The sequence below is a fragment of the Cibotium barometz genome, chromosome 57, assembly GCF_041138505.1.
Source record: "Cibotium barometz isolate CiBa-2024 chromosome 57, ASM4113850v1, whole genome shotgun sequence".
Lineage (NCBI taxonomy): Eukaryota > Viridiplantae > Streptophyta > Polypodiopsida > Cyatheales > Cibotiaceae > Cibotium > Cibotium barometz.
The window spans coordinates 25647962-25720050 of record NC_141102.1 but is presented as its reverse complement, the minus strand read 5'-3'; the positions used below and the strand labels follow the sequence as shown (position 1 = coordinate 25720050).

The 72089-nt window shown below is 38.7% G+C and overlaps 1 protein-coding gene across 1 annotated transcript; it reads right to left on the bottom strand.

The window, feature by feature from the left end:
• Positions 1-54413: 54413 nt before the first annotated feature.
• Positions 54414-62304, bottom strand: LOC147606596 (uncharacterized). The gene is made up of 4 exons (XM_086792237.1): positions 61933-62304; positions 61513-61848; positions 54644-54694; positions 54414-54530 (listed from the first exon to the last, which is right to left on the bottom strand). Exons 1-4 carry the CDS (start codon positions 62302-62304, stop codon positions 54414-54416), a joined length of 876 nt encoding a protein of 291 aa, XP_086648363.1.
• Positions 62305-72089: the final 9785 nt, after the last annotated feature.

Genomic DNA, 72089 nt, shown 5'->3' with positions numbered 1-72089 from the left:
GACTACAGAGGAAGATACTAGACATCCTGAGAGGCTAGAGAGGAATCTTACAACCTGTTTTACTATTTTAAATGTAGTTTGCATGAACTGTCCTAACTTTACGACTCAGAACTCTGATTGACAAACCATTGATAGGATTCACCAGCACTGTAGCATCTACGCACAAGCACTGTACAGCAAGCAGCGATCCGAAGCTTTCACAGAAAGCTTTGACGATCAAATCCTGCTACGACTCAAAGACAACTACGTGTTTGCTCTCACAAAGAACTTGTTTTACTATTTTAGATGCAGTTTGCTTGAAGTGTCCTAACTTTTGACTCAACTCCGATTGACAAACCATTTTGATAGGATTCACCAACACTGTACCATCTACGCATCAGCACTTTACAGTAAGCATCGGTCTGAAGCTTTCACAGAAAGCTTTGACGAATCAAATGCTGCTTACGACTCAGAGAAAACTACCTGTTTGCTCTCACAAAGAACCTGTTTTACTATTTTAAATGCAATGTGCCTGAACTATCCTAACTTTTGACTCAGAACTCCGATTGACAAACCATTTGGTTAGGATTCACCACTGTACGATCTACGCACTAGCGCACTGACAACCAGCAAGCATCCATCTGAAGCTTTCACGAAAAGCTTTGATGATCAAATCCTGCTAGAGACAACTACGTGTTTACTCTGACAAAGAACCTGTTTTACTGTTTTAGATGCAGTTTCCCTGAACTGTCCTAACTTTTGACTCAGAACTCCGATTGACAAATCTTTTTGATAGGATTGACCAGCACTGTACCATTTACATACCAGCACTATACAGAAAGCATCCATCTAAAGCTTTCACGAAAAGCTTTGACGATCAAATCGTGCTTATGACTCAGAGACAACTACCTGTTTGCTCTCACAAAGAACCTGATTTACTTTTTTAAATGGAGTTTACCTAAAGTGTCGTAACTTTTGACTCAAAACTCTGATTGATAAACCGTTTTGAAAGGATTCACCAGCTACGCACCAGCACTGTACAGCATCGATCTGAAGCTTTCATAGAAAGCTTTGACGATCAAATCCTACTTATGACTCAGAGACGACTACGTGTTTGCTCTCACAAAGAACTTGTTTTACTATTTTAGATGCAGTTTGCCTGAAGTGTCCTAACTTTTGACTCAGAACTCTGATTCACAAACCATTTTAATAGGATTCAACAGCATTGTACCATCTATGCACAAGCACTATACAGCAATCATCGGTCTGAAGCTTTCACGCAAAGCTTTGACGATCAAATCTTGCTTTACGAGTCAGAGACAGCTATGTGTTTGCTCTCACAAAGAATCTATTTTACTATTTTACATGCAGTTTGCCTGAACTGTCCTATTTTTTGACTCAGAACTTCGATTGACAAACCATTTTGATAGGATTCACCAGAACTGTACCGTCTATGCACTATACAATAGCAAGCATCGGTCTTAAGTTTTCATGGAAAGTTTTGATGATCAAATCATCCTGCTTTACAACTAAGAGAACTACGTGTTTGCTCTCACAAAGAATCTGTTTTACTGTTTTAGATGCAGTTTGCCTGAACTATCCTAACTTTTGACTCAGAACTCTGATTGTTGACAAACCATTTTGATAGGATTCACCAGCACTATACCATCTATGTGCACCAACATTGTACAGCATGCATCCATCTGAAGCTTTCACAGAAAGCTTTGATCATCAAATCCTGCTTTACGACTCAGAGAGACAACTACGTGTTTGCTCTCACAAAGAACCTGTTTTACTGTTTTGGATGTAGTTTGCCTGAACTGTCCTAACTTTTGACTGAGAACTCCGATTGACAAACCATTTTAATAGGATTCACCAGTACTATACCATCTACGCACTAATACTAGACAGCAAGCATCGGTATGAAACTTTCATAGAAAGCTTTGAGGATCACATCTTGCTTTATGACTCAAAGACACAACTACCTGTTTGCTCTCACAAAGAACGTGTTTTACTGTTTTAGATGCAGTTTGCCTAAATTGTCCTAACTTTGATGCAGTTTGCCTGATTTGTCCTAGCTTTTGACTTAGAACTCCGATTCACAAACCGTTTTGATAGGATTCAGCAACACTGTACCATCTACACACCAGCATTGTACAGCAAGCATCGGTCTAAAGCTTTGATGATCACATCCTGCTAAACGAGTCAGAGAGAACTACGTGTCCTAACTTTTGACTCAAAACTCCGATTGACAAACCGTTTTGATAGGATTCACCAACACTGTACCATCTACACACGAGCAAGCATCGGTCTGAAGCTTTCATGAAAAGCTTTGACGATCGAATCTTGCCTTACGACTCAGAGAGACAACTACGTGTTTGCTCTCACAAAGAATCCGTTTTACTGTTTTAGATGCAGTTTGCCTGAACTGTCCCAACTTTTGACTCAGAACTCTGATGGACAAACCGTTTCGATAGGATTCACCAGCACTCTACCATCTACGCACCAGCATTGTGTACAGCATGCATCCATCTAAAGCTTTCACAAAAAGCTCTGATGATCAAATCTTGCTTATGACTCAGAGAGACAACTACGTGTTTTCTCTCACAAAGAACCTGTTTTCCTGTTTTAAATGCAAACTCTCCTAACTTTTGATAGAGAACTCCGATTAACAAACCATTTTGATAGGATTCACCAACACTCTACAATCTACGCACCAGCACTGTACAACAAGCATCGGTTTAAAACTTTCATAGAAAGCTTTAACGATCAAATCCTGCTTACAACTCAGAGACAACTACGTGTTTCCTCTCACAAAGAATCTGTTTTACTGTTTTAGATGCTGTTTGCCTCTAACTTTTGACTCAGATTTTCGATTGACAAATCATTTCAATAGGATTCACCAGCACTGTACCATCTAGGCACCAGCATTGTACAGCAAGCATCGGTCTGAAGCTTTCACGGAAAGCTTTGACGATCAAATCTTGCTTACGACTCACTTTTGACTCAGATTTCCAATTGACAAACCATTTGGATAGGATTCACCAGCACTGTACCATCTAGCATTGTACAGCAAGCATCGGTCTGAAGCTTTCACGGAAAGCTTTGACGATCAAATCTTGCTTACGACTCAGACACAACTACCTATTTGCTCTCACAAAGAACGTGTTTTACAGTTTTAGATATAGTTTGCCTAAATTGTCCTAACTTTTGACTGAGAACTCGGATTGACAAACCGTTTAAATAGGATCTACCAGCACTGTACCATTTACACACCAGGATTGTACAGCATGCATCAATTTGAAGCTTTCAAGGAAAGCTTTGAGACGATCAAATCCTGCTTACAACTCAGAGAGAACTACGTGTTTGCTCTCACAAAGAACCTGTTTTACTGTTTTAGATGTAGTTTGCCTGAACTGTCCTAACTTTTGACTAAAAACTCGGATTGACAAACCGTTTTGATAGGATTCACCAACACTATACCATCTACGCACTAGCACTGTACAGGCATCGGTCTGAAACTTTCATAGAAAGCTTTGATGATCAAAATCCTGCTTACGACTCAGAGAGAACTACGTGTTTGCTCTCACAAAGAATCTCTTTTACTGTTTTAGATGAAGTTTGCCTCAAGTGTCCAAACTTTTGACTCAGAACTCCGATTGACAAACCATTTTGAAAGGATTCACCAGCACTGTACCATCTAGGCACCTGCACTATATAGAAATCATCGGTCTGAAGCTTTCACAAAAAGCTTTGACGATCAAATCTTGCTTACGACTCAGACACAACTACCCATTTGCTCTCACAAAGAACGTGTTTTACTGTTTTAGATGTAGTTTGCCTGAATTGTCCTAACTTTTGACTCAAAACTCCGATTGACAAATCGTTTTGATAGGATTCACGAGCACTGTACCATCTACACACCAGCGCTATATAGCAAGCATCTGTTTGAAGCTTTCACATAAAGCTTTGACGATCAAATCTTGCTTATGACTCAGAGACAACTACCTGTTCGCTCTCAGAACCTGTTTTACTATTTTAGATGTAGTTTGCCTGAATTGTGCTAACTTTTGACTTTGATTGACAAACCGTTTTGATAGAATTCACCAGTGCTATACCATCGATGCACGAGCACACTGTACAACAAGCATCCGTCTAAAGCTTTCACAGAAAGCTTTGATGATCAAATCCTTCTTAACGACTCAGAGACAACTACGTATTTCCTCTCACAGAGAACATGTTTTACTGTTTTAGATGCAGTTTGCTTGAACTGTCCTAACTTTTGACTCAGAACTCTGAATGACAAACCGTTTTGATAGGATTCACCAGCACTGTACCACTACGTACTAGCACTGTACAGCAAGCATCCATCTAAAGCTTTCATAGAAAGCTTTGACGATCAAATCCTGCTTACGCGTCAGAGACAACTACGTGTTTGCTCTCACAAAGAACCTGTTTTAATGTTTTAAATGTAGTTTGCCTGAACTGTCCTAACTTTTGTCTCAGAACTCTGATTCACAAACTCCGATTCATCAGCAGCACTGTACCATCTACGCACCAGCACTGTCCAGCAAGCATCGGTCTAAAGCTTTCACAAAAAGCTTTGACGATCAAATCCTACTTATTACGAGTCAGAGACAACTACGTGTTTGCTCTCACAAAGAATTTATTTTACTATTTTAGATGCGGTTTGCCTGAGCTGTCCTAACTTTTGACTTAAAACTCTGATTGACAAATCGTTTTGATAGGATTCATCAGCACTGTACCATCTACGCACGAGCACTGTACAGTAAGCATTGTTTTGAAGCTTTCATTGAAAGCTTTGAAGATCAAATCGTGCTTATGACTCAGAAACAACTACCTGTTTTAATGTTTTTAATGCAGTTTGCGTGAACTGTCCTAACTTTTGACTCAGAACTCCGATTAACAAACCGTTTTGATAGGATTCACCAGCTCTTTACCATCTACACACCAGCACTGTACAGCAAGCATGGGTGTAAAGTTTTAAGAGAAAGCCGACGATCAAATTCTGCTTATGACGACTTAGAGAAAACTACGTGTTTGCTCTCACAAAGAACCTGTTTTATTGTTTTAGATGCAGTTTGCGTGAACTGTCCCCTAACGTTTGACTCAAAACTCCGATTCACAAACTGTTTTGATAGGATTTAGCAGCACTGTACCATCTACGCACCAGCACTGTTGTACAGCAAGCATCAATCTAAGGCTTTAACAGAAAGCTTTGACAATCAAATCCTGCTTACGAGTCAGAGACAACTACGTGTCCTAACTTTTGACTCAGAACTCCGAGTGACAAACCCTTTTGTAGGATTCACCAGCATTGTACCATCTAGGCACGAGCACTGTACAGCAAGCATCAGTCTGAAGCTTTCACGAAAAGCTTTGATGATCAAATCTTGCTTTACGACTCAGAGACAAACCATTTTGATAGGATTCACCAGCATTGTACCATCTAGGCACGAGCACTGTACAGCAAGCTTTGACAATCAAATCCTGCTTACGAGTCAGAGACAACTACGTGTCCTAACTTTTGACTCAGAACTCCGAGTGACAAACCGTTTTGATAGGATTCACCAGCATTGTACCATCTAGGCACGAGCACTGTACAGCAAGCATCGGTCTGAAGCTTTCACGAAAAGCTTTGATGATCAAATCTTGCTTTACGACTCAGAGACAACTATGTGTTTGCTCTCACAAAGAATCCGTTTTATTGTTTTAGATGCAGTTTGCCTGAACTGTCCTAACTTTTGACTCAGAACTCCGATTAACAAACCGTTTTACTAGAATCTACCAGCACTCTACGGGTGCGTCTATTTAGCGAGCCAAGAGCAGTGAAGCACAGAGCAGTGAGTTGAAATAAAGTCCTTGTGAAAGTGAGCAAGTAGGGGCATGGTATGATGTTAAGCAAGCATGTAATGTTAAAGAGAAGAGTGAAACCATAGTGCAACTCTATAATGAACAGAACAAAGAAGACTAAAAAAGTTTAAAAATGACTATTGCAAATAAAGCATTTTCAAATGAATGGTGCGGATATAAAAAATCACTACAAAACTCATACTAATTGGCTCGCTAAAAAGACGTTGAATTGGTCATTGAGCTACTAATAGAAACAAGCTATTGTTACAAACCACAGCGATGAGAGAGCATAGAAATCAAGCCATTAAAATGCACACCAATTTTAATAGCCATACCACTGACACAACAATATAATACTCTTTAGAAACCATAACCATAGGATTTAAAATTTTTATAATCCAAATAAAAATTATCCAACAATCAGCTACATGCTATTGTAAAAAACATTCACAAGCATAACATCCATCAAAACATTACTTCCAATAGTCCCAAAAAATGACAGTCTCAATTAAAAAAAAGACTATCTCTAATGGCATTCTGATGTAGACATGTGATCCTCATAACTGCAAGAGACACAAAGAAAAGAAAATAAGCTTTATCAATACAAAATTATTCTCTACTAACATATTTATCTTTTCAACATGCATACCTTTGCTGAGTATGGTTCTACCAGGTGATCATAGATCCGCTCATCCTTGTCTAACATTAAGAGTTCAAGTGCCAGCAAACAAATCCAAAATCGTGTCCCCAGGATGACTGAAGAGACGGAGACAATGTATTTGCTAAGCCGTTGACCTCTTGGTTGGGCTGTATGCGCCACCTCATTTTTCTCATCTCTCTCGCGTGCATCACAAAGGATCGGACGCTCACAGGAAATCAAAATATATCGCTCTTTGTGATCGCCCTTCTCTCCCCTCGTATTCATTCAAGCACATCATATCGTCTCTCTCTTTACGCGTCCTCTCTCTCTCTCGCGGGGCCTTTCCCCAAATGAAAAAGGTAGCTAATTCTTGCGCTGAGGCGGTTGAGAACATTCGAGATTTTTTTTTTGCAAAAAAATCTCCCTCTAACGTCAAGGTTTTTTTTTAAAGCCTAAACTCCCTCTTGCCTAAGGTCCCTATTGCCTCACTAATTAATCAAATTTGAAAAAAACATCGTTGCCACATATAAGCATCAAAATAAGCTTATGTCGGTATAAATGTTAATTACAACCAGAGTTGGTATAAGCGTCTATATATACATATTTCAACCCATATACCGATGTGTATTTTGATAATCTTACCAACGTATATTTCGTGTATATCGATATGCCCGCTTATCCTGACAGCCCTGTATCGATGCTTTTACTAATGATATTACAGAGACGGGAGAGGATAAAAACCTTTTCTCCCTGCCGGCTGCCTCTGCAGGGAGATGATGAGAGAGAGAGATAGCCCTTCAAGCTTCCATGGTCATGAGATACACGGAGAGGAAGAAGGCCTAGCTCTATTTCACCTCCCAGCCATAGAGCAGAATGGGGACTATGTGACACTTCCTCTTTCCCTTCCATGGTCATGAGATACACGGAGAGGAAGAAGGCCTAGCTCTATTTCACCTCCCAGCCATAGAGCAGAATGGGGACTATGTGACACTTCCTCTTTCCCTTCCATCCCCCATTGTTTTTTTTTTGCATCTTCACTCTGTTTAGGGTCGTCACCATCGTTCCCTCTTTCCTCTCACCCTAGAGACTTCGTTTTCTTACATCCTTTGCAGAGCCTTCATCCCCCAGAAGTGTAATGTTATGGCACAGCTACATCAGGCAGCTTCCACCTTAGGCTCTTTTTCGTGATGTCTTGGCTTGTCATTTTTAAATGTTTTGGAGTTCTTCTTCTTGTCACTATGTTAGGGAGTGATTGTTTACTATGGTGGTTTACAAGTAATTGTCTTCTATTATGGGTTTGTTTATTCACACTGTTGACTAAATATGACTTCTGTGTAGGAGGTTTTGTCTGAGGAAGAGGTAAGTGACTTGGAGGAGGAGTATATGAAGTTTCTAAGGCGTGAAATTCATGTGGAAGGTCGAGACTTCTGTGACATGTCTGGTGATTACTCAAAGCCACTTGATGAGTATTCTATTATAAATATTGAGGGTGAGTTGTGTTTACCCATGTTTGTCATTGAACAGGCCATGTCAAGCATGGAGTCTCGTTTCTGCCCGTGGTGGTTGGACCTTGAAAGAAACCACGTGCCTGAGGAGGAGCTTGATTTGTATCGCCAACATATGTCTATATTGGAGCTTCGTAGCCAGCAAATTGATCATAATGAGGCCACATCCACATCACATGCAACATCGATTGCATCGACTTCTTTTCATAAGTCATTGCCAGTGAATTTAGGGAGGAAAATAATGAATCGTGCATTGGAGGTGAATCGAGCAATGGAGGCAAATAGGGAGCAGAGTCAACAACACAGACATCCAATAGTAGTGCAGGCGAGATACAACCAACTGACATCATAACCAAGACATTGCAAGCTCCAGGTATTTGAGCTTCCTACCTTATCTCTATCATGATCCGATTGTTTTGACTTAAGACTAGTTAAATGTCAAAAACCTGTCTATAGGAACCATTTATGCCTTCAATGTTAGTATTGAGGACCTTGTAGCTACTTTTGTGAACATGGAGGATGCATCCTCATTGGGAAAGCAAGTGCTTGACGCCAACAGTAGGGAATGTCAAGAGTAGAGGGTCCGATTACTGTGTGAAGTTGATATTTGCAGACTTCCCCTCAAATATCATCTTTGGAGGTTGTGTTGCAAACAAGGTTCCATATTGGAATAAGATTGGGGATGGCATGTATGACTCTACTTTTAAAGTTGTTGATTCTTGTCTCTCGGATCGAGGCTTCTTTACATGCCTTTACACTATGGAACCATTGAGCAGGTTGCACAGAGCGTTGGGTTTGGCATTTATCATAGACAGGTTGTGAGGTGTACTCCACCTACTATTGGGAAGAAGATGGGGCAAATGATTTCTACCCAGGTATTGGTGTTGTTCTCTTTGGGACTGTCATTTGTGCAAATCTTCTTTGTCCCATTTAAGGTGAAAATGCATGAACAACCAATGTGTTTGCTTGTAGGTCACTTGTCTAATATTGGTTGTTTTTGTTCGCTCAACATCTCCTGCTACAAGCTTTGTGATGCATGGGGATCAGCTAAGGGATTTGGCACTAGGTGATGATCTTGATGTAGGGCAAGATCTTATCTTTGACATGTATGTATGCATTCAAATCAAGATAGAATTTAAAATGATTTTCGGTGATCTTTATGGCATATGGTTAATGGTTTGTGTGAGTTTTCAAGAGTGCCATCGGAGGATCTGGTGACAGCAGAGCAACGGCGACCAGACCAATAGCATACAGCCCCAAGTAGCACGAACAACAAGCAACTGCAGCACCGCAGCACTTGCGTGGGGAGTTACCACTCTCTCTCATTTCACTTAGCCAGCACAACGATGCCCAACCACAAATGGCGCCACGAGTAAGAAACGGCAGCAATAGCCGGCGCACACAAACAACCACGCATGAGGAAAGAGTGAGCGCAGTCTCCAACTCAGCCACACCCACCAAGTGCAACAAGAAGGGGAGTGAGTAACAGCAAACTCCCCCAGAGTCGTGGGTGGCTGGCACAACGGAAAACCGTTGGTTGCAGTACAAGTGAAAACATCCTATTATTTTGTGCGCTCAGTGCGCAAAATAATAGGATGTTTTGTGCACTGAGCGCAAACTCTCTCTCTCAACCCCCCAGAGTCGTGGCTAAACTCTCTCTCTCGACTCCCCAGAGTCGTTGGCTGGCACAACAGAAAACCGTTGGTTGCAGTACAAGTGAAAACATCCTATTATTTTGTGCGCTGAGCGCACAAATTCATTCAAGAAAAATAGCAAGAAGTAACGCCTCACATCTCATACTGTGTGTGGAGTGTGGCGGCAGCAAAACATCCTATTATTTTGTGCGCTGAGCGTACAAATTCATTCAGGCAAAATAGCACAAATTCATGGATGATACCTTTCTGCGTCTCTTTGTTGGGGAAAAAGATTGGAGTGGGGAGAGGGCCCTGCGCATGAGATCAGCGTTTCTTTGCTGGGGAGACGTATGATGCTTCATGATCGCTTCTCTGCGTGTGTGTTCGAGGGAAGATGCTTCTGTGCCGACTACTAAAAGCCTTAAGAGTAGCCGACTACTAAAAACCCTAAGTTAGGCACTGGACAAATTTTTTTATCCTAACACTAATGAATTTCAACACTAAAATTTAAGGGTTTATTTTTTTGATTTTTTTAAATCTAGCTAGCACAGTTATGCTATGGCATCCAACTGGTAGAGTTTTTGAAATCTAACAGGATATTATGAAAAAGCACAAGAACTAACACAAAGAAAATATGTGTGTGTGTGTGTGTGTATACATACACACACACACACACAAACATATATACATATATACATTTACTCTTTTTGATACCCTTCATTATGACTATTTTTGCAATAAATATTTTTATTTGCTTCTACCCATAGTCTTAAAATGAGCCTGGTAAAATTGTATTATGGCTGGTATATGCTATTGATTCGAGCAAGAACATCTAGTATTAAAATATTTTTGGCTAATATTCAATGTAAATTCCTTAATTGTTGTTGTGATTGCATTATGCAGGGAGGCTCGTGTGTTCCTCCATTCTACAATGGGTGCATGCATCCGAGTCCCCTTCTCGAATGGCAAATGTCTTGTGTCAATCAACATGATCCGGGGGAAGCTTGGAACTATTGGTGGGATAAATGTGGAGGCCTTACTTGAAATTGGAGGAGAGTATGAGCCCATTTGTCCTTTACACTTGTATGCAGGGATTGGAGATGAGGCATATTTTATCCTGGAGCATTCATTGTCCTCTCTATATATTGCCAAATCAGAGAATTGTTTTGAGACCCCAGAACAAGGCCCCTCAACTATATTTCCTCCCCGGTTCTCAAAAGAGTACTCCAATGTAAGTGGCATTAACTTTGACTTTGACATTTTTTGTTTTGCATTGTGCATTGAATTAGAGAGCATTGTGCTTTGCAGTGACTTGGACACTGAAGAGATAGAAGAAATCAATGTCCAGGCACATGGGTCATTGCACGAGGAGGTAGAGGTCTCTCCTGTGGAAAAGTACTTTCAACATTTGGAAGAGGAAGATGTTTAGTTTGATAGTGCGTTCTCTTGCTTTCAAATAATCTACATGTTACCTCCTACTTATGTCTTGCACACTTTAATCCATGATTGTGATTACAAAGGCAAGGTAAAAGAGCTTCCCAAGGTGTACCCAGAGTTCAGTACGTACGAGCTTGAAGGTGGGAAAGGTATGGAAGGGATGGAGCAAAAATACGAGGGCAACATTTGGACAAAGCCACAAACGCAAACTAGGGCCAATAAAACTTTTGTTCTTAGGAAGAGCTTCTGCGGGGGAACCTTCCAGTGCATGCATGAATGAGCACTGCTCCTTTAGGACACGTATGAATCAACCAAACAAACTCCATTGGAATGGGCAGCTGATAAAATCTCCAAAAGATGGGAATTTAGCAATTGGGAGCTTCGGGAACCTTGAGTGTTTTTTCTGCAAGCATGTGCCAATGTGTCTTAAAGAATGTCCTGCTTGTGTCTATTATTTTATGCCAAAAGAATCAATGCACAGCACACTATTTATTCATTATGGCAAACATACACACATGGTTTCCAAGGGAATGTGCCGAGCATCGATACGAAATATCAAGGCCTTTGTAGCACGTGCAGTGGGCATTGACCACAGCGCTGGGCCCAAAAAGGTACAAATGATTATGGCAAGGGAGGTGGTTCTAAGAGCGTTTCACTGATGATGATAAGGCACAAGGAGAATTCATGACAGAGAGGGAGCTGCAGGAGATGTCGCAAGAGTTGCAAAGTTTGATAAATGTCAAAAAGTATGTAGGAAGTGAAATTTAGCAAAGAATAGTATGCAATTATCATCTTTAATACACTAAGTATGCTTTATGAATGCAGGGTGAAGCAGATGGTAATGCAAACACGAAAAACAACACGGCCTCTGGGTGAAGGATATGAAGCCATTCTTAATCTAAAAAGAACATGCCATTTTGAGTTCTTCCATGGTTCTCGATTTCCATTGCAAGCCACCACTACTACTGAGCGTTGCTTTATCTTTAAGATGTCTACTATTGGACCTGGTTCTGGGATTGACATTGTTCGGCGAATGGACAAGGATGGTAATGGGGATCTTCATCAAGCATGGGTCTACTTTGATCATGTGCATCAAGTGGATGGCATACAATGGGAGCACATGTTTATGACCACATGTAAGTTACAAGCGGTAGAGAGCATTTCTTGTTTTGTGTCTTTAATATAACTCTATTTCCATTTGTGGCATGCAGGATTGGTGAGCTATTGACAATAGCAACTTGTGAATTTAGAGAAGAGGATGAGGATGCTCAAGTCATGTTTTGGGAATACATGAATTTGGTAATGGTGGAGCACACAGGGAAGGTAGCAAATTTTTTGGGTTTATGGGCGGATGAGACTGGCGCTAACTGGAATGCAGTGAGACGTGTCTTCAACGACGGCAAGGAGATGATTGAAAGGGAAAGGTCATGTTTATGGCATTGGGAAGACAACCTTCGTGTCCACAAGCAGAGGTACATCTATAGCCCACATCAAGAAAAGCCCAACGACGGCAAGGAGATGATTGAAAGGGAAAGGTCATGTTTATGGCATTGGGAAGACAACCTTCGTGTCCACACGCAGAGGTACATCTATAGCCCACATCAAGAAAAGCCCAACGATGGCAAGGAGATGATTGAAAGGGAAAGGTCATGTTTATGGCATTGGGAAGACAACCTTCGTGTCCACACGCAGAGGTACATCTATAGCCCACATCAAGAAAAGCACAGGGAGATGTGTGAGAAGTGGAGGACTGCCCCAAACAAAGAAAGTGCCCTTCAGCAATTTCGCAGGATACGAGCATGGTTGGCAACTAGCAAGGCAGCCTGATAGACACATCCCTAAGCTTGTTAGCTCGTTGAGTTGGTGGCACTATAGGGTTAGTCGATGGGGTCATTTCATTTTAAAGGTAATGTTTGTAAGAGATTATTCATTGTATTATTGTGTGCCTCCTACTTATGTGCACTGCATTGTTTTTAATCAATTTCTACCACTCTCTTGTAGGATGGAGAGCCTATTGTCAATGCTCTTGTCCCAAGGATAAATATGTCGGAGACCAAGCATGCAAGCTGGTTGGCAGGGGAGGGGTATAGGCAAAAGATTAGTCTTTATGATGCTTGTGTGACAGATCTAATCAATGCTTACTTCCAATGTGCCAGACAACTGGCTTTCTTGGAAGGAAAATACACAGGTTGTGGGCCTACATTGGAGCTTTTGGTTGAGAGAGCTCTTTCTCAACAGAAAGCAAGTCCATCCCCAATAGCTACCTCACGAGCAGTGGATGATGCAGTGGGCGGGCACCCCTATGTTTTCAAATAGGGTAAAATTCAAGGGTGAGAATAAAACTATTCGAGCCAAAAGGCCACTACACGACTCGATAGAAGAAAACTTTGGCAACTCTAGCCATAGGCTTGAGTTTAACTATGTGACAAGAGAGAGGTTAGAGCCTGCAATAGAGGTCGATGAGCAATGCAAAGTTTTAGAGAGCCTTGAAAGTGATGTGCATGATACAAAGTGGGCCTTGCGGAGGATACCAACAGTGAATCGTCGAGTTGAGTGCAACCACTGGGGCAAAAGTGTAGCTCAAAGTTGCGAGGGGGTGATATCAGTCCTTGTTTTTGGAGTGATTGTCAACTATCCTCCTGGAAAAAGGAGAAGTATTGCTATTTTTGTAATATTGATGTTAGGCACACTTGGAAAATTACAAAGACAATATTACATCCACCAGAGGATGTCCCTTGTGTTTGGCCCATTGCTAAAGATACCAAGTTACAAGTGAAAGAAGACTGCAAGCTTATTAGAGCAGGATATGACATTGGTATTCCTCTTGAGTTTTTTCTAGAAAAGGAGCTTGCAAAAGGCACTAGCAAGACAAACAAGGAGGTGAAACAATTTCCATATTGACGAGGAATTTCAAAGGCTACATTTGGTCAAATCACTGCGGCCTTAGATATGCATGCAGAAGTTGTAGGCAGCCATATAAATATAGAAGGGGTAAAGGAAACATTTAGTATTAATCCATTGACCAATGGGAGCTAAGACACACCTCTCATAAAGGTCACTATTCAGAAGAATCCAATGTGTTCATGTTTGGAGTTCAGAGATAGAGTGGCCAAGAAAAGACCATATCTTGCATGCAAGCACATATACTTTGTGTTCTTAATGATTCTTGGACAGGATGTGAATAACAATATGCATATTCATCAAGTTTGTATTTCTGAGAGAATTGTAAAAGACATGCTAACTAAGTCTATTAGAAGTCGTCCTCAATAGCTTTAGGAACCTGCAACCCACTTTAGTTGAAATATTTATGGGGGTCATGTCATACCAGCTGAACCGTAGTACGAGTTTATTAGTGATTGTTTTGGTTATTTTATAAATTTTCCTGTCTATTGTCTTTTGTTTACTAATGGCTCTCCAACATTGTGAATACTATAGATTCAACATCTTTTTAGCGAGCCAAGCAATATGGGTTTAATAGTGAATTTTTGTATCTGCACCATTGGTTCGAAAAAAAAATTATTGCAATGGTCATTTTAGAACATTTCATGTGTTCTTTGTTTGATTGCTACAGAATTGCACTGTGGTTTCACTCTTCTCTTTTTAACATTGCATGCTTGCTTAACATCATACCATGCCCCTACCTGCTCACTTTCACAAGAACTTGAGCTCTACTCGTTGCTTTGTGCTCGCTGCTCTTGGCTCACTTTTTGACCACCCCCGCACTCTACCATCTACGCACCAGCATTGTACATCATGCATCAGTCCTGAAGCTTTCATGGAAAGCTTTGACGATCAAATCTTGCTTACAACTCAGAGAGACAACTACGTGTTTGCTCTCACAAAGGACCTCTTTTACTGTTTTAGATGCAGTTTACCTGAACTCTCCTAACTTTTGACTGAGAACTCCGATTGACAAACCATTTTGATAGGATTCACCAACACTATACTATCTACGCACGAGCACTATACAACAAGCATCGATATGAAACTTTCATAGAAAGCTTTGACGATCAAATCTTGCTTACGACTCAGAGACAACTACGTGTTTGCTCTCACAAAGAATCTGTTTTACTGTTTTAGATGCAGTTTGCCTCAACTGTTCTAACTTTTGACTCAGAACTCTGATTGACAAACCATTTTGATAGGATTCACCAGCACTGTACCACTACGTACTAGCACTGTACCATCTAGGCACCAGCACTGTACAGCAAGCATCGATCTGAAGCTTTCACGAAAAGCTTTGACGATCAAATCTTGCTTATTTACGATTGAGACACAACTACCTGTTTGCTCTCACAAAGAACGTGTTTTACTGTTTTAGATGTAGTTTGCCTAAATTGTCTTTACTTTTGACTCAGAACTTCGATTGACAAATCGTTTTGATAGGATTTAGCACTATACCATCTACACACGAGCACTATACAGCAAGCATCCGTCTGAAGCTTACACGGAAAGCTTTGATGAACAAATCCTGCTTACGACTTAGAGACAACTACCTATTCGCTCTCAGAACCTATTTTACTATTTTAGATGCAGTTTGGCTGAACTGTACTAACTTTTGACTCAGAACTCCGATTGACAAACCGTTTTGATAGGATTCACCAGGAGTGCACCATCTATGCACCGACACTATACAGCAAGCATCCATCTAAGGCTTTCATGGAAAGCTTAGACGATCAAATCCTTGTAATAACAACTCAGAGACAACTACGTGTTTGCTCTCACAAAGAACCTGTTTTACTGTTTTAGATGCAGTTTGCCTTAACTTTCTAAACTTTTGACTCAGAACTCCGATTGACAATAGTTTTGATAGGATTCACCAGCACTATACCATCTACACAGAAGCATTGTACAGCAAGCATCCATCTAAAGCTTTCACGGAAAGCTTTGACGATCAAATCCTACTTACGACTCAGAGACAACTACCTGTTTATTTTCACAAAGAACCCGTTTTACTATTTTAGATGTAGTTTGCCTGAACTTTCCTAACTTTTGACTCAGAACTCTGATTGACAAACTATTTCAATAGGATTCACCAGCACTGTACCATCTACGCACTTGCCTTGTACAGCAAGCATCGGTCTGAAGATTTCACGAAAAGCTTTGATGATCAAATCCTGCTTTACGACTCAGAGACAACTACGTGTTTGCTCTCTCAAAAAGAACCTGTTTTACTCTTTTAGATGCAGTTTGCCTAAACTATCCTAACTTTTGACTCAGAACTCCGATTGACAAACCGTTTTGATAGGATTCAGCAGCATTATACCATCTACGCACCAGCACTGTATAGCAAGCATCGGTCTGAAGCTTTCACGGAAAGATTCGATGATCAAATCCTGCTTAGACAATTACATGTTTGCTCTCACAAAGAATCTCTTTTAGTGTTTTAGATGCAATTTGCCTGAACTGCCCTAACGTTTGACTCAGAGCTCTAATTGACAAACCCTTTTGATAGGATTCACCAGCATTGTACCATCTACGCACCAACACTGTACAGCAAGCATCATCTAAAGCTTTCACAAAAAGCTTTGACGATCAAATCTTGCTGTACGACTCAGAGACAACTACATGTTTGCTCTCACAAAAGAATCTGTTTTACTATTTTAGATGCAGTTTGCCTGAACTGTCCTAACTTTTGACTCGGAACTCTAATTGACAAACCATTTTGATAGGATTCACTAGCACTCTACCATCTACGCACTAGCATTGTACAGCATGCATCCGTCTAAAGCTTTCACGGAAAGCTTTGATGATCAAATCTTTCTTTTTATGACTTAGAGAGACAACTACGTGTTTGCTCTCACAAAGAACCTGTTTGATTGTTTTAGATGTAGTTTGTGTGAACTGTCCTAACTTTTGATTGAGAACTCCTATTGACAAACCATTTTGATATGGTTCACCAACACTGTACCATCTACGCACCAGCAGCACTGTACAGCAAGCATCGGTCTGAAACGTTCACACAGAAAGCTTTGACGATCAAATCCTACTTACGACTCAGAGACAACTACGTGTTTGCTCTCCCACAAAGAATCTGTTTTACTTTTTTAGATGCAGTTTGCCTGAACTGTCCTAACTTTTTACTCAGAACTCTGATTGACAAACCATTTTGATAGGATTCACCAGCACTATACCATCTAGGCACCAGCACCGTACATCATTCATCGGTCTGAAGCTTTACGAAAAGTTTTGATGATCAAATCTTGCTTATGACTCAGACACAACTACCTGTTTGCTCTCATAAAGAACGTGTTTTACTATTTTAGATGTAGTTTGACTGAATTGTCCTAACTTTTGACTCAAAACTCCGATTGACAAATTGTTTTGATAGGATTCACAGCACTGTACCATCTACGCACTAGCACTATACAGCAAGCATTCCTTTGAAGCTTTTACAGAAAGCTTTGACGATCAAATCCTGCTTACAACTCAGAGAAAACTACTTGTTTGCTCTGAGAACCTGTTTTACTGTTTTAGATGTAGTTTTCCTAAACTATCCTAACTTTTGACTTAGAACTCGGATTGACAAACCATTTTGATAGGATTCACTAGCACTGTACCATCTACGCACCAACACTGTACATCAAGCATCTCTCTAAAGCTTTCACAGAAAGCTTTGACGATCAAATCCTTCTTACGACTCAGAGACAACTACCTATTTGCTCTCACAAAGAACCTGTTTTACTGTTTTAGATACACTTTGCCTTAACTTTCTCAACTTTTGACTCAAACTCCGATTGACAAACCGTTTTGATAGGATTCACCATCACTGTACCATCTACGCACAAGCACTATACAGTAAGCATCCGACTGAAGCTTTCACGACCGGAGACAACCACTTGTGTGTTTTCATAAATAACTTGTTTTACTGTTTTAGATGTAATTTTCCTGAACTATCCTAACTTTTGACTCAGAACTACGATTGACATACTGTTTTGATAGGATTCACCAGCACTGTACCATCTACGCACCAGCACTGTACAGCAAGCATCGGTCTGAAGATTTCACGGAAAGCTTTGACGAGACAACTACATGTTTGCTCTCACAAAGATTTTCACAGGCAGGAAAATCAGGGTCAAGATTCCAGACTCCGGCCCCTTCCGTCCAGAGTAATCAGGGTTCTATCTGCCAAAATCAAGGAAATCCCAGAGGTAGACCCTCTATCCAACCTATAGTTTCAATCCAAGGTAATGCAACACCTCCACCTCAAAATAGAGGAAGTCAAAGAGAGTAGTTCCCAAATCGGCCATCCACTTCCAAGGCAGTAACACTGGAAGTGATTGAAGAAGAAGAAGAAGATGAAAGAGATCATACTCCACCTGTGAGATGAGGACATCTCGCGTTTTTTAAGTGGGGTAGAATGTAAGATTCCTCCCTAGCCTCTTAGGATGTCCAGTATCTTCCCTTGCAGTCAAATCCCTCTTCAGAAATAAAAAAGATCTTGTTTCTATCAGTTTTTACCTAGAGAGAGAGAATCTTCTAGAGAGTGGTAATTCAGTTTTTTAAATATTTTTGGATGGAAAAATATCTCTTCTTATTAAAATAAGTTCCCCTAAAACAAAAGTTAAAAAAGATTTCCAGAAGGTGCATTAGAAATTAAGTATAATCTATTCAAGAGGCATTATCCTGAGGGTCAAGATTTTTTTGAAAATTTTAAATTAAGGTTCCTATGGACCAAAAATATTCATCCAAATATATGGAGGAGATAAATGAATAAATAAAAGAAAAATCCCCCAAAAATGAGTAAATACTCACAAAAGATGAAGAGTTGACTAAGGACAAGATTAATAGTAAAAAAAGAGAGTAATTTAGAAGTAATGATGCATTTTTTACACCTCAGTAGTATGGGGAAATTTCCCTCATGAATGAGGCACCTATTTCACATGCTTGAATGAGTTTTAAACTCCCAAATAATGAGATATTTTTATCTCTCCTCTCTCCTATGTCAACTAGATCCAAAAAGTGAGCAAAACTGACCAAAAATGGTCAAAAATTGACCAAACTGATCCGAAAAATTCTAGAATCAGTTTGCTTGGTTAGAAGATCACTTTAAAAGCCTTCCCCTTTGTTGAAACTCAATAGTGTTTTTGCACTGTTACCCTGCCTCTCCCAAGTGCCAAAAACGATGAATTTTACTCATAATTCATTAGTTTTTGACCTTCCCTCTTCCAAAAGATTGGTGGCCACTCTTGTTTCCAAACAAGAGTAGAACCCTCAAACCATCAAGCCAAAGGAAAGCTCTCAAATTATCAATGTCAGTTGTTTGGAGATTCTTCTCTTTTCTATTCTTTTATGATTTTTATGGTTTTTTATGATTTTTGTCTTCTCTAAATTAAAAAATGATGTTATGCCTCATTGCAAAAAGACATTCCCCTCTCTTCTCTGGTAAATCCAACCATTCTTTATCCTAGATAAATGATTAATGAATAAAATCAAGTTTTTCAAGATGTTTCTCTTAAATAAGTAGAAAAATGTTTACTTTAGAATGATTTAAATACTCTTGGTGCACTTTTAATTAATTTTAGAGACTTAAAAATTGAAAAATGGTCAGCCATACAAAGGAGGTTATGATAAAATTTTTTAAAAAATTGTGAAATAAATTGCATCTTTTATTAATCAAAAAGAGTAATCCCCATCGTTAGAGTATTCTAAAAGTTTCATTCTCATTCATGCATAAAAAGATAAATAATTGATTAATTTTTATAAAAGAATGATTTTCAATAGATTTAAATTCTATGAAAGATACTTATTGATGATTTTTTTATTATGAAAGTGTTACTTTCTTCATTATGGATTTTTATGCTTAAAATATTGTATAAAAGTATATTTTTTAAATTACAAAAGAGTTACTTTTATCATTATTGATTTCTATGCATGAAAGTATGCATAAAAGAATATTTTTCTTATTATAAAAGTGTTACTTTTATCGTTATTTATTTCTATGCATAAAAGAATATTTTTTTATTTTAAAAGTGTTACTTTTATTATTATTGATTTCTATGCATAAAATTATGCATAAAAGAATATTTTTTTATTATAAAAGTGTTACTTTTATCATTATTGATTTCTATGCATAAAAGTATACATAAAAGAGTATTTTTTAATTATAAAAGTATTACTTTTATTATAAATGATTTGTATGCATAAACATATGCAGAAAAGATATATTTTTTATATAAAAAGTGTGATTTTCATCATAAATGATTTGTATGCATAAACATATGCATAAAAGATATATTTTTTATATTAAAAGTGTGATTTTCATCATAAATGATTTGTATGCATAAACATATGCATAAAAGATATATTTTTTTATTAAAAGTGTGATTTTCATCATAAATGGATTTTTTGCATAAATTAGATGCATAAGAGAAATTCTTTTGTTCTAAAAGTGCAATTCCTACTAAATTGGATTTATGCATGAAAAGATGCATAAAGAATTTATTTTAATCCAAAAGTGTTATTTTCATCAATTTTGATTTTATGCATAAATAGATGCATAAAGAATTTTATTTTTAATTCAAAAGAGTTATTCTTATTAATATCGATTTTAGGCATAGAAAGATGCATAAAAGCTTTATTTTTATTTCGAAAGTATTATTTTCATTGAAATTAAATTTATGCATAGTTAGATGCATAAAAGATTTATTTTTATTTTAAAAGTGTTATTCTCATTAAATTGGAGTTTATGCATAGTAAAATGCATAAAACGTTTATTTTAAATTCGAAGGTGTTATTTTCCTTAAAATTGAACTTATGCCTAAATAGATGCATAAAAGGATTTTTATAAAATTGTTATTCCAACTAAAATTATCTTTATGCCTTAATTAGATGCATAAAGAATCTTTATATCAAAAAATTAGAATACTCCTACATTCTATAGATAGATGTGACAAGATGATGTGAGAGGAATCAGATAGATGTAAATGGATGTATGGATGTGAATGTGAATGTGGATGTATGTATGTGGATGTGGATGTATGAATGAGGATGTGAAAATGGATGTATCGATGTCGATGTGGACGTGGATGTATGTATGTGGACGTGGATGTATGTATGTGGACGTGGATGTCTGTGGATGTAGATGTCTCACGGGACCCTTTAATCTTCTTGAAGAGAATAATCAAAAACTCATAAATTATATCAAATAGTAAAACAATTACTTGAATTAAATTAAAAATTAAAGCACATAACAAAACATAAGGCAAGAGAAAGAAAAACATCACCATCAACACAAGGCTGGGTGCAATCTTCCCCCCCTTGTGCGTGGCCTTTTCCCCACACAAGAGTATTTTTATTAGCTTTTCAACCAAAAATAGGCCATAGCCCCAAAAATATACAAAGTGTGCTTTTAGAGAGCACGACACTCTTCCACAACAAAAATAGAGTGTCCCAAAAATTGGGACTAGGGTAAAGCCTTTAGGCTTTAATAAATTCAACATTATAAATGTATTTTTTCCATTGTATCAAAATGGAAAAATCAACTACTAAGGTTACAAGCTACGCCTGTAAAAATAAATATGATGCGCATAAGAAACATTCTCCTCGACATTATTTATCAATCCTCGTAATCTTCATCACCTGAAAATATAAGCCCAATTAATATTTAAATTAATCCCACAAATATTAAACAGGCACAAACCATTACCAACTCATGACTACCAGGCGTAAGTACCCTAGGAATCACCCTACCATACAAACCTAACTGAAATAATCATAGACGGCCCCAAGCATACGTCATATACCGCACGTATTAATATTTATAGTGGTGTCACCCACGATATTAACCTAGCCGGCATGACGCAAGAGTAGCCTAGGCGTCCCCAAATTACTCAAGAGGGAAAAATAATATTCTTAAAGAGGACTTAAAATATATTCTCATGACATTCCTCTTGCTGAGAAAAGAGCAATCCAAAAGTGACTACAAAATTTGGAATCTCTATCAGAAACTATCACTTTGGGTAGACCATGATGAACAAAGATTTGCTTGACAAATATGGTCGCAGCTTGCTGAGAAGTCAATGTCTTTTTACATGGAATGAAATAGGCTTGCTTACTAAACCTGTCCACTATTGTCCAAATCATGTCATGATGACTGGAAGTAGTAGGAAAGCCTGTAATGAATTCCATAGACACTTGTTCCCATGGTCGGTCTGGAATGGGTAAAGGCATAAGCAATCCCAAAGCTTTGCCTTTGTAGCTTTTAATTGCTTTGACAAATGTTACAGTTAGCTACAAATTTTGCTACATCATTTTTCAAATGAGGCCAAAAGAATTCTCGAGAAACTACTTGAAGTGTTGCGGAAACTCCTCTATGTCCCATGAATGGTGGTTGGTGCATCTCAAGTTGTCTGTAGGGTTGAGTAACACATAATCTTTTCTCAAAGAAAAGATAGCCATCAATATGAGAATAATTTCCTTGAGGTGTCCAATTGTTTTCACGCAATTTGATCCATATCTCAGAAAAATCTGGATCTACTTCATAAGTTTCTTTCATAAGTACAAATGGTTCACTTTCAATAGCGGAAATGTTGTTGATATGTGGTCTTCTACTTAAAGCATCGGCAACAACATTTTCCTTTCCAGGTTGGTATTGAATCATGGGTTGGAAACTTTGTATGGAAGATGCCCATTTGATTTGCCTATCTGAAATAAGGGGTTGCGGAAGCAAATGCCTAATGCTTTGTTGATCAGTCTTGATAAGAAATTCCGAACCCATTACCAAATCTTCAAGGCATGCACAACTGTTGCCAATTCCTTGTCATATGTACTATAATCTGTTTCAGCAGGTTTTAGCTTTCGACTTTCATAGACAATAGGATGGTTGTCTTGCATAAGCACAGCACCAAAACCTTTGCCACTAGCATCAGTTACTACCACAAAGAATGGTCTTTGAAAGTTGGGTAGTGTAAGAACTGGTGCATGAGTTAATGCATCCTTGAGTTGTAGAAAAGATTTATCTTGACTTTCGGTCCAATGGAAAAATGTAGTTTTCTTGAGAAGTTCCGTCAAAGGATGTGCAATATAAGCAAAATTCTTGACAAACTTCCTATAGTAACTAATAGACCTAGAAAAGATCTAAGGTCATGAATGTCTCGAGGTGTAGGCCAAGAGGCTATACACTCAATCTTCTTAGGATCCACACGGATTCCTTCAGCTGACACTATATGGCCTAAGTATTCAATCTCTTTTTGAAAGAAAGAACTCTTTTCAGGATTGACATACAATTCATTTTCTCTCAAAAGGTTAAACACTTGCTCCAACTGTTGCTCATGCTCTTGACGATTCTCGCAGAAAACAAGAATATCATCAAAGAACACCACAACAAAGCTTTGAAACTTTAGGAAAATGCGATTCATCATACAACTGAATGTAGCTGGAGCATTGGTCAAACCAAATGGCATAACCAAAAACTCATAATGGCCAGTCTAGGTTCTAAATGCAGTCTTGAATATGTCTAACTCAATCATGCATACTTGATGATAACCAGACTTTAAGTCAATCTTGCTAAAGACCATTGAACCTCTAAGCTTATCAAGTAAGTCATCTACCCTAGGGATAGGGTATCTGTTCTTGACAGTGATTTTGTTCAATGCTCGGTAGTCAACACACATTCAGAAAGTTCCATTCTTCTTCTTAACAAGAAGGACTGGAGCTCCAAAGGGTGAACTACTAGGTCTAATAAGGCCTCTTTCTAACAAATCCTCGATTTGTTTTTGGATTTCTTTTTGCTCTAAATTTTTGACTCTATAAGGAGCTTTACAAGGTGGAGAGTTGCCTGGCAATAAGTCAATACTATGGTCTTCAGGCCTAGACTTAGGTAATCCTGGAGGTAAATCTTCCATAAAACAATCCCTGAATTTGGAGATATAAGGATCAAGTTTTGGACTTTTGGATGTGTTAGACTCAGCGCTAAGCTGGCTAACCCAAACCATATAAGTCTTCTCCCTTTTCCTAAGAGCTCGCTTTGCTTGATATGACTCAATAAAGTGCTCCTCCTTCCTTACACAAATGCTATGTGTATCATAGTCTATAATAGGGTTGTACATATGTCTCCAAGGCATACCCAATATTACATCTACGCCTTGTAAAGGTGCAACTAAGAAATCCCTTTTTTCTGCTAAGGAATTGATGCTTAAAGTTAAACCTTTCACCTCTTGCATGCAATTATACTTGGTTCCAGTAAATGCAGCTTTAACTCTATAATGTGTAGGTGAAGGTTGAATATTTAAAGCTCTAATTGCCTTTTCAGAAATAAAGTCATGAGTGCTACCATCGTCATGTAAAACAATAACTTCATGCTCATTAATTTTTCCTTTTATTTTGAGTAGCGAATGAGCTTGAGGCTTACCTTCTACTTCTGAACAGTCAGGGTCAGAGTTAGATGTGAGTCTTGACAAGTTAGCTCAATACACAAATGCATAATTTTTCAAGAAATAATCCATGTACTCTTTAATAATTAAAGCCTCAATCACTTGTGCGAAATTAAAGAAACTTCACTAAATGGTGTGGAGAAACAATCAACAGACGACAGATAGAGCAAGAGCCTTTATATGTATATATATATAATAAAATAATTTTCCTTCTACTAGGGTGCGCTCAGCGCATGAATAGAGAAGGGAAATGAAAAACAATAATAATAATATGAAGCTCTTTTTTTTTCACAAAGCTTTAATAAGCTTTGTAATAAGCCCTCTTCAGTTGGAGAATTTTGCACAGCCCTAGCCGTGCTGTGGAAGGAAGAGAAATAATCACAGTTGCCTTCTTCTTCTCTGAACGTGCAGCGCCTGTGAGATGAAGGAGGGAGATTTTTTTTTTAAAAAAATTACAGCAACAAAAATTTATATATATATGTTATTATGGTTTTATAAAGCCTTATCAAGGCCTTTATATAAGTTTAAGCTATCAAACCCCACCCCCGCAGCTCTCACCGCGTGTAAGGAGAAGAGAAAAAAATTCAGCGCCTCTTGGATTTTGCGCAGCCGGCCAGGATTTGAGGGAGAAGGAGAAGGATTATATATATATATAAAATTTTAAGCTTGGCCAGCGCATCAACTGAGGAGGAAAAAGTAAATAAAAACCAAAAGTAATTTTTGAAAACAACTCTTGAACAATTCTCAACCCTCTATTATAGAAACTGAGCAAAGGGAAGGTTTAGCAATTCTGATTATGGCTCTCAATGCTCCTTTCCTTGCTTTTTCAATCCGTACAGATAGATTAAGAAGAGGATTAGTGAAGAGGAAGGTGGTTTTATGGTTTTGGGAAACCCACTAATGGTTTTCCACCTAGTTTTACCCTTTGGGCAATAGATTGATGGAGATTGATTACCCAATGGTTAAAAACAAGCTTTATTTCATCCATATATAAACAAAAATCCCTAAACGTGTTCTTCTTTAATTTAAATTCAAGAATATTACCAAAATCACCTCTGTTTTTTCTCTTTCACCTCTTTTGACCGCCTTCAAGAAAATTAAATTGAACCTGGCTCTGATACCACTCTCACAGGACCCTTTAATCTTCTTGAAGAGAATAATCAAAAACTCATAAATTATATCAAATATTAAAACAATTACTTGAATTAAATTGAAAATTAAAGCACATAACAAAACATAAGGCAAGAGAAAGAAAAACATCACCATCAACACAAGGCTGGGTGCAATCTTCCCCCCCCTTGTGCGTGGCCTTTCCCCCACACAAGAGTATTTTTATTAGCTTTTCAACCAAAAATAGGCCATAGCCCCAAAAATATACAAAGTGTGCTTTTAGAGAGCACGACACTCTTCCACAACAAAAATAGAGTGTCCCAAAAATTGGGGCTAGGGTAAAGCCTTTAGGCTTTAATAAATTCAACATAATAAATGTATTTTTCCCAATGTATCAAAATGGAAAAATCAACTACTAAGGTTACAAGCTATGCTTGTAAAAATAAATATGATGTGCATAAGAAACATTCTCCTCGACATTATTATCAATCCTCGTAATCTTCATCACCTGAAAATATAAGCCCAATTAATAATTAATTTAATCCCACAAATATTAAACAGGCCAAACCATTACCAACTCATGACTACCAGGCGCGTAAGTACCCCAGGAATCACCCTGCCATACAAACCTAACTGAAATAATTATAGACAGCCCCAAGCATACGTCATATACCATATGTATTAATATTTATAGTGGTGTCACCCACGATATTAACCTAGCCGGCATGACGCAAGAGTAACCTAGGCGTCCCCAAATTACTCAAGAGGAAAAAATAATATTCTTAAAGAGGATTTAAAATATATTCTCATGACAAGATGTGGATGTGGATGTATGGATGTAGATGTGGATATGGATGTATGTATGTGGACGTGGATGTATGTGGATGTGGTTGATATGATTTTTAAATTCTAGTTGTGAACTGATGAATTGATTTGGATTTTGATTGAAAAATGATGATTCTTGAATTTTGGTTGAACTGTAATAAGCCGAGCAAAACCACAATGAGGATGAATGAGACGAGTCACTGTGATAATGTTCGTAGCTAGAATGTCGTTAATGACTTCAGCAAATCACGATGAGATTAGTGGATTGTGCTGGCAGATTACTACTGTTAACTTTTAATCAGTGGATCAAGTTAAGGGTTGATAAATTAAAAATCTGAAAAATTGAAATCCCCATGGAGGATTGTTTAGATAGAAAAATGCAGTCTATTGGACCATTATTGTGTTAAAGATATGAATGAGATAATTCTGAATGAATTGTTAACTGATAATGCATTCTATATGAGTATCTTTATCCCTTGACTCTGTGGGGAGCCGACCTATTTAGAGAACCCTGGAATCAGTTGAATCAAAAATCGGATTGAATCATAAATAAAGAGACTTAACAAGAATTTTCGTATTGATAGGAACATGGATCTAGGTCATCGTGGTAGAAATATTAACCCCCAACTCGATGAAGAAGAGCTCAACCTGGATGTTCGTAAAACTCTTCATAGTTCGCAACTTGGACCTTTCAAGGGAGAAGGGGAAAACTTGGGCGAGGCTGTGGAGAAGTGAATGGAATCAATGGAAGAATACTTTGATGTCACTGTGTACAATGAGAAGAGCAAAATGGCTCTTGCAAGGCTAAAGATAGTGGAGTCAGCTAGAGTGGCATGGAGAAACCACTGCGAGACAAACTGTCTCGACCGAAATACCCAAACCTCGACTGATCTCAAAATTTACCTAAGGACGAGGTTCTGTCCTCCCGGCTTTTTAGAAACAAAGATGAACGAATTCTCAGAGTTAACCCAGGGGAGTAGAACTATTGAAACATATCACCAAGCATTCGCCCTCCTCCTCAAATACTCGCCTCCACTGGATGAAGAACAGCTGATGGTGGCCAGGTTCATTCAGGGACTGAACGAACCTTTGAATATCTTGGTGAAGAATGCGAAGCTAGTTTCCATGGTCGAAGCAGATGGTGAAGGATTTTGCCAAGGCCTTTGATGTCAAAGTCCTGCGAAAGCTAGCACCATCACCTTTCAAAAGGTTTTTATTCCCAGAAGGTGATACCTTCCTCCGCCTAAGAGATATCAGGGTCAAACCCAAGATATGGAAAGTTCCAGAATGGAAGAAATGTCCTTTTCTCGAAACTCAATCCCCTGGATTTCAACTTCAGAAGTTTCACCCTTGATCAAGAGAGTGAAATGCTAAAACCATCAAAAGGGTTTGGACATCGCAGCATGGATTTTCCAACTCATTTTGGATCAAGGTTTTCAGGGCAAGAAAATCAGGGATCAAGATTCCAGACTCTGGTCCCTTCCGTGTCCAGAGTAATCTGGTTTCTATCCGCCAAAATCAGGGAAATCCTAGAGGTAGACCCTCTATCCAACCTGCAGTTTCAATCCAAGGTAATGCAAGACCTCCACCTCAAAATAGAGGAAGTCAAAGACAGTTGTTCCCAAATCGGCCGTGCACTTCCAAGGTAGTGATTGAAGAAGAAGAAGATGAAAGAGATCATACTCCACCTACGAGATGAGGACATCTCGCATTTTTTAAGTGGGGTAGAATGTAAGATTCCTCCCCAGCCTCTCAGGATGTCCAGTTTCTTCCCCTATAGTCAAATCCCTCTTCAGAAATAAAAAAGATCTTGTTTCTATCAGTTTTGACCTAGAGAGAGAAAATCTTCTAGAGAGTGGTAATTCACTTTTTAAAAAATTTTAGATGGAAAAATATCTCTTCTTATTAAAAAAAGTTCCCCTGAAATAAAAGTTCAAAAAGATTTCCAGAAGATGCATTAGAAATTAAGTATAATCTGTTCAAGAGGCATTATCCTGAGGGTCAAGATTTTTTTGAAATTTTAAATTAGGTTCCTATGGACCGATAAGATTCATCCAAATGTAGGGAGAGGAGATAAATGAATAAATAAAAGGAAAATCCCCCAAAAATGAGTAAATACTCACATAAGATGAAGAGTTGACTAACGACAAGGTTTATAGTTAAAAAAGAGAGATATTTAGAAGTAATGATGCATTTTTGACACCTCAGTATGGGGGAATTCCCCTCATGAAGGAGGCACCTATTTCACATGCTTGAATGAGTTTTAAACTCCTAAATAATGAGATATTTTTATCTCTCCTCTCCTATTTCAACTAGATCCAAAAAGTGAGCAAAACTGACCAAAAAATGGTCAAAATTTGACCAAACTGATCCGGAAAATTCTAGAATCAGTTTGCTTGGTTAGAAGCTCACTTTGCCTTCCCCTTTCTTGAAACTCAATAGTGTTTTTGCACTGTTACCCTGTCTCTCCCAAGTGCCAAAAACAATGAATTTTACTCATAATTCATTAGTTTTTGACCTTCCCTCTTCCAAAAGATTGGTGGCCACTCTTGTTTCCAAACAAGAGTAGAACCCTCAAACCATCAAGCCAAAGGAAAGCTCTCAAATTATCAATGTCAGTTGGAGATTCTTCTCTTTTCTATTCTTTTATGGTTTTTATGGTTTTTTATGATTTTTGTCTTCTCTAAATTAAAAAATGATGTTATGCCTCATTACAAAAAGGCATTCCCCTCTCCTCTGGTAAATCCAACCATTCTTTATCCTAGATAAATGATTAATGAATAAAATCAAGTTTTTCAAAATGTTTCTCTTAAATAAGTAGAAAAATGTTTACTTTAGAATGATTTAAATACTCTTGGTGCACTTCTAATTAATTTTAGAGACTTAAAAATTAAAAAATGGTCAGTTATACAAAGGAGGTTATGGCAAAATGTTTTGAAAAATTGTGAAATAAATTTCATCTTTTATTAATCAAAAAGAGTAATCCCTATCGTTAGAGTATTCTAAAAGTGTCATTTTCATTCATGCATAAAAAGATGCATATTGATTAATTTTTATAAAAGAATGATTTTCAATAGAATTAAATTCTCTATGAAAGATACTTATTGATGATTTGTTTTTTATGAAAGTGTTACTTTCTTCATTATGGATTTTTATGCTTAAAATAATGTATAAAAGTATAATTTTTTTATTACAAAAGAGTTACTTTTATCATTATTGATTTCTATACATAAAAGAATATTTTTTTTATTATAAAAGTGTTACTTTTATGGTTATTGATTTCTATGCATAAAAGAATATTTTTTTATTTTAAAAGTGTTACTTTTATTATTACTGATTTCTATGCATAAAAGTATGCATAAAAGAATATTTTTTTTATTATAAAAGTGTTACTTTTATCATTATTGATTTCTATGCATAAAAGAATATTTTTTAATTATAAAAGTGTTACTTTTATCATAAATGATTTGTATGCATAAACATATGCAGAAAAGATATATTTTTTATATAAAAAGTGTGATTTTCATCATAAATGATTTGTTTGCATAAACATATGCATAAAAGATATATTTTTATATAAAAAGTGTGATTTTCATCATAAATGATTTGTATGCATAAACATATGCATAAAAGATATGTTTTTTATATGAAAAGTGTGATTTTCATCATAAATGATTTTTATGCATAAACATATGCATAAAAGATATATATTTTTTAATTAAAAATGTGATTTTTATCATAAATGGATTTTTTGCATAAATTATATGCATAAGAGAAATTCTTTTATTCTAAAAGTGTAATTCCTACTAAATTGGATTTATGCATGGAAAGATGTATAAAGAATTTATTTTAATCCAAAAGTGTTATTTTCATCTATTTTGATTTTATGCATAAATAGATGCATAAAGAATTTTATTTTTTATTCAGAAGAGTTATTCTTATTAATATCGATTTTATGCATAGAAAGATGCATAAGAGATTTATTTTTATTTCAAAAGTATTATTTTCATTAAAATCAAATTTATGCATAGAAGATTTATTTTTATTTTAAAAGTGTTATTCTCATTAAATTGGAGTTTATGCATAGTAAAATGCATAAAAGGTTTAATTTAAATTTGAAGGTGTTATTTTCCTTAAAATTGAACTTATGCCTAAATAGATGCATAAAAGGATTTTTATAAAAGTGTTATTCCTACTAAAATTGTCTTTATGCTTAATTAGACGCGTAAAGAATCTTTACATCAAAAAATTAGAATTCTCCTACATTCTATAGATAGATGTGACAAGATGTGAGGGGAATCAGATAGATGTAAATGGATGTATGGATGTGGATGTGGATGTGGATGTATGAATGAGGATGTGGATGTATGAATGAGGATGTGAAAATGGATGTATGGATGTAGATGTGGACGTGGATGTATGTATGTGGATGTAGATGTGGATGTGGATGTATGGATGTAGATGTGGATATGGATGTATGTATGTGGATGTGGATGTATGAATGAGAATGTGAAAAGGGATGTATGGATGTAGATGTGGACGTATGAATGAGAATGTGAAAAGGGATGTATGGATGTAGATGTGGACGTGGATGTATGTATGTGGATGTGGATGTGGAAATGGATGTATGGATGTGGATGTATGGATGTATGGATGTGGATGTGGATATGGATGTATCAATGTGGATGTGGATATGGATGTATCAATGTGGATGTGGATGTATGGATGTGGATATATGAATGAGGATGTAAAAATGGATGTACATGTGGATGTGGATGTATGGATGTAGATGTGGATATGGATGTATGTATGTGGATGTGGATGTGGAAATGGATGTATGGATGTGGATATGGATGTATGAATGTTGATGTGGATGTATGGATGTGGATATGGATGTGTATGTATGAATGCGCATGTGGAATTAGATGTATGATGTGGATGTACGAATGTGGATGTATATGTAGAATAATGAATGCGAATGTGTATGTGAAATGATGTGTCGTCGATATGAGTGAATGGATGAGATGTGATAACATGTGAATTGGGATGTGAATTTCTGATATGTGATGTGAATGAAATTGAGTTGATGAGATGGAAAATGATGTGATTGGATGAGAATGAGTACATATATGAAATGGAATGTGGAATAAGTAATGTGGAGGACTGATGAGGAATAATGTGGAAAGATGAGAGTTCAATATAGAAACTGTATTTGTGACACCTGTTTGTAAATGACTGTTTTATTTCAAGAATGCGGGGGAAGCATTTTGACTGTCTTAAGAATGTGGTCGTGGTGGAGACCTACCTAATAAAGTTGCAACAGCTAACGAAGAGTCAGCAGAGGACGTCTCGCGTAGCAAGCTCTCAGCCGAGGTGTTGACCAGCCTCGGTTCAATTTAAATGGTGAGCTTCCAGTACGGTGGATGAGGGACCAAGGAAGCGGCCTATGAGTGAAGCACTAGGTGACCTGCGAAGGATCCTAGAGGGTGCTGACCATACGGTGCTCGGGCTCTGGGTCGCCAAAGATACCCACACGTGCGTCGTGGAAGAGATTGGAACAAGGAGTAAGAGTTGTTTTCTGAAACCGGGCATGGATCTGGTTGATTGACCTTGCTGGTCGGATGAGTCCATGGCTCTTTTATATGGATCTGTTGGTTGATCTTGCTGATCTTCAAGGGAGATTCCATCTTGATTTTTATAAGTGATTATATTGCAAGGTACTATGGTCTAAGAACTATTGAAAAGGCCCCTGGAGTGGACAGGTGGTGAGCATTCTGGTTGCCAATGATGCCATAGATACTCCAATGAAGGAATGATTGGAAATAAGCACTCAACCAGAGATTTTGAGGATTCTGATCATCAGTGACACAATGGTTTCATTAAAGGATTGTTTTAAAGATGGCTGATGCTAAGAGAAAGGCAATTTCATATTGGGTGTGTAAGTGGTGTGACTAGTTTATGTTTGCATGAACATCCAGCTAGGGGGCCTGGGAACTCTTTTCCCTGATACCTGGGACAAAACCTTACCAAATTCTAAATTGGATCCCATCACTACAGTGGCTGGGCGGTTGGCTAACCCATGGGACTAGATGGGGTTAGGCTAGACTGATGGATCCGTAAATCGAGACTCAATTTTTGTTTAGTTCGATAGATAAAGTAAATCCTGAACAAAAATTGTTCTATGGAAAAAGAATCAATGGCTGTGCCTCTCGATGAGGAAAAAAGCGTTGGTCTCTATGATCCAAGTGCAATCTGTCCCTTGATCTTACTATGGAACTTACGAGTTCGGTCAGATCAATTCAGGTAATTAAGGCTTTTGACTACGTTAGGGAAAAGTTATCCTGGTGGAGTTGCCCGTGCTTTCCGGGCAAAGGAAGTTTTTTCGAGTTCGATTTTGGAAAAACTGATGGATTAGTCTCTTTTCTGGATATCCGTGGGCGAGGCCCCGAGTGTGGGACCCTGCCTTGCACAAGAAGTGCTACTTCCGTTCGCTAGCAACCAGAATCCATTACGCGGTGGGGACGGGGATCTTACATGTACCATCTAGGCACCAGCACTGTACAGCAAGCATTGGTCTGAAGCTCTCACGGAAAGCTTTGGCATGCTTACTACTCAGACAACTACCTTTTTGCTCTCACAAAGAACATGTTTTACTATTTTAGATGCAGTTTGCCTGAATTGTCCTAACTTTTTACTCAGAACTATGATTGACAAATCGTTTTGATAGGATTCACGAGCACTATACATCTACGCACCAGCACTATACAGCAAGCATCCGTCTAAATCGTTCACAGAAATCTTTAACGATCAAATCCTTCTTACGACTCAGAGACAAGTATGTGTTTTCTCTCACAAAGAATCTATTTTACTATTTTATATGCAGTTTGCCTGAACTGTCCTAGCTTTTGACTCGGAACTCCGATTGACAAACAGATTTGATAGGATTTAGCAGCACTATGCCATCTATGCACCAACAGTGTACAGCAAATCACGATCAAATCCTGCTTACGACTCAGAGACAACTATGTGTTTGCTTTCACAAAGAATCTCTTTTACTATTTTAGATGTAGTTTGCCTAAACTGTCCTAACTTTTGACTCAGAACTCCGATTGACAAACCGTTTTGATAGGATTCACCAGCACTGTATCATCTACGTAGCAGCACTGTATCATCTACGCACTAGGACTATATAGCAAGCATTGGTCTGAAGCATTCACGGAAAGCTTTGACGATTAAATCCTGCTTTACGACTCAGAGACAACTACGTTTTTGCTCTCACAAAGAATCTCTTTTACTGTTTTAGATGCAGTTTGCCTGAACCATCCTAACTTTTGACTCAGAACTCCGCTTGACAAACCATTTTGATAGGATTCACCCCAGCACTGTACCATCTACGCACCAGCATTGTACAGCATGCATCTGTCTGAAGCTCTCACACGGAAAGCTTTGACGATCAAATCTTGCTTATGACTCAGAGAGACAACTACGTGTTTGCTCTCACAAAGAACCTATTTTACTATTTTAGATGCAATTTGCCTGAACTGTCCTAACTTTTGATTGAGAACTCCGATTGAGAAACCGTTTTGATAGGATTCACCAACACTGTACCATCTATGCACCAGCACTGTACAACAAGCATCGGTTTGAAACTTTCACAAAAAGCTTTGATGATCAAATCTTGCTTATGACTCAGAGACAACTACGTGTTTGCTCTCAGAAAGAATATGTTTTACTGTTTTAGATGCACTTTTCTTGAATAGTCCTAACTTTTGACTCAGAACTCCGATTGACAAACCATTTTGATAGGATTCACTACCACTATACCATCTAGGCACCAGCACTATACAGCAAGCATCCATCTGAAGCTTTCACGGAAAGCTTTGACGATCAAATCTTGCTTACGACTGAGACAACAAAACTACCTGTTTGTTCTCACAAAGAACGTGTTTTACTGTTTTAGATGCAGTTTGCCTGAATTGTCCCAACTTTTGACTCAGAACTCCGATTGACAAAATGCTTTGATAGGATTCATGAGCACTATACCATCTACGCACCTACACTATACAACAAGCATCCGGCTGAAGCTTTGACAGAAAACCTTGACGATCAAATCTTGCTTACGACTGAGAGACAACTATCTCTTTGCTCTCACAAAGAATTTGTTTCAAATTTTTAGATATAGTTTGCCTGATTTGTCCTAACTTTTGACTCAAAACTCTGATTTACAAATCTTTTGGATAGGATTCACCAGCACTGTACCATCTATGCATGAGCACTATGTATAGCAAGCATCGTCTAGAAGCTCTCACATGGAAAGCTTTGAGTGACGATCAAATCCTGCTTACGACTGAGAGACAACTACCTGTTTGCTCTCACAAAGAACCTGTTTTACTGTTTTAGATCCAGTTTGCCTGAATTGTCCTAACTTTTGACTGAGAACTCCGATTGACAAACCGTTTTAATAGGATTCACCAGCACTCTACCATCTAACGGACCAGCACTGTACATCAAGTATCCATTTGAAGCTTTCACGGAAAGTTTTAATGATCAAATCCTGCTTACGACTCAGAGACAACTATCTGTTTACTCTCACAAAGAACCTGTTTTATTGCCGTTTTGATAGGATTCACCAGCACTGTACCATCTACGCACCAGAATTGTACTACAAGCATCCATCTGAAGCTTTCACGGAAAGCTTTGAGTGACGATCAAATCCTGCTTACCACTTAGAGACAACTACCTGTTTGCTCTCACAAAGAACCTATTTTACTATTTTAGATGTAGTTTGCCGCAACTGTCCTAACTTTTGAGTCATAACTCCGATTGACAAACCGTTTTGACAGATTCACCAATACTATACCATCTACGCATGCACCAGAATTGTATAGCAAGCATCTGTTTGAACCTTTCACCGAAAGCTTTGAGTGACGATCAAATCCTGATTACGACTCAGAGACAACTACCTGTTTACTCTCACAAAGACTTTGTTTTACTCTCACAAAGACTTTGTTTTACTATTTTACATGAATTATCCTAACTTTTGACTCAGAACTCTGATTGACAAACTGTTTTGATAGGATTCACCAGTAGTGTACCATGTACGCACTAGTAGTGTACAGCATCTGTTCTGAAGCTTTCAGGAAAATCTTTGACGGTCAGATCCTGCTTACGATTCAGAGACAACTACCTGTTTGCTCTCACAAAGAACCGGTTTTACTGTTTTAGATGTAGTTTGCCTGAACTGTCCTTACTTTTGACTCAAAACTCCGATTGACAAACCATTTTAAAAGGATTCACTAGCACTGTACATCTATTCACCAGCACTGTACAGCAAGCATCCGTCTGAAGCTTTCACAGAAAGCTTTGATGATCAAATCTTGCTTACGACTCAGAGACGACTCAGAGACAACTACCTGTTTGCTCTCACAAAGAACCTGTTTTACTTTCTTAGATACAATTTCTTGAACTGTCCTAATTTTTGACTCAGAACTCCGATTCACAAACCGTTTTGATAGGATTCAGCAGTGTACCATCTACGCACCAAGACTGTGTACCATCTACGCACCAAGACTGTGTACAGTAAGCATCCGTCTGAAGCTTTCACGAAAAGCTTTGACGATCAAATCCTGCTTAGAGACAACTACATGCTTGCTCTCACAAAGAACCTGTTTTACTGTTTTAGATGCAGTTTGCCTGAACTATCCAAAATTTTGACTCAGAACTCCGATTGACAAACCATTTTGATAGGATTCATCAGCACTGTACCATCTAGGCACCAGCACTGTACATCAAGCATCGGTCTGAAGCTTTTACGAAAAGCTTTGATGATCAAATCTTTCTTGCGACTCAGACACAACTACTTGTTTGCTCTCACAAAGGACATGTTTTACTGTTTTATATGTAGTTTGCCTGAATTGTCCTAACTTTTGACTCAGAACTCCGATTGACAAATCGTTTTGATAGGATTCACCAGCACTGTACCATCTAGGCACCAGCACTATACAGCAAGCATCCATCTGAAGCTTTCACGGAAAGCTTTGACGATCAAATCTTGCTGACAGAGACGACAAAACTACCTGTTTGCTCTCACAAAGAACGTTTTACTGCTTTAGATGCAGTTTGCCTGAATAGTCCTAACTTTTGACTCAGAACTTCGATTGACAAAACGCTTTGATAGGATTCATTAGCACTATACCATCTACGTACCTACACTATACAACAAGCATTCGGCTGAAGCTTTGACGGAAAACCTTGACGATCAAATCTTGCTTACGACTGAGAGACAACTACCTCTTTGCTCTCACAAAGAACCTGTTTCAAATTTTTAGATGTAGTTTGCCTGATTTGTCCTAACTTTTGACTCAAAACTCCGATTTACAAATCTTTTGGATAGGATTCACCAGCATTGTACCATCTTTGCACGAGCACTATGTATAGCAAGCATCGTCTAGAAGCTCTCACACGGAAAGAATTGAGTGATGATCAAATCCTGCTTACGACCGAGAGACAACTACCTATTTGCTCTCACACGGAAAGAATTGAGTGATGATCAAATCCTGCTTACGACCGAGAGACAACTACCTATTTGCTCTCACAAAGAACCTATTTTACTGTTTTAGATCCAGTTTGCCTGAACTGTCCTAACTTTTGACTGAGAACTCCGATTGACAAACCGTTTTGATAGGATTCACCAGCACTCTACCATCTACCAGCACTGTACAGCAAGTATCCATTTGAAGCTTTCATGGAAAGCTTTAATGATCAAATCTTGCTTATGACTTAGAGACAACCATGTGTTTACTCTCACAAAGAACCTGTTTTACTGCCGTTTTGATAGGATTCACCAGTTTTGTACTATCTCCTCACCAGAACTGTACTACAAGCATCCATCTAAAGCTTTCACGGAAAGCTTTTAGTGACGATCAAATCCTGCTTACCACTTCGAGACAACTACCTGTTTGCTCTCACAAAGAACTTGTTTTACTGTTTTAGATGTAGTTTGCCTCAACTGTCCTAACTTTTGAGTCATAACACCGATTGACAAACCGTTTTGATAGATTCACCAATACTGTACCATCTACGCACGCACCAGAACTGTATAGCAAGCATCTGTCTGAACCTTTCACTGAAAGCTTTGAGTGACGATCGAATCCTGATTACGACTCAGAGACAACTACCTGTTTACTCTCACAAAGACTTTGTTTTACTATTTTACATGCAGTTCTCCTGAACTATCCTAACTTTTGACTCAGAACTCCGATTGACAAACTGTTTTGATAGGATTCACCAGTAGTGTACCATCTACGCACCAGTAGTGTACAGCAAGCATCCGTTCTGAAGCTTTCATGAAAAGCTTTGACGGTCAGATCTTGCTTATGATTCAGAGACAACTACCTGTTTGCTCTCACAAAGAACCTGGTTTACTGTTTTAGATGTAGTTTGCCTGTCAGTGAACTGTCCTAACTTTTGACTCAGAACTCCGATTGACAAACCGTTTTGAAAGGATTCACTAGCACTGTACATCTATGCACCAGCACTGTACAACAAGCATCCGTTTGAAGCTTTCACGGAAAGCTTTGATGATCAAATTCTGCTTATGACTTAGAGACGACTCAGAGACAACTACCTGTTTGCTCTCACAAAGAACCTGTTTTACTTTTTTAGATACAATTTCTTGAACTGTCCTAATTTTTGACTCGGAACTCCGATTCACAAACCGTTTTGATAGGATGCACCAAGAGTGTACCATCTATGCACCAGGACTGTGTACAGTAAGCATTCGTCTGAAACTTTCACGAAAAGCTTTGACGATCAAATCCTGCTTTACGACTTAGAGACAACTACATGTTTGCTCTCACAAAGAACCTGTTTTACTGTTTTAGATGTAGTTTGCCTGAACTATCCAAAATTTTGACTCAAAACTCCGATTGACAAACCATTTTGATAGGATTCACCAGTACTGTACCATCTAGGCATCAGCACTGTACAGCAAGCATCGGTCTGAAGCTTTCACGAAAAGCTTTGATGATTAAATCTTGCTTGCAACTCAGACACAACCACTTGTTTGCTCTCACAAAGGACATGTTTTACTGTTTTAGATGTAGTTTGCCTGAATTGTCCTAACTTTTGACTCAGAACTCCGATTGACAAATCATTTTGATAGGATTCACTAGCACTGTACCATCTATGCACCAGCACTATACAGCAAGCATCCGTCTAAAGCTTTCACAGAAAGCTTTGACAATCAAGTCTTGCTTATTACGACTCAATGACAACTACCTATTTGCTCTCAGAACCTATTTTACTATTTTAGATATCACTGTACCATCTATGCACTAGCACTGTACAACAAGCATCCGTTTGAAGCTTTCACACGCAAAGCTTTGATGATCAAATCCTGCTTATGACTCAAAGACAACTACCTATTTGCTCTCACAAAGAACCTGTTTTACTGTTTTAGATACAGTTTACCTAAACTCTCCTAACTTTTCACTCAGAACTCCGATTGACAAAGATTCACCAACACTGTACCATCTATGCACCAGCATTGTACAGCAAGCATCGGTTTGAAACTTTCACAAAAAGCTTTGACGATCAAGTCCTGCTTATGGCTCAAAGACAACTACGTGTTTTCTCTCACAAAGAATCTGTTTTACTGTTTTAGATGCAGTTTGCCTGAACTGTCCTAACTTTTGACTTAGAACTCCGATCAAACCATTTTGATAGGATTCACCAGCACTCTACCATCTAGGCACCAGCACTGTACAGCAAGCATCCATCTGAAGCTTTCACGGAAAGCTTTGATGATGATCAAATCTTGCTTACTGAGACGACAAAAAAACTACCTGTTTGCTCTCACAAAGAATGTGTTTTGCTGTTTTAGATGCAGTTTACCTGAATTGTCCTAACTTTTGACTCAGAACTCCAATTGACAAAACGTTTTGATAGGATTCATTAGCACTCATTAGGGCCAAAAACGGCTAGAAAAGGGCTGTTTGTTAATCCAAGGATTAAGAAATTGTCCAATTGTGAATTGACACGTATACAAAAGTATGGCATTCTTGTCTCCTCCAAATGTCTTCTTAACGGTTCTATTTTAGTGGTGAACGGCTAAAACGGCTAAATTTAGACGTTTACGATGGCTAACATTAAAGTTTGGGTCCAAAATAGTGACATCTTGTTCCATTTTTTATTTTAAAAAATTCAAGCATTAAGATACGAAATCCTCTTTTCAGGCCTTGAAAACAACGCTATTAATGACAAAACATCAGACATCTACTTTCCGCCTTCCTTTCATTTTGGCATATGGTTTATTCTTTCTTCTTTGCACTTTCAAAAGATTCACTATTCAAAAGATTCACTATTCAAAAGATTCACTATTCAAAAGATTTACTATTTTTCTCTTATCTGTGAGCTTCTATGGCGTCCTCACGTCGTCCTTCTCATAATATTACTTCTTGTGATTTTCATAACACGAGAGAAGATGGTGTTTGGAAACCCATGTCTTTTCGTGTGAATGATTGGGTAACAATGCTTCCCTCTTGCAAAGGTGCCCACAGGGTGAAAAGAACCAAGCGAAATGAAGTGAAATCCCATTGGAAAGGTCGTGTTCTTGCATTCAAAGTGACCGACAATGGCTGGCTTGCAAAAGTTCAACATGTCTACATGGCCAAAGACATGGTGTTGAACTTGGATGAACATCCAATTCTCCATTCTTACTGTAATTCAACAAACCTTTATCTATTTGACACAACACAATATTTCTCTTTCTGATATATTTGTTGTTTGTTTCATTTCAGTTATCTTTCCGTCAACAGCTGTGGAGTGGCAGCCTGTTGAGAGCTTAAGTGGCACATTCAAGGCAATTCACAAGGGGATTGCAGATGTCATGTACGCAGACAAACCACCTTCATTTTACAAATCAGTGGATTTATTTGTGTATTTTGCAGAATACAGGGTTCCATCAAGAGAAGGTGTTCATGGAGAATTGTATGACATACCTATTCCCACAATAATGTCACTAGAATGGGAAGTTCCTGATCCAAATACCATAACAAGCTTCAAATCCAAAATCAAAGATGATATTCTTAAAGCAATGTCTCCTGGAAGGATTTCAAGAAGGATTAAACTTCAATGGTTCTTGCCTATACATGTCTTTGTGGCATGTTTCAAAACAATGGAATTGGAGAGGACAAGAACGATGTGGCTTAATAGAAGACTATCTCTGACTGATCTGGACACTGTACTTGGAGAAGGATGGAGTACCAAGGAAACTTTTCATATGGGGGACAATATCAGTTGTAGAGTAAGCCCAAATTCTTTGTCCATCTCTTACCAACTGTGTCGCCAATCCTTAGTTTTGGGCTATGACTATAGGAGATGGAAAAGCAAGCTTGGTAGTTGGGTCCGTTTGGACTCTGAAGAGAATTGTCCAGAGTTTGAATTTAATATCATAGTCCATCCATTCATAGATCCTAGGAAACTCATAGTAACATCAAACTGGCGACTACAACATGTTAGAGAGTCGCTTGAGTTTCTGGATGAAATATCACCTGAATATAGATTCAAAGTAGATGATATTGTTATCCGTACAAATATGGAGAGTGTAACCTCATGCATCACATGTCTCCCCCCAAAAAAAGTTGTATTTGAGCCACTTGCAAGGGCAAGTTTGTATAGTTGAAAATGATAATGTAATCAATATATTCTGCTAGATTTCGTCTCGTCTTCTTCACAAAATTGGTTAACAAATTGTTCGCGACACAAAACAAGGTTTAACAGATTGATATCAAATTATTGATACAGAATTTTACAGAAAATTAAAACAAAAAATGTGTGTTCATATGGACAAAATGAACAAAACAAAATCCAATATGTGGAATCACTCTGCAAAATCAACTTTCCTTTTGGCATGAGATGACCCTGCATCTTTAGAGAATCTTTCTCTCTTCTGTTTGCTTCGATCAAATTTTGCTGATTGAGGTTCAAGTTCTGGAATTTTCAGCACTTGAGGTGTTGGAGAGGAAGACTTTAGAGTGGATTCTCCTAATGGTGGTAAGTTGGGCTCCTCTTTGAGACCTTCACGTGTTGGCGAGGGAGATTTGGCAGTGGGGTCTGGTTTTGGAGAAGATTCTTTGGAGGTTGGCCTTGGAGACTTGGCAGTCTTCTTGGGGAACTTGAATAAGAAATTAAATGGAGAGCCAACATTTGCCCTCTTACTACCTTTGTTGGACAAACGACGCTTCTGAATTTTAAATTTCACTGGTGAGTGAAAAGGAAGACCTTTAGCAGCACTCCTCTCTTTGATAGGGGTCTTCTCTTTGATAGGTGTCTTCTCTTGAGCTGGAGAAGAGCTCTTCTCTTTGGTAGAGGAGGACTAGGGATCTTCTCTTTGATAGGTGTCTTCACTTGAGCTGGTGAAGAGCTCATCTCTTTGGCAGGAGGGCTGGGGGTCTTCTCTTTAGCAAGTGGGCTAGGGCTCTTCTCTTTAACAGGAGGGGTAGGGATCTTCTCTGTAGCCTGAGGGATCTTTAATTTAGAATGGCTCTTCTCTTTAGAATGGCTCTTTTTCCCCTTGGAAGGGCTCTTCTTTCTCTTCTTCTTCTCTTTGGCAAAGGTCTTTTCCTTATTGAATGAGTCATCCTTGTCTTTGCTTTCCTTCTTCTCCCTTTTCCTTTTCTTTGAAGTTGTATCCTTGGCTCCAGGTGGAAAGGGAGAATCAGGATCATATGGATTGATGGATCTGCTCAAAACCATGGACACTGCCTTCTCCCTTACCCAACTTACCCAAGAATCTGTATACTCATGCAACTAAGACAAAAGAAAATAAGAAAGTAAGAAAACAGGTCACTCAATGTATTCACTAAATCAATCAATGGTTTTTATACATGAACTTACAGGAAGTGTTAACATTCTGAATCTTGACTCAAGAAATCTCCAAGCATTAGCAAGAACCATCCATCCACAAGATGTTGAGTCTTTCTGCAAGGGAACTTCCTGATTGAAGTACTTAAAATCTTCAAGTTTGTAGTCTACATAGGTAGAGGCTAGAAAACTCAAGATAAGTTTGGCAGCACTGCAAACATAAAATTTTGAGGGTCAACCAAATAATTGAAATCATGCAAGAAATTTGAGGGTCAACACATGGCAAAATTGATTCTTACATTTTACTTCTCCCATGGATGGATGCCAAAGAGTTCATAAAGATCACATCTCTATCCAATAGATTGATAATAATAAGACTCCAATGGCCTCTGTGATAATATGAGTACTGAAATTAGTAATGAATACTGTCATGTCTATAATAGGCAAAAGGTAATTGAGAATGAGTCTTACACTTCAACATAAGGGTACACAATGTAATTGCAGGTAAGCATATCAAAGTTTTTGAGAAAACTTGCAAGATCCCCTTGCCTATTGAAAAGGCACTGTGTAACAAGGGGATCAAGAATTGTCACTTGCACAGCCATTGATTCATGAAGATCCCTCATAAGACATCTGGATACACAAACAAAACATGTCAACAAAATATGGTTCCTGGGAAATTCATCAAGAAAACAAAAGCAAATCCCTACAAACCTCAGGCAGATGAAGAGGACTGTGTCAGATATCTCAATATTAGGATTCACAAGCATGCTTGTGTCCTCAGGGGCAATGTCACAATACACCTCATCCTCTCCAGGCATGGACACATCTACTATCATCTGACCTGTCACATTCTTATAAAGCTCTGAATTGGATGAATGGAGAATCTCAGCTTGCTGAGAAAGAAGTGCATCCTCTGAAATTTTCTCTTGCTCTCTCTCTTTTTCAACTTCTTCTTTGATATCCTGAGCTTTTCTTGTATCATAAGGATGAGAAATATCTTCAATAACAACAGACTGCTTGGGTTGCCTTGCTGGAGGGATATTAATAATTTCAAAAGCTCTCATATCTTGACTTGGAATAGGCTCCAAAGCTTTGTCAAACTTATATCTAAGTCTGGACACCAGCACAAAATCTTTGCTCATAAGAGTGATCCTATGAGCAAATGCAGCAGCAATGTAGCCATCATTCATAAAGTCGATTAAAAAATCTTCAGCAGCCTCTTGAAGACACATGAGGGCCTGGGTTTCCCATCGAACTTTCTGAAGATATGTGTTTCTCATTTTACCAACCAACCTTTCTGATATGTGCCTGACAACCCGTGTAAATGGCAGTCGAGGGATGAGGAGACTTGTAGATTTCTGTGCTGCTCTTATCTCTCTTAAGGACTTCACCTGATAATTCAATCTCTTTCTTGCTGTCGCCCTCGCACGAGGCTTTGGAAGGGGCTTTTCCTGTTCGGAAGGACCTGGCTTGTCTTCAGCTTTTTCAGTCTCCAATGGTGGGTAAACTTTCCTTACAGTCTGCTTCGTCCTTGCCATTGAAGCTAGAAAAGGAGACCAGATCAAGCAATTTGTATTATAGGACAAAATAATGAAGTAGTCCGAACGAAGCGATATAGGGATTCCAAAGATTATGGAAGGTGATAATCGCTTGATTCGGACACGAAGTAAAAATAAGAAAAATCCCGAACGAAGCGATGATGAGAATCCGGGAGGTTCGGATGTGTGTTATCGCTTGATGCGGGATGGAGAAAAAAATGAAGACCCGAACGAAGCGATGAGGGAAATCCTTGTGAATCGGATGTTCGTTATCGCTTGATTCGGGTAGGGAATTGTGAACGCTTGATATGGGAAAAGTGGGGTTGAGAAACAAAAGGTAGCCTGGTTTCGCTTGATACAGTGACGGAGAAAAAAATGAATATTTTTAACAATATTAACTTTTTATACCTCGGATATGTCGTACAGAGTACCGTTGAGTACACGTGGTATGTAATCATAATTGCCACGTGGCATAAACGGTCACTATTTAATGTCTTTTAGTCACGCGTTTTTAAAATTTTTCCCCAGTTTTGGACCACTCGTTTGCGTCAGATCAAGTTGTGCACCGTTTTCTCTTCCAAACCCTATTTTGCAAAAATCAAAATTAATTTGGAGACCTTGGAATTGGTAAATCCCGCACCAAGCGATAGAGTCATTCCAATTTTTTTGGACCTTTCATTTTCGCTTGGTTCTGGCACATCAGAATTTTTCAGGCATTTTTGTCAAATATCTCAATGAGTAAAGGTGTTGCGGGTCAACATGAGCTTGTTGAAGAAAGCCCAAGTGAGAAGCTCTTGAATGCTATTTTGCAAGATGGTCATGATATGAAGGTATACTTTGATGCAGTGGAGATTTTCAATCCAAGGTTTTCTCTTTCAGATGTTTTGTTGAAGCTCAAGGACATTCTTGAAGATGAGTACAACCAATTTGAAATGTCAATTCAAGCTCATTGTTTTCGTGTCGGAGACCATGATTTTTGTCACCTTACAGATTTTACACAGCTATCTGTGGAGAAAGCCAAAGTAACAAAGAGGTTCAGTAGATTTTCAAATAGAACTTCTTTCACATGCCCTTCATCCATTTCTTGTCCTATCCATAAAAAACATTGCAACCTTGTCCCCAAGGATGTCTCCTTTCTTTTCTTCCTATTTTTGAAAGCAGAAATACAGGATAAAGAGCAACAGCCAGAAATTGATGCAGAGAATGAGGAAGAAAACTTAATTGTCACCACAGTTTCAAAGTTAGAGAAATGTGAAATTTTAGAAGAGGAAGAAATTGATGTTCAAGCTGAGGAGAGAGAAAGTGCAAATCTTGATGTTGCAGAATTTAGGGCTTCCACTATTACTGAAGAGCCTTCAGAGGTAGCAAGTATATCTGAATCCTCTGTTACTCTTCCAAACCTTCCTTTCTTTTATATCAATGAGAAAGATTTTATTCCTCTTTCCTATCTTCAATGTCTCTTCAATATCAGAGAAGACTACTGTATTGCAGCAATTTCAGAAGCTTGTGAAGTGGCCAAGGACTTTATTGATACAGAAGTAGAGCCAAAGGAAGAGTTTTTGGCACTTGATTTGCAAACATCTGACAACTCATTTATTGATACAGAAGTAGAGCCAAAGGAAGAGTTTTTGGCACTTGATTTGCAAACATTTGACAACTCATTTATCCCTGCTACTGATGCACTTGCCTTGTGCCTTAAAAAAATGGAAGAGGGGAAACCTTCCTTGAGTGATGAGGATTTTGAGAACAGGCTAATTGAGTTAGGTATTGAGTCTTTTGGCAGAGATTTCAAGCTTCAGGCAGATTCTGATAAAGTGGAAAGGGTTGGCTCTTGCAACTTGATGAAAGACAAAGTAGTAATTGAGGATGAGTTGCAGAAGGTACCTTCCATTTAATCCTTTGTTAAATGTTATTGTGATTGTAATTTTTTTTAATTGAGGTTTTTGTCTTGCAGATTGAATTGCTTGATAAGGATGATTTTCTGGGAAGAGCTAGAGGCACCAGAGTGAAATCTACAGAAACAAGGTCAAGAAGGCCTTCATCTGCTCTCATGCACTACTTGCCTACATTGGATAAGGCTGTGTTCTGTGCATTCCACATGAACTTCTCTGAAGATGCTGAGTTGCCAATATTTGCCTTCAAGGTGTTGTCAAGGTTTATGGGATATACTCCCCTTCAAATAAATGCTAACAAGGTTTTGCTTCTAGAGAGAGCTGCTGCTCTTAGAATCTTTGGATATGCTGCAGGTTTCAATGCCTCAAGAGCAGGATACTTTCTTTGCTACTCTAGCTATGCAGCTGCAGCTGAGGTGTCAGATATCAATCTCCTTGGAGGTTATAGAAGGAGAAAAGTTTTGAGATACAGAGGTGACATGCCAAGAAGTCCCAAGAGAATCAAATACTAATGTACACAATATTTTGCAAGGACCAACTTTATTTCAGCAAAACTTTTTGTTAGAGGTACAAATGTGTTAGTAATCATTAGTCTCTTTCTTGAGGTGTTGGTGTATTTTCAGATTGCTGGGTCTTTGATCTCATCCTTTGTAATTGCCTCCTGTAGAACCAATTGAATAATTCGTTTAGTGCATTGCTTCTTCTTTGTCCACCTCCTCCTCTTCGGGTACATCTAAAAAAGGAAGTTCTCGCTTGATAATGAGACTTTTCCAATCCTTGTGTATTCCATGTTGCAAGTGGTCCTTCTGTAGCAAAATATGGTCCATGCAAGTAAAGAATATGCTACAAAGAAAATTTTTGTTAGTACATTTAAGAAATTTCAAGTAATAAGTCTGGACACACCAATATATAACTGTTTTGATAAGTCTGAATACTCACCAAGTAATAAGTTATGTCTTTTTCTCCCCATGCATCTGTGATAGCTTTGATCAAAAGCCATAAGTATTTGAACCAACTTGTCGTCTAAGGACTTTGAAAAAATTGTCGAGTTTTTTCCAAACTTCCATACGTTTGTTGGCTACATCTGGTCTACTTTTGACATTTGTGGTGATGACACACAGCTGTTTCCAACAGTTCCATATTGCGTTGACTTGTTTGGTGTCATGGTTGCTCAAAAATCTTCTCGCTTTTGCTCCTCCCATTGAAACATCTTGCAAAACATCACCTGTACCTCCAGAAAGAACAAGATCTTTTTTAAGATGCACTTCCCCACCATGAAAACCCATTTGAGAGAGCAAGGCTTCGCACTTTTCTATGTACTCATCTGCAAGTTTAGTCGGCTTAATAGAATCTGCATAGTCCAGATGAAGTCTGAGCAATTTGTCCAAGATTCTTATCTCTGCATGCAGTGTACATATATGCACATTTTTCAAATGTATTGGTAGAATTGGATCCCATATTTTAACAGAAGTTGGATAATCGACAATATTCACATTATTTCTGGATGGTGGTTTTCCAATCTCATTTTCTGCAAGCCATTCTTTTGTCCCTGTGCTTGCCATGCAATAAAGACATGGATATTTGGTATTTGCTCCTCCACATACACCAAACATACACTTCAACGCCTTGAGGTCGGCACTCAAATGCCATTCCACAATGAAATCACCTATGTCATCAACATGAAGGTGTTCACCTGTATTCTGGCTCTGAATAACTGAAGGAATGTCTGTTTTTGAGAAGAGCCACTTTAATGTTTCATGACTCTCTACTACTGGTACCTGAGCTGATCCAATCCACCATAGCTCCATTTCTGATTGAGTTTTGTGGTATGGAGAATCAAGCTTACCCTGACTATAGTCCAATGCTTTATTCATTAGGGATATAGATATTCTTTCCATTTTTTGACACTTTTGGATTTGAGCTTCATCTAATTTTAAAACAAATACAAGTTTTCCTTCACAATCTATTTCTCTTATGTTGTAATATCTCACCATAAAAGATTGGACTTTTCTAATGTTCATCCAAATATTATTATAAACGTTGTATTCAAAAGATGATTTTTTTTTTGTCTCTCATATGGCATTGTTCCCTCAATATGGAAATACTCTCCGAAATGTTTAGAAATTTCCTCATTTAAGATAGTTCTATATTTTCCAACATTGTGAGGTCTAGGCAACCCAAAAGCTTTGATTTTGTAATACTTAAGGACCCTGAACCAGGTTTTAGAGATGGCTCTGTATCCCTTTCTACTCACTCCCACTGTGTCACAAACTTCTTGCATTTGAGAAGGCTGGACTAATAAGTCCATATCTTTTAATAGATGTTGAAAGACCAGTTTTTTTTGAGTTTGATTTTCAGGAAGTTCTAAAAGTTTCAAGATATCCGACCTATTCATAAGCTCATTCAAAAATCTCACCCTTTCCTGAGCATTAGACATGTCAAATCCTAGAAGGTTAGTAACATGATCTCTTACAAGTTTTAACCTTTTTTTTCTTTGTCCAGATCTCTCTGTTAAGTTAACTACATCTCGCATTCGTTTTACTCGTGCTCTTAATCCTATTGGAGTTTCTTTTAAGGATTTCAATTGATCATTTTCTTGTTTCAAAGACACTATTTCGTTTTCAAGTTCTAAAATTTTTGTTGCATTCAAAGATGAAGTATTTTGAAGATATGTAGTATATTCTGCATAATTAATATGTGATTGAGATAGTCTTGAACTATAACCAAGTAAGCCATCCTCCCCATCACCAACAAATCTAATCAAATCATGTGGTGTGTGAAAAGAAGGATACCTTCTTGTTTTGGGATCCGGTGGATATAGACTTCCATCTGTCCATAGGTCAATATGCTTCTTTCCTTCGTTGCGAAGATGTTGAGCTTCATTTGCACATGATAGGGATCTTTGGTAGACACTCCGTGTAGTTGCATACTCTTGGTTGAGCTTGATGTTCAAATGAAACTTTCGATTAGATGTATCACTCATTACTAACCGAGCAAAAAGTATAAGCAGAGCTATTAGATCATGAGAGACACAGAAGAATGAGAATGAGATGTAGCTTGTGAAATTTTTAGAGAAGCAGAGGAGTGAAATTTTTTTGGAGAATGGATAAGAGCGCGTTTGGAGAGAATGGTCATTTTGCCACGTAGTCACTAAAAGAGGACAAATTTCGAGACGAGCCATTAAAGAGTAGCATGAAAACGATCTATTTTTTAAGATTTTAAAATATGCACTTAGATACGTATTCAGTCAGATAGATACGCTTTAAATACCCAAAACGGCTAAATTTGGAGCCGTTTTGACCGTCAACATTCTACTAATTAGCAAGTTAGCGAAATTCCTTACACAGCCCATTTTGAGACGTTTTTGGCCCTAATGATACCATCTACGCACCTACACTATACAACAAGCATTCGACTGAAGCTTTGACGAAAAACCTTGACGATAAAATCTTGCTTACGACTGAGAGACAACTACCTCTTTGCTCTCACAAAGAACCTGTTTCAATTTTTTAGATGTAGTTTGCCTGATTTGTCCTAACTTTTGACTCAAAACTCTGATTTACAAATCTTTGGATAGGATTCACCAGCACTGTACCATCTATGCACGAGCACTACGTATAGCAAGCATCCGTCTAGAAGCTCTCACACGAAAAGCTTTGAGTGATGATCAAATCCTGCTTACGACTGAGAGACAACTACCTGTTTGCTCTCACAAAGAACCTGTTTTACTGTTTTAGATCAAGTTTGCCTGAACTGTCCTAACTTTTGACTGAGAACTCCGATTGACAAACCGTTTTGATAGGATTCACCAGCACTCTACTATCTACGGACCAGCACTGTACAGCAAGTATCCATTTGAAGCTTTCACGAAAAGCTTTAATGATCAAATCTTGCTTACGACTCAGAGACAACTATCTGTTTACTCTCACAAAGAACATGTTTTACTCCCGTTTTGATAGGATTCACCAGCACTGTACCATCTACGCACCAGAACTGTACTACAAACATCCATCTGAAGCTTTCACGGAAAGCTTTGAGTGACGATCGAATCCTGCTTACGACTTAGAGACAACTACCTGTTTGCTCTCACAAAGAACCTGTTTTACTGTTTAAGATGTAGTTTGCCTCAACTGTCCTAACTTTTGAGTCATAACTCCGATTGACAAACCGTTTTGATAGATTCACCAATACTGTACCATCTACGCACGCACCAGAACTGTATAGCAAGCATCTGTCTGAACCTTTCACCGAAATCTTTGAGTGACGATCAAATCCTGATTACGACTTAGAGACAACTACCTGTTTACTCTCAAAAAGACTTTGTTTTACTATTTTACATGCAGTTCTCTTGAACTATCCTAGCTTTTGACTCAGAACTCCGATTGACAAATTGTTTTGATAGGATTCACCAGTAGTGTACCATCTACGCACTAGTAGTGTACAGCAAGCATCCGTTCTGAAGCTTTCATGAAAAGCTTTGACGGTTAGATCTTGCTTATGATTCAAAGACAACTACCTGTTTGCTCTCACAAAGAACCTGGTTTACTGTTTTAGATGTAGTTTGCCTGAACTGTCCTAACTTTTGACTCAGAACTCCGATTGACAAACCGTTTTGAAAGGATTCACCAGCACTGTACATCTATGCACGAGCACTGTACAGCAAGCATCCGTCTGAAGCTTTCACAAAAAGCTTTGATGATCAAATCCTGCTTACGACTCAGACATGACTTAGAGACAACTACCTGTTTGCTCTCACAAAGAACTTGTTTTACTTTTTTAGATATAGTTTCTTGAACTGTCCTAATTTTTGACTCAGAACTCCGATTCACAAACTGTTTTGATAGGATTCACCAGCAGTGTACCATCTACACACTAGGACTATATACAGTAAGCATCCGTTTCACGAAAAGCTTTGACGATCAAATCCTGCTTACAACTTAGAGACAACTACATGTTTGCTCTCACAAAGAACCTGTTTTACTATTTTAGATGCAATTTGCCTGAACTATCCAAGATTTTGACTTAGAACTCCGATTGACAAACCATTTTGATAGGATTCACCAGCACTGTACAGCAAGCATCGGTCTGAAGCTTTCACGAAAAGTTTTGATTATCAAATCTTGCTTACGACTCAGACACAACTACCTGTTTGCTCTCACAAAGGACATGTTTTACTATTTTAGATGTAGTTTGCCTGACTTGTCCTAACTTTTGACTCAGAACTCCGATTGACAAATCGTTTTGATAGGATTCACCAGCTCTGTACCATTTATGCAGCAGCACTATACATACAGCAAGCATCTGTCTGAAGCTTTCATAGAAAGCTTTGGCAATCAAAGCCTGCTTACGACTCAGTGACAACTACCTGTTTGCTCTCAGAACTTGTTTTACTATTTTAGATATAGTTTTCTTCAACTCTCCTAACTTTTGAGACTCAGAACTCTGATAGACAAACCATTTTGATAGGATTCACCATCACTGTACCATCTATGCACCAGCACTGTACTGCAAGCATCTATTTGAAGCTTTCACATGCAAAGCTTTGATGATCAAATCCTGCTTACGACTCAAAGACAACTACCTATTTGCTCTCACAAAGAACCTGTTTTACTATTTTAGATATAGTTTGCCTGAACTCTCCTAACTTTTCACTCCGAACTCCGATTGACAAACTATTTTGATAGGATTCACCGGCACTCTACCATCTACGTACCAGCACTGTACAGCAATCATCCATGTGAAGCTTTCTCGAAAAGCTTTGATGATCAAATCCTGCTTACAACTCAGAGACAAATACCTGTTTGCTCTCACAAAGAACCTGTTTCACTATTTTAGATGCAGTTTAGCTGAACTGTCCTAACTTTTGACTTAGAACTCTGATTGACAAATTGTTTTGATAGGATTCACCACTGTACCATCTATGCACCAGCACTGTAGAGCAAGCATCCATCTAAAGCTTTCACGAAAAGTTTTGAGAAACGATTAAATCCTGCTTTCTTATGACTCAGAGACAACTACCTGTTTGCTCTCACAAAGAATCTGTTTTACTGTTTTAGATGTAGTTTACCTGAACTGTCCTAACTTTTAACTCAAAACTCTGATTGACAAACCGTTTTGATAGGATTCACGAGCACTGTACCATCTACGCACCAGCACTATACCAGAAGCATCCATCTTTGAAGCTTTGACGATCAAATCCTTCTTACGACTCAAAGACAACTACCTATTTGCTCTCACAAAGATCTTGTTTTACTGTTTTAGATGCAGTTTACCTCAACTGTCCTAACTCTTGACTCAGAACTCCGATTGACAAACTATTTTGATAGGATTCCCCAGCACTGTACCATCTACGCACCAGCACTATACACAAGTATCCGTCAGAAACTTTCACGGAAAGCTTTGACGATCAAATCTTGCTTACGACTCAAAGAGAACTATCTGTTTACTCTCACAAAGAACCTGTTTTACTGTTTTAGATGCAATTTGACTGAACTATCCTATTTTTTATCCAGAACTCTGATTGACAAACTATTTTGATAGGATTCACTAGCACTGTACCATCTACGCACCAGCAATGTACACAGCAAGCATCCATCTGAAGCTTTCATAGAAAGCTTTGACGATCAAATCTTGCTTACGACTCAGAGACAACTACCTGTTTGCTCTCACAAAGAACCTCTTTTACTTTTTTAGATGCAGTTTCCTTAACTGTCCTAATTTTTGACTAAGAACTCCGATTCACAAACCATTTTGATAGGATTCACGAGCAGTGTACCATCTACGCACCAGCACTCTATAGCAAGCATCCATCTAAAGCTTTCACAGAAAACTTTAAGGATCAAATCTTGCTTATGACTCGGAGACAACTACCTGCTTTCTCTCACAAAGAATCTGTTTTACTGTTTTAGATGCAGTTTGCTGAACTGTCCTAGCTTTTGACTCAGAACTTGGATTGACAAACCATTTTCATAGGATTCACTAGAACTAAACCATCTACGCACTAGCAGTGTACAGTAAGCATCCCTCTGAAGCTTTCATAGAAAGCTTTGACGATCAAATCTTGCTTACGACTTAGAGAAAACTACATGTTTGCTCTCACAAAGAACCTATTTTGCTGTTTTAGATGCAGTTTTCCTGAATTGTCCTAACTTTTCACTCAGAACTCCGATTGACAAACCATCTTGATAGGATTCACCATCACTGTACCATCTATGCACCAGCACTGTACAGCAAGCATCCGTTTGAAGCTTTCACATGCAAAGCTTTGATGATCAAATCCTACTTACGACTCAAAGACAACTACCTGTTTGCTCTCACAAAGAACCTGTTTTACTGTTTTAGATGCAGTTTGCCTGAACTCTCCTAACTTTTGACTCAGAACTCCGATTGACAAACCATTTTGATAGGATTCACTAGCACTGTACCATCTACGTACCACCACTGTACAACAAGCATCCGTGTGAAGCTTTCACGAAAAACTTTGATGATCAAATCTTGCTTTTTTATGACTCAGAGACAACTACCTATCTGCTGTTGTAAGATTCCTCCCCATCCTCTCAAGATGTCCAGCATTTTCCCCTGTAATTAAATCCCTCTTCAAAAATATAAAAGATCTTGTTTCTACCAGTTTTGGCCTAGAGAAAGAAAATCTTTTAGAGAGTGGTAATTCAGTTTTTAAATATTTTTGGATAGAAAAATACCTCATCTTATTAAAATAAGTTCCCCTAAAATAGAAGTTAAAAAAGATTTTCAGAAGGTGCATTAGAAATTAAGTATAATCTGTTCAAGAGGCATTATCCTGGGTGTGAAGATTTTTTTGAAATTTTAAATTAAGGTTCCTATGGACCAATAAGATTCATCCAAGTGTAGGGAGGAGATAAATAGAAGAATAAAAGGAAAATCCCCCAAAAATGAGTAAATACTCACATAAGATGAAGAGTTGACTAAGAACAAGGTTAATAGTTAAAAAAGAGAGATATTTAGGTGAAATGATGCATTTTTGACACCTCAGTATGGGGGAATTCCCCTCATGAAGGAGGTGCCTATTTCACATGCTTGAATGAGTTTTAAACTCCCAAAAAATGAGATATTTTTATCTCTCCTCGCTCGTGTTTCAACTAGATCCAAAAAGTGAGTAAAATTGACCAAAAAATGGTCAAAAATTGACCAAACTGATCTGGAAAATTCTAGAATTAGTTGGCTTAGTTAGAAGCTCACTTTTTCCTATAAATAGAAGCCTTCCCTTTTGTTGAAACTCACTAGTGTTTTGCACTATTACCCTGCCTCTCCCAAGTGCCAAAAACAGTGAATTTTACTCATAATTCATTAGTTTTTGACCTTCCCTCTTCCAAAAGATTGGTGGCCACTCTTGTTTCAAACAAGAGTAGAACCCTCAAACCATCAAGCCAAAGGAAAGCTCTCAAATTATCAATGTAAGTTGGAGATTCTTCTCTTTTCTATTCTTTTTATGGTTTTTTATGCTTTTTGTCTTCTCTAAATTAAAAATGATATTATGCCTCATTGCAAAAAGGCATTCCCCTCTCTTCTCTAGTAAATCCAACCATTCTTTATCCTAGATGAATGATTAACACTACTACATGTTAGCCTAATACCGGCGCTTATACCGACGTCATTGAACGGGGTCTAAAAAAGCCCCGTCATTATAAACGCCGGTATATGCACCGGAAGGACGACGTCGGTATAAGCGTCGGGGAACAATACCGGCGCCTATACCGGTGTTTATACCGACATTTCACCGGCGCTAATACCGACGGCTATACCGGCGTCTATACCGGCAACTATACCAGCACTTATACCGGGTTGTATACCTGCCTCTATACTGACGTTCACCGGCATCTATACCGACGGCAGTACCGGCACGTATACCGGCACATATACCGGTGAATATACCGGCACATATACTGGTGAATATACCGGTGTATATACCGGGGAATATATCGATGCTGTACCAAAAACTTTTTTTTGGACAGAATAGTGTTGCCTGGCTGTTGCTTGGCCGCCTACAATGAACAGGATCAACAACAGCAAACAGACAGTACCATTCTGTCTAAAATAGAGCACAAAAACAACCGTGCTCGTTTTTTTATTTTCCAGATCGATAAACAAGAAATTAAATTAAACATTAATACTCAAGAATGTTTTGATCATATACCATTACATTAGGAACTCAATGGAGTCTTCTTGGGCCCTTTAATTTGGACATTTAGTGAAATGCTTTAAATGCTAATCCATCTTTGACCAAGCCTAGAGGCCTAGTCCTAAAAGCATATATTTGATTTTTCATAAAAATAAAAAAAAATAAAAAAAAGGAGATATTCCTAGATCTGGCCACCTAGGTGACTTTAAAGCTTTGTAATGGGCTGTCAATCATAGCCTGCAGCAACCTTTTCGAACTCCAAACATTCCAAAAATTCGTCACTTTCTTCCCCCCTTTTTTGTGTGTACACCAGATCTCTTTCTCTCTCTAAATCTTCTCTCTAAAAGGCCCTGCACTCCTTATCCATGGAAAAAAGCGTCTTTCTCTACTCCAAAAGCCATAGCTAATAGATCTGTACTCCTAAATGAGCCTTCTCTCTCCAAACCCACAGTAGTAGCCATGGCTTGCAGGGAAGAAGCTTACCATGAGCATTCTCTCTACAGTACTTGGTCCTCTCTCCATAGCTAGCAGGTTTGTACTCCTAAATGAGCCTTCTCTCTCCAAACCCACAGTAGTAGCCATGGCTTGCAAGGAAGAAGCTTACCAGGAGCTTTCTTTCTACAATACTTGGTTCTCTCTCCAAACCCATAGTAGTAGCACAGAAGAACCTTTTCATGAAGTATTCTCTCTCTATATTGCTTAGCAGCCATAGCTTGCACTAAAGAAGCTTCCCATGATGCATTGTCTCCTTTGCATTTTTGTCTCACCATTGCCAACCCTCTCTATGTTTCTTTGGCTCCCTTTCTGGCTTCTTTCTCTATCCACAATGCAGCTCTAGAAAAGCAACCCTCATCTCCATTCTTCCCATTATTTTTTGATACCATATCCTGCTCCTTCCACTCCTATTCAACCCAAGCTTACAAGCCTACTTTCTTGTAGATGGCACTACAAGACATCACCAATAAGCCTTCTAAGATCCGCCTTCAGGTTGATTTGGAGACAGAATACGCAACCCTACGCAGTAGGCATGTTGCACCCAATATTTCATACGATCAGCTTCGAATGCAAGGAGCAAAGGCCATTGATCTTTGGATTGATGGAAATCTTTATCCACCAGATCCAATATCTGGTGCCCCTCCACCATTCAAAAGCATTACAAGTTTTCTTATGTTTGTTGGTGATGGTTTCAATGGGCTTCTTGGCTATTGTAGGAGATTATACATGTTGTGGCTAGATGAGGCAGCTGAAAAGAGGCAAACACAATTTGTCTTTGACCAGATTCAAGCTGCATCGACTAAGCAGATCAATGGTTTGATGCAGAGGATTAAAGAGCTCTCAGAGGAGCTTGAGGTGCAGAAGAATAATCTAGCGGATCGTGTGCGCACAATAAATCAATTTACCAATAATTATGTTCGTCTTCAACACTCCACTCGTAATCTTTGGCGTCGTGTTCACCATTTCACTCACCTTCCCATGGGATATCACGCAAGGCAAAGAAAACGTAAAGCTGTTGGGTTGCTTTCAAAGACATCAGGCGCATGCAAGAGGCGTAAACAAACAACCAGGTAAAAATTTTTGTAGGAATTATAGCAGCTTTGAGAAGCAATTAATGAATAAAGCATCTCTCATGGTTGACCATTGTGATTGTAGGGCTTGTGCAACAGCTATACTAGGATGTAACAACGCTGAGGACAATGTTAATGCCTCCCTTCTTCAGCATGTCCTTCTTCAGGAGAAGGATATTATGGAAATGATAACAGGTTCTGGTAATGATAAGCTGCGGGAGACCCTTCGTCAACATTTCTTGAAGGAAATCAAAGAAATTGTCACCCCCAATATATATGTGACTCACCAGGTATTAGCCAGAAAGGTTACAGAGCAATGTACAGGTCAATGACTTTAGGGTTGCGAGCAAAGGGAGTTATGCAATCCTTGCTTCCAACACTTTATAGCTTACAGATGGCGAAGAAGTGTGCTAATGGTGATATTGCATCCATGTTCGAGGGTGGGTACAAGTGGGTGGAGGATATTATGCCAATGCCAACAATCAAACCCTTTGAATACAATGCATATAACAATGTCTACATTGACATGGAAGTGCTACAAAAAGCAATGATTCAGTACTATGGCCTCACACTTGAAGAGACAGGTGGAAATGCCGTGTTTGTCTTGAAGCTGGATGAATGTCAAGTGGTTAAAGGTCAAAGACTAGAGCGTGTTAGTTTAACCTTGATGAGCCGAGCACTTAGAGGAAGGCCTTTAGAGACCCAAGAGTTGGATGCAACTGAAGACAGCAACAATAGGGGTCAAGGGCATAAGTAAGACTACTACGGCATTCAATCAGAGAAGAACATCTGGTGGCAAGCAGCATGGGTCCTCCCAAAAGAGAACCATGATACCTTGAGGTGGTATTTTGAATGGTCTGGCATTCAACATGTCGTCTCTTGTCAGGTCAATGGTCAGAAGCTTGATGTTCTCGGAATAGGCTGCTTTAACGTTGAATGGCGCTTGGGTGGCGATCTAAAAACCTTAAAGTGTATGTTGGGTTGTAAAAAGGTGCGAATACTATATTCTCATGTGTTTACTGTTGTCATTCCAAGACAGCAGTAGACTCAAGAGTAAAAGGGAAACAACCTAGCAAAGGCAAAAGTCAAAAACAGGTGGGTGCAAAAAAAGCAATCGTTTTTTATGCTGAACAGAGGAAAGGATCAAAGGTATGGCATAATGGCATATTAAGTTGTGACCAGAGTAAGCCACCTAGTCGTGACCAGGAGGACAATGCTTGGAACCCAATCTTGGAAATTCCACTATGTCAAGTGCATGTGTGCACATTACATGCAAGACTCAGGATTTTGGATAAGCTATTGATGCTCCACATAAACTATGTCTGGAACATGGAGCCCAAAGATCGACGAGAAGAGTCAATACGTGCACTAGAGGGTGTACTTTCCTCTATGGGATTACATGCTGGAGCAGTGGTCTTGACAAAGGACAGAAAATCAAACCCTATACAAGACAATCCTAATAAATTTTGCATGGGTGGATCAAAGGCAAGACACTTGCTATCAAACCACTTGGGTTCTCATAGCCACACTGACTTTGAAATTTGGAAGAAGATATGTGATGTCACAACATATCGAGGAAATGATGCCAGGCTTGGCCTAAAACGTGCACATGTTTGGGAGGTGTGTAATAAAATGGTCGATCTTCTAGAGCGACCTCACCTGGATGACCATGGTATTGAGGCACTTAAACAAGCCACTTGTAGATTCACAGAAGAAATGGTCGAGGCATGGGGAGAAACACACATTACTCACTACATGGTAATGTTGTATTTATTGTGTCCTTGTAGTATGTTCTTCATACTGTTTGTTGACTTTTTGTAATTTTCTATGCAGCATATATTGTATGCACATGGGCCATACTTTCTCGATAGATATGGCTCTTTAGCACTTTGGAGCAATCAAGGCATGGAGAAATCACATTACCAAGCAAAGGCCGTGTATTTTAAGGGCACTCGCCATGGTGGTGGCAAAGTCAAGAGTAATGCACTCCATGAAATGTTCAACTGGTTCTATCGCGTTCTGGTTGGCAAAAAAAGGCAGAAAAGTCGCGGTAATTTGTCTCTTAGGCATCAAATAATGAAAACTGTTAATGCAAGAAGAACTGAAGGATACAACAGATCAAATGCTAGGGAGAGACTACGGCAGTGGGTAGCAAGCAAGCGTCGGTGTGGTTCCTCATGGGCTTAAACTCTCTGATTATAATCTTTTTGTGTTTTTAAATTTTCTAAAAGTTTTAAAAAATTATATTTATAGACATATTTAAGTCATTTTTCATTTATAGCCACCACATTTCAATTTCTTCTTTGTGCTCTACTCTCTCTTGCCCTCCCACTATCTCTTGCACTCGTACATACCTAGGCCATGCCAAAAGAACAGGAGCAAGACTTGCGGTTTTTTGATCAACTCGGCCCACTACCTGCTGCTACAGCAAAAAGGACAAGTCTACCTATCGTAACAGAGCAAGAGGCAAAGGAGATGAGAGAAGAAGAGCGCAGGAAGGAGGCCGAAGAAGCGCAATGCAGGAAGGAAGCTGAAGAAGCAGAGCCTAGTAGAGAAGCAGAAGAAGAGCGGCGTCGAAAAGAAGCCAAGGAAGGTCAAGGGCAGCCACCGGAGATTGTTATTGAGGCCGACACCCTAGAACAGCTAGAGGTTATCTTACAGAACAGGGAGGTCGAGCTCTTGTCCTACGGCATCACGAAAGATACCATTGACAAAGAGTTTGCTCTTGTGAGGGCAGCTTGGGAGACAGAAATGCAAAAGAGACAGCAGCCCAAAGAGGACGCAAGGAGGGCAAGCCAAGCATAGCCCCACAGGCAGCCACAACATCCAGACGGCCAGTCAAGAAGTGTGGTAAAAGAATGGAGGGCAAGTTTCAGGACCAACAAGAAGAGGAAGAGTGTGCACAAAAGAAAAACAAGTTCAGGTCTGAACGACCACCGTGGGAGAATCAAAGACCACCACCGCCTCCACCAGTTACAAAGAAGAAGAGAAAATGGAGGTCAGGGACAGTCGCGCTACGAGAGATTAGGAAATATCAGAAAAGCACAGATCTTCTCATCCCCAAGGCACCATTCTCTCGACTGGTGAGAGAAACAATGGAAAAATATTCTGACAGGGTTGACCGCATACAGAGCACAGCTCTTGAAGCTCTTCAAGAAGCTGCTGAAGATATTGTAGTTTCTGTTTTTGAAGACTCAGTGCTGGCTATGGTACATGCCAAGAGAGTTACTTTGAAGCCTGTAGATATGTCCCTAGCCCTACGTCTACGTTTAGAGCGTAGCCTTCTACCTCAATAGGCTAACCCATTTTGTAATTCTCCCTACAAAATTTTGTAATGTTCCCAAATTCCTTTGTAGCTTTTTCACACATTAATGAAAACTTTGTGAGTTGTGTTACATTCTTTGTTGAGTCCATTTTTTTTGTATGCTCAGTGCCAATGAACATTTCATTTAAAAAATATAAAAGCACTATACACACAGGAAAAAACACACACAAACACACACACACACACACACACACACATATATATATATACACACACAAACATATATACACACACATATATATACATATACAAATATATATACATATGCACATATATATATATATGTACACACACACACACACACACACATATATATGAATATTTATATATACAAAAAATGTAGATCCTATAAAGTCAACTAGAGAAACTTATAGAGTGCCTTATGAGCCTCAAGGCAAAAAAAATAAAAAATAAAAATAAAAAATGCCATGTGCGCTACGGCGCGTTAATTGCTAGTTTGACCAGGTCAAAATGGAGATTTACGCGCCGTAGCGCACATGGTATTTTTTTTATTTTTTTTTGATATCTTTGGTCTGGTGAGGCTCATAAGACCATTTAGGTGCCCTAACAGCCCCAAATCTTATATATTTATATAAGATATTATTTATATTTATATATATCTTATAATAGCCTTAAAATCTTATAATATCTTATGTCTTATGTATATATATCCTATATATCTTTTAAATATATATATATATTATATATATATATATATCTTTCAATAGCCCCAGAATCTTTTATATATATATATAGGTGCACACACACACACACATATATATATATACACACACAAACATATATACACACATATATATACATATGCAAATATATATACATATACACATATATATATATGTTTATTTATATATACACAAAAGGTAGATCCTATAAATGCACCTAGAGACCCTTATAGAGTGCCTAATGAGCCTCAAGGCCAAAAAAATTAAAAAAATAAAAAAAATTACCATGTGCGCTACGGCGCGTTAATCGATACTTTGACCAGGTCAAAATGTCGATTTACGCGCCGTAGCGCACATGGTATTTTTTTTATTTTTTTTTGATGTCTGGTCTGGTGAGGCTCATAAGACCCTTTAGGTGCCCTAACAGCCCCAAAATCTTATATATTTATATAAAATATTATATATATGTATATATATCTGATAATAGCCTTAAAATCTTATATATTTATATAAAATATTATATATATGTATATATATCTGATAATAGCCTTAAAATCTTATAATATCTTATGTCTTATATATATATATATCCTATACATCTTTTATATATATATATGTATATATATGTATATATATGTATATATATATCATTCAATAGCCCCAGAATCTTATATATATATAGGTACACACACACACACATATATATATGTATATATATACATATATGTACATATATATATACATATATGTGAGTGTGTTTACATCTATAAATACAATATTTTTTCATACCGCTCTAACCCAATCTCGATTACTTTTTTTAATCACGATCTCAATTAAAATAAATCCTAAACAACCTTTTCTATGAACACATGAACAAAATCTTAAAATTGCGAGGCTTGAAATGGTATATCACAAGTACGCCAAGGAAAATCACAACTTACAATGCACAACAAATAAATTTTATTAAACTTGGAAGAGAAGTTTGCATTACATCTTTTTAATAAGCTTAGGCCAGAAACCAGTCTCTAGAACTCTCTCTCCTGAGCTCTTGGAAGAGCTCAGGAGAGAGAGTTCTAGAGACTGGTTTCTGGCCTACGCTTTGGAATACATCACTCCGCTCATTGATTCCTTGAGCCTGAGAAAGGGCACAATGGCCTAAAACTGAGCCGGGATGGTTGCCCGTGAAGCAATACAAGGCAGCTTCCCTAGCTACCAAAATACATTTATTTATGTTCGAGGCTAAGGGGTTCTCCGACAAGACTGCACTAAGTGCTTTACATTTTAGGAGCTCGGCATAGGCGATCTCTGCATATTCTAAATGAAAAACCCGCACTATGTCGGCTCTGAGGGCAGGTATGTAGTGCCAAAGGGATGCATCTCGACCCTCTGACTTTGGCCGCGTTCCTCCTACGCGCATAGCAAACTTGTCCACTTCAAAAGCAGTCTGTCAACATGTCAATATAGAAGTTAGGAAGCATGAAATGATACAAAAAATAATTTGCTTTACAACTAAGAAGTAAGGACATACCTCAGTTGCATCGTCACTTGCAACTAGTTGCTCATTCGTCAAGTTTATGCTTCCTTGGTCTTGAGCATCGCCAGCAACCAAGGGCATGTGTGGTTCAAAGGCAGCTACGCTCTCATAGAATTGCACTTCTTGCTTTATTTCAACGAGCGCTTTGGCCACTACAACTTCCAAGGTACTGCTACCAATATCATATGCAAGCGCTTTTGTGAGGTTGTCATCTTCAAAAGAGATTTTCACTTTTCCTTTGTCTTGACCCCCAGCATTCACGGCAATAATAGAAAGTGCCTCATCCTCACGAAACCCGAGTGTCTTGGCAATGTCATCCAAAAACAAAAACTCTTTCCCATCAATAATGATTGGATGCAAAGACATGATAACAAGGTCTGGGACCTCCTAGAGTACTTCATCGCCCTCTAGAACTAGGTCTGGAACCTCCTCCGGGTCATTATCTTGTAGAGCCACCAATGCCAATGAGGCCTCCTATTGTTCTGTAACATTCTCTTCCTCATCATGGGCCTCTTGGACCTGCTCCATTAGCTTTACTTTGCCCTTTTCTTTTTCCTTGCCACTTTCTTTCGCCACACCCTCTTGTAACAGAAGGACCAAAACCATGTCCCAGCTTAGGAAAGAAGTGCCGATGTTGCCCATTTGTAGATCCAGGAGTAGGTCTTCCTCCTCATTTCTGTAGTCCTTTTCTGTGAGGGATTTTAAAAACCTGGATAGGCGAAATCTAAAATTCTTGTCTTCCCTGATGAGGTCAACTGGAACCCATAAGCCCTCATCACCCTCAAACATGATGGAGTACGTGCTGATGTGTTCATCCATATACTGAATGACATCTGTAAAAGCATCCGCGTGTAGATGCATTGTTGCACGTACATCAATTGCTCCCTCAAACATAGGGACGATCTCATCAACCCTATGAAGTAACTCAAGCTTTCCTAGCTGTGCAATAAGTGCGTCAAGTAGAGGTGCCATGTCTATGAGTGATTGGATGAAATAGAGAGTGTGTGATACAGAAAGGTGTGCGAAATTGAGAGCAAGTGTTAGGAGAGAACGATAATTGTCAATTGATGTAAATGAGTAAAGTATCATTTATAAATGGGCGACCTTGTTATAAAATTTTTAAAAACTTTTAAAATTTGTAAGTACTAAAAAATTTTTAAAAAATGGTATGCGAAAGCAAGAACGTATCCTTCCATCGCAAGGTCATTTCCAATTTACTAGTGGCTCACGCCACAGATGCTTGTGTGACCAACCTTACACTATCACAAAAAAATAAAACTGCACAAGACAATTGAAAAACCTTAATAAGACAGTGAGGCAAAAAAATTGAAATTGTATTTACTTCAATTCAAGATTACATATCCAGTGGTTATCTGATAGCTACACAGCCAGGGAAAGTAATTTCTCTACAAAGAAAAGATCGTTCCTACCTTTTGCGCACTACTCTACCATTGATTATCAAAGCAAAATCACCACTGAGTGAGAATCGAAGAACTAAGTAGTCACGTAAGTTGGCAAGGGTCATCATTCACAGTAACATCTTCTACATCCTCACCTTGCATGGATATATGTAGAACACCCTGTTCTGTAGAGGTTGTGTCGGAGTCTAACGCCTCCCATTCTCCATTTGTAAGCTTCCATCGCCTGTAAGGAAACGCAATGGACAACTATTGCTTGGCAATATGATAGCGCATCACAACCTTCTCAACAATTACTCCGCATGTGGTGTCTCCATTGTGTTGAACAACTTTTTTATCCCATGCAGGTGATAAGAAACAAGTCAGAGCTCTCTCCCCCTTTGCAATCCATAAAGTTGGGGTACGATGTGTGTCACTTGTACGGAACAGGTACACAAAGAGGTGTAGAGGTATGAAGCAGGTTATGGTTGCTTTGTGAGATCCATATGTGCACTTCATAGCATTTTGCACCTTGCTTTCGATCTGCAAACAAGCCATGGCCACTGAAGCATTGTCTGGAATTGGCCATTCAATAGATGTGAGAGTTGGCGTAGGTTTTGGAACTAATTTTCCAGTACCATTTGCTATCGTGGGAACCACATATGTATCCTCATAGAAGAAGATGTTTTGTGCAAGAAGTTGTGCAGCTGGACACCCTCCAAAGATTAAACTACCAAGCTCCACATGGTATGCTTCAAAGGTTCCTGAAATTGCCTCCATAGGCTCCCATTCACTATAGTTTGAGAGGGAAAAATATCTACGCACAGAAACCCAAGAACAATCGAAGCAGTGCTCAGTATACCATTATTAGCACACAATTGATTTAAAAACAAGAATATAAAGTGGTGAAATAACTTACAATTTGCAGGAAATCGTTGACGTTGGTCATGGTCTGCTAGTTTCAGCTCTGTTGCCTTGTAAACATGTTGGACCTTGGCTAGCTTTTTTCCATCACGATCTTGTTTGAGCTCCAATATCCGCCCTTTCCAATGGTGACTTTGTATATCAACGTATCGCTTTGACACCTTGTGGCTTCCTCTTGTACTAGACTGCATCGTAATCCAATTCCACTTCTTGTACTGTTTGATGTTCCAGTGCCCATCCTCATCTTGACCACTGCTACAAGAGAGAGATTGAATACTGATCGGAGGCCTTCGAGCTCTAGAAGAAGACATCAGATGTATATATTAGAGAGATTATAAACCTTGATGGCAAAGAAAAATAGAATGGTGAGAAAAAAACTTAGACTAGGGAGATGTAAAAAAGAGAAGGAGTTGTAGAGCAAGTTCCAAGGGCTTGGCTGTGCTATACTGCACTTTGAAAGAGGATATTGGAGGGGATGAGAGGAGACAATGAGTAAGATTATGAGAGCCAAAGCATTTGCAACTCAAGCTTCCATAGCTTGGCTCCACTGTTACACTCTGTAAAAGGAGGTTGGACAAGGTAGAAGGATGTAAGTGAGGATCAAACTTCCCTAGCTTCTGAGAGGAGGTTGCTGATCAAGCTTCCATAGCTAAGCTCTGCTGTTACACTCTGTAAAAGGAGGTTGGACAAGGAAGATGGATGAAGTAAGGAAATGTAAGTGAGGATCAAACTTCTATAGCCTCTGAGAGGAGGTTGCAGATCAAGCTTCCATAGCTAAGCTCTGCTGTTACACTCTGTAAAAGGAGGTTGGACAAGGAAGAAGGATGAAAGAAGGAAATGTAAGTGAGGATCAAACTTCCATAGCTTCTAAGAGGAGGTTGCAGATCAAGCTTCCATAGCTATAGATCTAGGTTTCTGAGTGAAGAGAGAGGTAGATAGCTAAAAGAAGTAGTCTAGAGAGTGAAAAACGCCTTGCTATGAGAAAGGGGGAAGAGAGAGCATTTTGGAGGGAACGTGGGAGAGAGAGATAGCGGAAAGTGAAGGGGAATGTGCATTGAATGCATGGGAACTCGTTTTTGGGCCTCTATCACTTCAGAGACCTTAGTTAATGATGGCTGCTGGCTGCTGGCTGGTAGGCTGCTGGTAGACCTTAGTTAATGATGGCTGCTGGCTGCCTGCTGGTAGGCTGCTTAGTTAATGATGGCTGCTGGGGCTGCTGCTCTGCTGGTAGGCTGCAGCTATCCTTTTCTATATAAAATAGGGGAAAAATGCATATACGTTTTAAATTTTTGAGTTTTAGTTGATTTTGAAAATTTAAAAAGAGCCTATTTAGCCTATTATTCTAAGTTTGACCACTACCTTCTAGGCTCTTACAAACCATTGGTTTCAGTCCACATGTAATCTCCCTATTTATCTATTTCTTAATCACCTCCATTAGGCAATGGCAAATTAAAGGGCCCAAAAAGACTCCATTGAGTTCCTAATGGTTTGAAGGTCATCTTACATCATGGTAATGCCTCCCAATTGACGGTCTCTCCTTCTTCTTCAAGCATCTTAAATAAGGCCACAAGGCCATGTTTGTTAGCGTACTTCTCCTCTCGCCTACTTGGTGGGCGATTCATGGCCAACTCCTACACAAACGATTAACAATTATAACTTTTAGAAATCAACATTTAGCCCACATACATACATTTACATAAATAAAATTGCTACAAATACTTACGAATTCATGGCGCATGGTTTCGTAACCACCACTCCCAAGATGAGAAGCCCCTACTATTTGGAGACTTGCCCTTGCCGCCTCTCTTTGTTGTTGAAACCTCTCTGGTGTCTCTGTGAGCTCCTGAGCAATGGCTGCCCACTCCCTGTCATCTAGCCAAACAGGTTTCTCTTTCCCCTCTCTAAATGCATCCCTCGCCTCTGACCTACGATGCCCCATCAAAATGCGAGCTGTATACTGTATCCACTCATTAGAGACGACATTCATAGGGTCAGATGGCTGAAACTCTTGCTTTATCTTTGTATTTATATAATTTTTCTTCCCCTTATCTTGCTGATCCCATTTAGTCATGACAGAGTCGTGAAACTGTATAGTGCACAATTGTCGAATGTGTGTCTTCATTGCCTTCCCTGCACTATTCATTATTGGTGCCCCATCCCTAATTGTGTATATCTTGTTGTTGTCATGGTCATGTGCACCCCAGGGAGTGGAAGGTGACCCTATGGGTGTGCTATCAACAGATGAGAGCAAAGGACGACGCTCACGTGGTGGTGGTGTCACAGCATCTGTGGCACTACCACCACAACAACCTCCCCCTGAAGACCTACTACGTGAGCGACGACTATGTGAAGAGGTGGTAGATCGAGCTGTAAGAGGAGTGGAAGGCTGTGTGGTATGAGGTGTGGGAGTTGCTGTCGTACCCACGAGTGTGGGAACTGGCGTCGAGAAGCCAGATGGTGAGGCAGATGTCCCTGCTCCAGAACCCTAATAACTCTGAGCCATGGCTCTCTGCTCTCTGGAGTCATGGACGAAAGAAAACCATATAACTGCTAAAAGGACTCATGCCTTGCGGTGTAGGATTAAATGAGAAATCAGGACTGTAGTCGTAGGGCGGTGAGTCACCCATGGCCTGTTGGACAAAAAACCATATGACAAACTTGTGTGAAATGAAAATTACACAGTAAACAATGAAAGAACCATATGACAAACATTAACAATGATAAACAACAATGGTAAAACTATATCAACTTGCACCTACAGTAGTGATTATGATGGTAAACATTAACAATTGTAAACAATGAAAGGACCTTCAATGTCATAAAATCATTACAGTAGTGATTATGATGGTAAACATTAACAATTGTAAACAATGAAAGGACCTTCAATGTCATAAAATGAAAGGACCTTCAATTGTAAACAATGAAAGGACCTTCAATGTCATAAAATCATTACAAATATGTCATAACTATTTGCAAAATCATTAAGATACATCATTTTAAAAATCATTATCTATTCCATCATCCTCATTAAGATCAGTAGCCCCAAAGAGATCTATGTCTATGTACATTTCAGCATCCTCATCATTAAAAGTCCCTTGATGAAGGATGTCCTCATCATCTATGTCTTCTTCCTCAACATGTTTTTCAGCTTCCTTGGTTTGCACCTCTTCATTTGTATCTTGCTCTAGTTGCTCCTCTTCATTTGCTTGCTCCTCTTCATTGTTGATATCGGCTTGTTCTTGTTGCTCTCCACCACCCTGTGCATCCACATCACCTTGTTGTAGCTCAAATTCTTCAAAAATTTGCTTACTGCGGGGGGAGACTTGAACCACAAATAGCCAGCGTGGATCTTTTGGATCTGCTTTTTAAAGACAACCTGCTCACAATGCTCTGGGCGCACAAAAGTATCTTGCTGATCGGTCCATACCTTTGTGGAGTCCACTTGGATGAGGCCACCCTTGTCTCTACGTACAGTTGCATGTGGCCCATTCGTGATTACCTTGAACCACTTCACATCAAAGATAAACAACTCAAAACTTCTGAAGCCAACCTTTAATATATCTTGAATGGTTCCAAAGTAATCAAGCATTCCAGTAATTGTGTTATCATCACTTGCACTTGCACGACTTTCTTGAACAAACTGTGCTGTGACACCACAATCAAAGGTTGCTCTTCTTTGGTCTATTCGTTCTACTCGAAAATGACGTCCATGTGACCAAAACGCCCCATATTTGTGATACTACAAATAGCACATAAAGATTGTTGATGGAGAAACAAACACTGAGACATGTAGAGAAAAAAAAGAGAGACATGTAGAACTTAAACACTTACATGCCAATCGCATCCTTTTGTAAGCTCCTCCTCCTCCTCTGTTATAGTTAAACCAGCACGTTTGGCTTCTAAAATTGTAGCTTCTAGCCATCTACCTGTGGGAAAGTCCATACTTTTTGGATATGGGAGATTTCTTGTAGTGCGATTCCTTTTGAAACTTAAATGATCTTGTACTCGCTGTCGCTTGAGAGCTTCATATGTCTCAATCCACTTCTCCATTACATGAGAGTTCAAGATGCAAAATTTGTTGATTTTTTCCCTCAAATTGTTATCCATCTTTCTCTTATTAATGCCTTGGCCTTGAGGTTCCTCACACCAATGACTCACCTGTTAGACTCTTGAGACCATAGTCGAGGTATCTCTGGATCTGAGGAACTTAAATATTTAGTGATGTAAACAAGGGACTCTTGTATCAGCCACCCTTCTGACATACTACCCTCTGGGCGAGCCATTTGGCAAACAAATCCCTTTAATGTCTTCATAAACCTCTCCAAAAAGAACATCTATCTTGAATGGACTGTTCTAGCAACTGCAACCTCATCTACAACATGAACTAGTAGATGCATCTGGATTGTTAATAAACTTGTAGGGAAAAACATCTCTGCCATGCAGACTGCCTCTATGGAGTTTAAACGCGCTGTCTCCAAAGTGTCTCTCTTTGTCTCTTTTGAAGAAATCCAGTGCACCAATGTGCCAATTTTATAGATAGTTGCTCTAATTTCTTCAGTGAGGCAATCTTTTATTGCTATGGGTAGAACAAATTGTAGAAACTTGTGCCAATCATGACTCTTGAGGCCACTAAGATCATCATCCTTTGTAAATGCACTTTTCAAGCAATGCATACAACCTGTAGGAGTCCGAAACTCTGAAATTGTCCTCTTGACTTGTTGTTCCTCCATCTTACTAAAAACCCATGGGGCTCTTGGAAGTAATCTCTTTCCATTGGGTCTAGTGCGAGCCCACAACTCTTGCATGCAACCAATCTCTTCCAAGTCATCCCTTTGGCCTTTAGTCTCCTTTTTTCATGTCATGGTCTTCCACAGAATGTCAGCTACATTCTTGAAAATATGCATCAGGTCAAGCAAATGGTTTATAAGGAGATCACCCCAATAGGGGAGTTGGTGAAAGATAGAGAGCCTCTTCATCCCAGGACATGCCAAGTTGCCACATTCCTCCCATTTGATCTTCCAATCGCTTGTCTTCAATGCACTTGGAGGAGGTCTTCCTAGATTACCATCCCGCAATTCATGATTTTCAGGAAGATACCTAACATGTCCTTGGTAGACATTCTTTCGTAATGCTTTTGAGTATCTTGAATCAAGTCAAGGACCACATACAGGACATGCATTGTAACCTGATATAGACAAACCTGAGCATTCTCCATAGCCAGGCCAATCATGCATTGTCCACATGAGAATACCTTGCACAGTTGTTGTAAGTCTTTGGCCACTCTGCTGCTTTGACATGTCCTTCACTTCAATTCTGTTCCACAAGGTGCGTAACTCATCAATAAGTGGTGCCAAATATACATCCATGTTCTTCACCTTGTACTTTCCTGGAACTATTAATGAGAGCAACAAATGACCTTTCTTTATTGCTAACCATGGTAGAAGATTATAATTCACAAGGCAAACAGGCCATGTGCTCCATGAAGAGCTCCTTAAACCAAAAGGGTTTACACCATCCATTGCTAGGCCAAGACGGAGGTTTCAAGGTTCTTCCTTAAAAGCCGGCCATTTCTCTTCAATGTGTCTCCATGCGGGTGAATCAGCAGGCACACGCATCACTTCATCTGTGGATCGAGTTGTGGCATGCCATGTCATCAAGCTTGCTATAGATTTGCACCTGAACATGCTTTTTATTCTTGGGATGATTGGAAAGTGCCTAAGAACCTTTACCGGGACAGCTTCCCCCTGAACATCTTCTCTATATCTGTTAGAGCCACAATGGGGACATTCTTGCAAATGCTCATATTCATGGCGGAAGAGGCAACAATCATTGCGACAAGCATGAATATTATTGTAATCCATGCCTATGGATTTCAATAACTTCTTGGCATCTGCACGAGATGGAGGCATCTCGTTGCCAGGGAGCAATATCTGGTCTTTCAAAAGCCTGTAAGTATGGCAATATCTGATCGTTACTATTAAGATTTAGTCAAATACAAGTTGAAAATTTATCATTTCAACAGTAGGTGTAGTCTCTAAAAAAAGTCCTTACTTGAATAGTTCAGTGACACTTGTATTAGACCATCCAAAAATTGACTGCAAATTTAGCATCGTAAGAGATGCACGCAATACAGATATGTTGGCACCATTGTATAATGGAAGGCGTGCAAGTTTACGCATGGCCTCTTCCTTTGGTTCATAATTTGACCGCCGTTGAGAATGTCGTTGTTGATGATCTTCATGTTCATGCTCCTCGAAGAGAGCTTCTTGTTGCTCGATGAAGGCATCCAACATTTCTTCCATTGGACCTTCTTCCATTTCCTGACCTTCTTCCATTCCCTCGAGTGCTGTTAATTGAGCTCCATCTGTCACTCCCTCCTGCGATATCCTCATCCTTTTGTTGGGGACAAGAATTCACAAGCGCAATGTTATCAAGATGCGGCTGCACACTTGCTTGGTTGTATGATTGAAACCGTAAATTTTGCAAGTGCTCCATTGGAAATATGCCAGCGTCATGAACATGCTGGTTGCAAATCCTTCGTTTTCGAAAGGTTTGGTACTTACATCGCATGCATGGACACGCTATTCTCTCTTCAAGATTGAGAGGCTCCAGCTAGCAGGATAACATGTATATGTAGCTCATTAAATACAAATCATTATGCATTACACAAAGCATTATGTAAACCATAAAACAGGGCTTCTTTTCCCCAACCGCCGTGAGGGAGATTTTAAAAATAACATTTAAAGCGTCAAACGGACTTCTTTTCCCCAGCCGTTGAGGGAGACTTTAAAAATATTAAAAAAAGCGTCAAACGGGCTTCTTTTCCCTAGCCGTTGAGGGAGATTTTAAAAATAACTTATACATTAGCTTATCTTCTCTCCATACAAAATTAAGAAGGTAATTAGAACAAGGATGGAGAGAGAAGCTATCTCTATTCATAAATAGCTATTTATAAAGGCCTTATGCAAAAATCTATATGCATAGATTCTGTAAATAGAGCCTACACATTGAGCTCTATGCATAGAAGCCTACACATTGAGCTCTATGCATAGAAGCCTACACCTAAAGCTGAACGCATACAGTCTTATGCATAAAGCCTATGCATAATGATCTATACATAAGCTTATGTGTAATGCTCTATACGTAAGTCTTATGCAAGCTTTATGAATAAGGTTTATGCAATCGTATGCATAGTAAGGCTTGCAAGCCTTAAGTATAAGCTTGCATAATAAGGCTGCAAGACTTACGCATAAGCTCTATGCATAAGCCATATGCATAAGTCTTATGCATAAGCTCTATGCAAGACTTATGCATACGCTCTATGCATAAGCCATATGCATAAGTCTTATGCATACGCTCTATGCATAAGTCTTATGCATAAGCTCTATGCAAGACTTATGCATAAGCTCTATGCATAAGCCATATGCATAAGTCTTATGCATAAGCTCTATGCTATAAGCCTTTTGCACTATGCTAACCCTTAATCCCATCACCCAATGGTGTAATAAACATGATCTTGTCTTACATGGATAAGAGATCTTACCTTGATAACATATATAAATTCTATGAATAAAGACAATACCTTATGCATAGAAAAACAGAGCATAAGAAATATATGTTATATATATAAGAGAGTATAAACATTCAAAAAGCTTATGCTCTCCATCCATGCAAGGCACTCTACATCAAAAAAAGCTTTATGCATAAAAACATAACGCATGTGAAGCCTTATGCATAAAGCTCATCCATAAGATTTATACATAAAACATTATGTATTAACCTTTTTGCATAGATCTTAATTCATGCATTCAGCTAGATTCATATAGCTCT

Coding starts and splice junctions, on each gene's coding strand:
- LOC147606596 (XM_086792237.1), bottom strand. CDS start 62,304: ATGTCTTTGCATCCAATCATTATTGATGGGAAAGAGTTTTTGTTTTTG. Junction 61,849..61,932: donor CAAGTGACGATGCAACTGAG/GTATGTCCTTAC, acceptor ACATGTTGACAG/ACTGCTTTTGAAGTGGACAA. Junction 54,695..61,512: donor GAATCAATGAGCGGAGTGAT/GTATTCCAAAGC, acceptor TGTTCATTGTAG/GCGGCCAAGCAACAGCCAGG.